The sequence below is a fragment of the Amborella trichopoda genome, chromosome 9 (genome assembly GCF_054954075.1).
Source record: "Amborella trichopoda isolate Santa Cruz 75 chromosome 9, AtrichopodaSantaCruz75HAP2 v2.0, whole genome shotgun sequence".
Taxonomy (NCBI): domain Eukaryota; kingdom Viridiplantae; phylum Streptophyta; class Magnoliopsida; order Amborellales; family Amborellaceae; genus Amborella; species Amborella trichopoda.
Genome location: NC_142344.1, coordinates 50,036,673 through 50,108,761, shown reverse-complemented (window position 1 = coordinate 50,108,761; position 72,089 = coordinate 50,036,673). Strand labels below are relative to the sequence as shown.

Below are 72,089 nucleotides of genomic sequence, written 5' to 3'. Positions count from 1 at the left end.
ATATGATCTTTTTTGGTTCGGTTGATTAAGTTGTTTTTATGAGTGTGTTTTTTATTTTTATTTTATTAGAGTTAATTTTTAGAAGTAAGATTAGTATGATTTTTTTTTATTCAATTGATAAAGTCTTCTTTTTTTTTTTAAGAAGTACGTGTTTTTTTAGGAGAAGAATGAGTTTATTTAATTTCAATAGAGTCTGGTTTAGTACGTTTATCTATTAAGAAGATGAGTACGTCCTTAAGTGATAAATATGACTATCTATTAAAAGATGAGTACGCACATCGAAACTCTTTGTAAAAGGGTTTGGTGGCAAGCAAATCTGTATTGTTCTAGCAATAAAGGGGACGCACGTGAATTGTAAAGGGCGATTAAAAAAAAGTGATATTTGCAAGCACGTGAATGGTTAAGGACGATTAAAAAAAGTGATATTTGCAAATCATGAGAAGGAGAGAGAGGCCTTTTCTGGGTATTTTATTTACTCTAATAATCGTGGTGAGTCCGCAGTAGAGGACTTCACATTTTTATTTTTATTTTATTAGCGATTTTTTTTTTTTTTCTCTCTCTAAAACATGGTTGTTTGTTTTTCTCGGGTGTTAATCGCTATGTAATTTTAATTTCCTTCAAAAAGATAAACTTATGGGAAAGTATAAAATGAGACCATTTATCTTTTATACAAGGTGGTCACATTAATCTTAACCATTGAATGTAAAGTTGGGTTGTTGCAATTATTTCATTAATCAAGCTCAAACTTCAAAATAAATTTTTTCAAACTTTGTGACACATCCAGATTATTAAATTTCACATCAAATGATTATAAAAAATTGTGATCACTTTGTATAAAAAGTAAATAGTCTCATTACATACACTCCCTAAACTTATATGTGAAACTACCTATAAGTTTATCTCTGATAACTTAATAATAGACATTGTCAAACTTCATTATCAGGATTAATTTAATAAAAGGAAAAAATTTATATAAAGTGAGGCCCTTAATAATCAAATTAAGACGCATTTAAAAATTTCACTAAAAGAGATTCTTTCGATGTTTAAAGACCGTTAAATCCATCTTCTCGACCTAGGGTCGTATAGATGTGAAAAAAAATGAATTTTGAGTCTAGGAAATAGTGCATCTTGTAATACATTATCTGGGCTGTCAATTTTCAATATATTCAAATGTTTATAAATTTGCCAATCTACACTAGTTTGAAGATTTGAGTTTTGTAGATAGAGATCCAAAATATATTTTCAGACCATCAAAAAGATTTTTGCTACTGAAAAATTATCTTTTGACTCGATTTAGAGGTACACCACTTGATTGTTTAGGGCCTTAATCTTATCCAAACCACACGCTTTATATAAGCAATGAATTATTAGTCATAATGAGTAGATCCCTAACATCTCATACGAAACATTAGTCAGTTTATTAAAGAGTAATTGTGTTATCAACAAAGTAATTAATAAAAATTCTTAGTCAGATTATTAAAGAGTAATTATGTTATCAACAAAGTAATTAATAAAAATTCAGTTAAAAATATATTTTCAATACCAAAAATCCTGCAAATCAATATTATCCACCTCGACAATCATGATCTAAATAAAAATAAAATAAGCCTTAAAACCAGTGCATCCTGTTGCCCTTATTTTATTACTATCCATTTTGAATCCTCACATATCTACCAGATCAATTACATTTTTATAAATTTAAATTTCTAAAGTTTGTCTGGTATTCGGAGCTTTACCAATTCCTCATCCTTTTGTTAATAGGACGGTGATTTAGGCTTTCAAGGAGAGTGTAGGAGTAGATTGTTCCAACTTAACACAATTGATCTTCCTATTATGGTGAGAAAACATTTGATTCTAAGCATTTATTCTCATATTTTTTGAATTTAAAAAATATTTTTTTGAGATCAGCTATGCAAGTACTATTCCGCCATCTACTCTATCAAAGCATAAGTTCAAGATTCATGAAAAGATGTGACAACGTTTTACGCTAGCTGCCCTACTTAACAAAACTCTCATCTTTTTATCCAGGCTTCGGACCAGCATGAGTGCGTTAATGCTTATGATTCATCTTTAGCCCAAAAGAATACCCAACTGGTTCATCTTTAGCCCAAAAGAACACCCAACTGGCCTACACTCAACCAAAACACCAATTCCCACAAGTACTCAATTATAACACAATATACATAGAATCTCATATGTGGACTACTATTCAGTGGACCAATCTAATACACATATAATGACCAAACACAAATAAACACAAATACTGATACCAAACCCATATGTAGGAATGAGCAACTGATGATCAATTGCAGGGTGTGAACCTACATGGTGTTTCAGGTGTGCCTGCATTTGCCCTCTTGAACCTCATGGCTTGCCTAAGCGCCTCCTGGGGAGAAGCCTGTAAGGCCCAATTCATGTTCCCAACCACTGTGAGCGTGGGGTACCCAAATTGCAGACTGTTGTAGGAGTTGAGGAGCGCGGTCGTTGCCTCTCTGAGCAGAGTCCTGTAGAGGTCCCCTCGGCCTTGGAGGGCTTCATATAGAGGCAAGTCGGTCCCGTACTTTTGAGCAGCTGCTGGGCCGAATGCCACAGCCACTTTGGTCCCAGGGCCCACCACCTTCCAGTAACACCGGTATTCCGGCATCAGCCAGTATCTGTGATAATCTCACCAAATTTCATTTTCAAGAATTTCCTCAAGGTTCCCAAACAGATTTTCTATTCTAGATACTTAAAAGAAAAACTCTATAAAATAGAAAATGAAGTATAGAACACTAGGAATTTTGCCTAAATTTTCATCCCATGTTTTGCAAATTACCTCGGTTAACGTACTCAGCCTTTGGCCAAGGCAAGTAACTCAGCCGAGTCTCAACTCGGCTGGCCAAGTTCCCTAATACTGCTTTCATCTATCAGACCTAACAGAGAACAGAAGGATATCTTACTCAGAAGAACAAGCAGAGGCTTGGAAAAAGGGCATAGGATGCATGGTAGGCGGTGAAGGCGGCGAAGGAAGCGAAGGTGGGGATGGGGTGTTAGACTTAGGGCAAAACGCCATTGGTTGGGAAGGTTGTGAAAGCAGTGAGTCGACAACATACATTTCCATACCGAACATGTCGAAGACTAGATTCAGGCCACGAGCAGGACCCCCGGCGATCCCGCAATTGGAACCCTGGGGATTAGCCACGACCTGTGCGAAGCACCGGCTCAAGTCCGGGGAGCCCTCGAATCGCATGCCATAGTTGCCAAACCAGTTGGTGCTCTCCTCCTTCCATACAGTGACCTGACCGTCATTTCCAGCGCAGGCTACAGCCACCTTTGCTCCTGCAACCAAATTCCCAATTTTTCTTTGTAATATTTTGCATCAACCAGCAAAGAAATAACTACTGAAATTTTATTTTACAAATTCCCAATTCCATCGAGATGATACATTAATTCTCTCCAGCAAAATACATACTTTGGGGATTTTTTTTTTTTTTTAATTTGAATTTTTGGGATCTAAATGATTATTTTCAAATAAAAAAACTGAATTTTGAGTTATTCAATTCTTAAATCTTTCCTTCTGAAATTTAGACATTCTTTGTTCAGTTTTATGATAATAATTTTTCAAGCAAATGAAATATGCATTTGATTTTTTAAATTTTATTTTTATTTTTTATTTTTTTAAAGTTGGAGGGTGTATCCCAAAAGTCTGATGTTCTAAAAATAATTTTACTTTCAAATTTGCAAACAAATTAACATTATGCTCCTGCAGAAGCAGCATTTCTTTTGGCTAGAACAGACTCTCCTTGTTTCACATGATTTTATTATTTTTTATGTGCAAGTGCCTTTCCTTTTTAACACTCTGAAAAATGAAAAGGACCCAGTAGAAATGTAGGCCTCTTAATAAATCTATTATTTTAGGAGTTAATTTTTACATACATGTAATCTCTAACCCTGAGATCATGAATATGAATAAATAAATAAATTTTTAAAATTAAAAAAAATAATTTTAATAAGAAAACGTCTGAACCGTAAGTTTTTATTGTTTTTAGGAAAAATTAAGTAAATATCTATTTTAGTTTCCGTTATTACCAAAATACTTAATATTTTAGTTATTAGTTATATGTCTTTTTTTTTGGACGTAATAACAATTTAAAAAAAAAAAGATGAAATTATACATTTTCCGAAATCAGGCCAACTAAATCGAAACTATCAATTTTTATTTTTTCAAAAATTGAAATCAAACCAATTTCGATTATTAAAAAATGTTATAAAATCCAAAAAAACAGAAAAAATACTCCTTAAAAAATGCAAGAAATCCAACTAAACGACAAAGAGAGAGCTACCCATGAAAGCTGTAAGGAAATTCAAAGAAACAAGAGGAGAGAGAAAACCACCCCATGTATAGGCAATCAAATTCAAATAAAAATAAGATAGAGAAAACTACCCCCTGAGAACTGCAAGAAAATGCGTAGAAACAAAGAAAACTAATAGAACTAGAAGAATAAGAAAACCATCCCATGAAATTGAGTGAAGAGAGAGAAAACCATCTCAAGAAATTGAATGAAGAGAGAGAAAATATCCCAAGAAACGAATAGAACCAAAATACAGAACTGTTTCGAAGAAACAAGAACTTATATCAATCTACCCCTAGACTCAATTAGAGGCAGAAAACAAAGAAACCACGAATTTGAGAAACCACAACAAACTATCCGAAGAAAACCTCCAAAGAAACATGGACAAAGAGAGAAACAATTCAAGAACCATTAAAAGACAAAGATGAGAGTTTATTAAAGAGAGACCTCAACAAGGCAAGGCGCAAGAGAACAGCAGGGACATTGGATCGGTTTCGAGTGAGCTCGCTAACAGTGTCGCGGATGATGAACTCAGCTGGAGGGCATGAATTCTTGTAGTAGTCATAGTTCAACAGAGATTCCTCTCTCATACTTTCTCTCTTGAAATTTGTGATTCTATGAGAGGCGGTTTTGTTGTTGAAGGTTTTCATAAGGGTTTGTATTTTTTGGTTTCGCAAAAACAGGAAAATAAAGAAATTCAATTTTTAAAAAATCAAAATTTGAAAAATCGAAAATAATAGGTAGTTTCTACTTTTTTTAAAAAAAAAATGATAAGAAGTTCGAACATATAATTAATAAATTAAAATATTCGATACTTTGATAATAATAAAAACTAAAACAGATATTTAAATAATTCTCGCTTGTTTTTTATAGGGTACACCTACATGTATCTATATTAAGCATCCATCTTTAAGATAGACCCCTTACATTTTTTGAATTGATCGACCCCACATGAAACAAGTTTTCAAATAGAAAATGTAACTGATATGGGACATACATGAACATACATTTCTGACAAGGATAAATGGGTTGACGATTTCGTGGGACTTTCAAATTTGAGGTATGCAAACAAGCAAAGGGGAGAGAGCGCTTAGGAGAATGGCTTGGGGCCTTGGACGTAGTATTGCTGAGTCTGGTGGTTAGGTCCCCCACTTCATTTCCATGGAAAGGTAGGGCTCAATTCTTAAAAAAGGGGCTGGGTCGTGGGAGTAGAATCCCCTCGTTCGTCGGTTACCACATAGTGATATCTATTCCTACTGTAGATGTTCTCAATTAATAATTTCAAAATATAACTCTTCAATCTATTAAAAAAACGGATAGGGATAAAGGCCCGGTCTTTCCCACTAAATAACCCAAAAAACAAGAGAGTGCTTAAAAGTAAATAAAATAAAGAGAGATATGGACAGTGTTTCTATACTCGGTCCGGGTGACTCAGAACCGCCGGAGTTACGAAGCGTCGGCCTTCGAGCAAGGCCCAGTACTATGCATTTAACAGCATTCAACGTACATCGCGTGAGAACATTAACAAGTATTTTACTTTATAAAATACCTTATTTTTGTTATTTCCTTTTTTGAAGCTGCCATGGCCGAGTTACTTGGACTCGGTCTAAGTAACTGGCTTCGGCCAACCGAATACCTAGTCCGAGTCGCTTTTTTTGAGCATTTGATATGGCTAAGTGCAGTGAGCAGTGATATTCCAAAGTATATAGCAAAGAGAGGAGAGAAATGGCTGAGGAAGGTGAGAAAAAACAGTGTGCGTTTACCAGAGAGCGGATAGTCGAAGGAGCTCCTCTGTCCGTCTTTGCACGCATCACAGAAGACAGTGCCTGAAACCATAGTGTCTGCTGCCGCCTCTTCCACCATTGCACCAACCACCACCACGACCCCCACCACTAACCACAGTCTATACATTCTCATTGAGTTTAGAGAGAGAAATTGCAGGTCACCTGGTGTTGCTTCAACAACTGAATAATTTTAGAGAGAGAAAATGCAAGGAATGCCCTCCTCTTAGTACAACAACTGATGCGTCTATATAGACAGTGCAGGGACTCCACTGTTGTTACTGAAAGAGTTTAGAGAGAGAAAATGGCTCTCAAGTCTGAACTTCAAATGGGGAAAAGGTGAAATTGGGGCGCTGGCAGGCAGGGTTGTTGGTTGCTGGACGCTGCGGTATTTATGAGTTAAGAGTGAAAGAAAAGAGGCACCCTTCCATTCCAACGGGAAATTTTGCAGGTACAGGGAGTGGATTCATTGATGGCAACCTAGAGAGAGAAAGAGTGGGGAAAAGATGACCCCAGTGCCCCTAACCGCCTCTGTCCTGAAATTTCTTTTGTACTTTTAAGCTTGATAAGTGAATTAAGTGCAGCCACCTAATTTTACGTCGGAGTAAATAATCTCATTATATGGTTTCACTATAAAATTATAGGGTTTTGCACCTTGAAATTGATTTAAGGTAGCATTAAATAGGGCAGGCAATGGGCGGGGACCGGCCCTAAAAAGAATAGGGCATGAGCTACAAATTGTCGCCTGAGGGCCTGGCTAGGGCTAGGGCTAGGGCTAGGGCTAGTGCTAGTGCTAGCCTAGTTCAACCTGACCCTCTCTTGTTCTTACTTTTTATTCTTCCTCATTTGGGCTTTGGCCAGCCCCATGGGACAAGGGCAGGCCTCCAAGCCCATTGCCACCCTTAGTAGTATGTGCCCAAAATTTTGGTTAGAATTGGCTCTTCATTTTGTGAAAATTGCCACTAAAATAGCCTTTTTTTGTAAAGATTAAGATTGTATTCCCACTCAAAACCATCAAATATTTTAAACCATTTTTTCCCCAAAACACCACACAAGTCCTTTGTTTGTGAAAAGATTATGAATGATTAAATTTGGATCGATCGTGCATGTTGTTCCCTTGTGAAAAGATTATGAATGATTAAATTTTGATCGATCGTGGATGTTGTTCGCATATGACATAATTTTACTGATAAGAACCAAAACAGCGTCAACACAAAGATACAAACTTTGGAGAGACATTCTAAAATCTAAAAATTTTAAAATTAACCTAAGTCATAATATATAGAATGTCAGTTTAATAATAATAATAGTAGAATGATGAAGTAGTTAAGATTGAAGACCAAAAACTACAAAAAAAAAAAAAACATTATAGATATTATCCTTAATAGAACATAGTGATGTACCACGTATAGCTAATCTTAATTAATTTTAATTTTTTATTTTCAATATCAAACTTCTTTATCTTATGTATGTACTCTTTTATAATAATAATAATAATAATAATAATAATAATAAAACGAAATGGTTCGGATGAGCACATTAACGGCTACTTCACCCACCCTTTTATTTAGTAATAATTATTAGAAAGGGAGTGAGTCCTTTTTGGGAAGATTTACCATATTTTGGGATGGTATTTGGCGGTGGGTATTCAATGAGGATGAGCTGTGCTTTCAAATTTGACCCCAGTACCTGAACCTTATTGGTTTATTATGATTTTGTTAACAAAGAACAATGACTCGAGGTTTCCTGGCATTCGTCCGTGTCATGGACTTGGGAAGCAAAGTGCTGAATGAATGAAAGAGGACCTCTCTCTCTCTCTCTCTCTCTATCTCTCTCTAGATGAATGAATGAATGAAAGACGACCCCCCTCTCTCTCTCTCTCTCTCTCTTCAATAGTAGATCGAGGTCTCTTTTTCACCAACTTCCCGTGTGTATCCCACCTTTATTGATTCTTCCTGTGCAGTAGGAATATCATGGATGTTGTCCCTTTAGATGCTTGTTTGGATCCTACTTTAACTCACTGTAATATTTTTCTATATGGGCACCTTTTGTGTCTTTTTATTATCATTTGATGTTGATTTTTTAGGAAAATTACGAGGAGCACCCTCTCAGCTCACTTGTTAGGCAATAACAACACCGCTCTTTAAATGCATTGCCGTTAAATTCTCTTTAAATAAAGGGATGTATTCTTAGGGGAGCATAATATAAGTTTACTCTCTAGTAAAAAAGACCTACTTGGGAAACTTTTTTAATTTAAAATTGTCGAAACCACTTAAAAATCACTAGATGATGTTTTTCAAAAGTTAAAATTTGAAATTTGAGTTTTCGAATACCTATATCTCATTCTCTAAAAACTGGACGGTCTCCATTCAATCTTGAGACAAAATTTTTTTTTTTCAAGTGTGTAGAGGGGCACAATTGGAAAAGTATTTAATCTATGGGTTGAAGAGGTTATTTTCCAAAATTTGGGTTCCTTAAATTAATCCTAAGTGTGGTTTTACTTGGAGTACATAAATAAAATACTGCCAAAGGAGTATAGTATTTTTTATAGAGTAATGATCATATGAGACCCTCTCACACCCATATGTGTAGGACCCCAAAGGATCACCATTAAATTTGACACAAATCTTTAAAAAAGTTAAGTATCACACCCATATAAAAACTTTTCTAATGATCTGTACTAAATTTAATGGTGATCCTTTATAGTCCTACACACATGGGTGAGAGAAAGTCTCATAGGATCATTACTCTTTGTTAAAAGATTGTGCATGGTGTTTAAAAGGAAAGAAACCATGTTGCAATAATACCAAGGAAAGGATTCTATGCTTCTCCTATAGCATAGAAGTTTTATCCTCCCCCTATCTTCAGCCATCCAATTTTGATCAAGAGCGTCACTTACCGTTTGATTTTAGATCCGCCGTCTCAAAGTATTTTATTTTTAGTTTTTTTTTATAAAAATTATATGAATATAAAATTTGGTACGTGTCATCTTCTCATTGGGGATCACGTATAAAAAATATTAAAAATATTTTTTTGATAAAATATAATGACCAAAATACCCCTTAAAATTTTTAGGGGTATTTTGGGTATTTTATTTTATTAAAAATATTTTTTTTATATTTTTTGCTAGTGAAATTTTAATAATAAAATGGATGTCCAAAATTTAGTGTCAAAATAATTTATATAAAAAAAATTAAAAATAAAATAATACAGAGACATGATATTATTATTGGAACAATCTTAACCCTCCACACGATTGGATAAGGGGGAGGATAGAACTTCTTTGCTGGAAGGAAAGCATAAACATCTTGCCCATAATACGAAAGGGTCCCTTCATAAACGAAGTGCTAAAGACAAAAGTCGTCAAATACTCTCCCATCTACACCCATATAGGATTAACCTCTTCAACCCATAGATTAACCTCAATGAAAAATAACTTAGTTGCACCCTCTACACATTTGAAAAATCAATGTCTCTAGATTGAATAGAGACCATCCATGTTTTAGAAGGTGAGATCTAAGTGTTAGAAATTTCCAATTGTTTACTTTTGAAATAATTATCTAATGATAATGATAGTTAGGTGGTTCCAAAAATTTTAAATTGCAAAAATTTTACTGAAGGAGTAAACTTATCTTATACTCCCGCAGGAGTACGTCCCCTTTTTTGTTTAACCACAATGTATTTAAGGAGTGTGTGGGATTTATCACATGTCTGGTATTGTCGTTGCGAGACGGGATGGCAAATTAGAAAGAAAAAAAATGTGGGGAGGGGTTAATTTTCGGGAAAAATAACATCAAATAGTAATAAAAAGACAGCGTGTTCGTACATAAAAAGCTTAATATTCGAGAGGTTATAATGATTGGCCACCCTTGTTTTTTAGTAAGAACCACATGGAAGTCGTTGGAGGCCCATGACAACCGCCAAAATTACCAATCAATTTTAGTTGCCCAAATAGAAACATGCCTAACTCCCTTCCTGTTTGTGTGCGACAGTTGAAAGTTTTCGAATTTCGGAAATTCGAGTTTTGAATTTAAAATTTTGTATTTTTAGGTCGTTAGCTAACATTGTGCTCTTTTTATTTTGGGTTGGCTAAATTTCTACAAATCAAGAGGTTACAACTTCTTGTGTCTTCTACAACTACTCCCACAAATGCGTAATGAATGACAATTCTAATTTCTCCAAAATTTGACATGGCCTTTTTAGTCCCACACCTTTGCAAGCTTAAGAGATCCCCTGCCCCTACACTTTCCCCCTCTTGTTATCTTCTTCAAAATTTATGTGTGTCATGATTGTTATTAACAATCCATAAAGATTTACTACTGCTCAATCTCCTTATTTTTCATATCACTCTGACAGTCCAGGGATTGTTCTTGTTTATCATTCCCTCATTGGGGAGATTTATTCTATTTGGTCCCACACTATACGCATGTCCTTAAGTGCCAAAAACAAGTTGGCCTTTGTTTATGGAACTCTACCTAAACCAGAGCCTTCTTCTCCTTCCCTTACCTTATGGGAGATATGTAATGACTTGATTTTGTCATGGTTTCTTAATACCTTCTCCAAGTTCTTCGCAAAGAGTGTTGTTTTTATCTCTACGGCCCACAAAGTGCGGGCTGATTTGTGAGGCTTTTTCATCAAGCAACGCCCCATAACTTCATCAAATCAATAAAGTTTTAGCGACATTCCAACAAGAGTAGCTCTAAGTTGGTTCTTACTTCACACAACTAAAAACAGGATGACTTACTCGCTCTCTCTTCATTTACCCCATGTTTTTGTGGGGCTCTTAGAAATCTCAGTAGTTATATTCAACGAGAACAGCTCCTTTAATTTTTTATAGGGCTTAATTAATCTAGTAGACAATAACATTCTACACTTGGATCCAATGGTTTAAAAAACGGATCGGTGATCCGGATCGGGCTTTCAAAAAACCGATCCGGATAGGCGAATCGGCGATCCGGATCGGGAATCGGGTGAATCGGTCAGAATAAAGCTTCAAAAAAATCCGAAAAAATTATTAAAATTCATTATAAATATTGTTTTTTAGGAATTCAATAAGAAATGAGGGTACTCCATTAAGAATTTTCATGTTTTTGAATGAATATGCGAATATTGATATGTTCTTTCCCTGCATGAACCGTCATTCAACATTTAATTTACATCACACAAAAGGATAAACATAGAATTATCATGGAGTAAGTATATCAACATACATGGACTACAATAAAGCATAAAATTAGTAACATACGATCTAAAAATAAAATGATAGACGACGTTGTTGTTCTTCTTGGTCACGCTGGTGCCATTGATTGAATTCGTTTGACAATTCATTGATTCGATCTAAAACGAATCATCGATATTAGCGGGCGTCTGACTATTCCCAAATCCCTGAGTGTTAGTGTTTTGTTGTGTTCCCAATCCAAAATCCCCGAAGCTTGTCCATCCTTCATGCTCACCTGCACTGTCGTGCTCATCCCTACACTGTTGCTGTTGGGACTCGATATGTGAATAATATGGCTGGGATAGGGTGGCCTCAGAATCATCATCTCTCTCATTTTCTCTTAGACCCCCTTCCCACTCTCCCTCATTAGGTGCAATATCACCGACATATTGTGGATACATTGGCTAGCTGCTTCCTCTTTCATGCTGCTCATCACTTTCTTCAATATCTTCATCACCGATAGCCTCAAGGAACGCTCTCTTGTGCAACACTGGCTCCTCCTCTTCTACTACCCATTGGTCTACTGTGTTTGTGACAAATATTGTGTCTAAGTCTATCTGCCCATAGTCTTCACGCTTCCTTTTTATTTGTCGCTCTCTGAGGTTTAAATTATAATGACCGTAGACTAGTTTATGAAGCTTCTCAGAAGCAAGTCGATTCGTCCTAGTAGTGTGCAACCATTGGAACGTACTCCAGTTGCGCTCACAGCCAGTAGCAGAACATGTCTGGGAGAGCACCTTGATTGCTATCCTCTTTAGGTGAGGTGCATCAGTACCATATATCTCCCACCATTCAGCTGGATTAAAATGTAAAAAGCATTGTAAGGGCAAGAACAATTCATAAGATTAAATATATGAATAAACAAAATATTAGCGAGGGGATAACCTGGATCCATCATAGTTCGAGAATTTCTGGCAAGTCTAGTTCCAAAGGATCCTATAGCATCCCTATACATAGCAAGCTAAAACAAATATATTACTTTTTAGTGCATTATTCCTCACAAATATAACAACTCAATGAAGTTCTTACCCAAACATTAAATAATACCTCTTGTATTGCTGCTATTTGGTTTCGATGGCTTCTCTCCAACCTTGCAATAATGTATCTGACCCCTTCCATAATCTTGTAGGGTTGTTCAGGTGTCAAATAGAAAAATTTTGGGTTGAAGTAGTAACCTAAAAAATATATAGGTAGAAAAATGTCATTTACAATTTCATAAAAAAATGATTTAAACTGAAACATTGTAATGATATAAATATATATTTACCAGCATAATGAATTGGACGTCCAAATTTGGTGTTCCACCTCTTTTCTATAATCTCGATCACTTTGCTAGCAAAATTACACTTCTCCCCAATAGCTGATTTCGCCCTTTCATAAAGGATACCCATGGTAGCTTTCTTATCAGCATCCACCATTCTTAACACCGTGACCAAAGGGGCAGTGGCCTCTACAATACTGGAACATCGAGACCAGACAGCCTATTTGAGATTATGTTATCCACTTTTATACCGGTACTGCACTTCGAGAGGCGGTCATTTAACCACCCTCACAAGTAAACAATCTCTTTAATGCACATTCAGATTGTCGAATGGAGTCCACAGCTAAGTAATCGGTTGCAAAGCGGGTTATAGCAAGCCTGATTATCTCTTTTTTCTTAGAGTGTTCTCTAAACAGAAATAATATTTTAGAATGGTTGTATATAAATCTCGACACCAACATTGCTTCATCTAGAGTCTCCTTCACAATTTTGATCTCACCGATTTCCTCTAACATAAGATCGATGTTGTGTGCAGCACACGGGGTCCATACTAGATGCTTCCTCTTATCCATCAACTTGCTGCCCGCAGAAACACATGCACGCGCATTGTCCGTAATAAACTAGACTACATGCTTATCTCCCACCTCCTCCACTATCTGATCATATAGTCGTACGTAGAAGTTTGCATCCTTCTTCGTCCCTGATAGGTCTTTGCTAAACAAAAAAGCTGTACTTTTTGGGGAATAGGCCAAGAAGTTTAAAAACTCCTTTTTGCTAACTTTATTCAACCAACCATCACTCATGAGAGTAATTCCTGTCCTTGGCCAACTCTGTTTATATTCTTCAATCCACTTTTTAACTTCCTCTACCTCTTCATCTAATATTGGCCCACTGAGCTCATATGCCGTCGGGGGTTTTACCCCGGGCCCGACTCTCTGGATTGTACTAATCATAGGTGGAAAATATGGGCTATTGGCTGCATCAAAGGGAATCCCTTTATCGTAGAACCATTTACCAACATATCTCCCTAACATGTTTCTTGTACCTTTAACCACGCCTTTTAGGGTCATCTCTTGTGACTTAGGCTTTGAGAGAAATGGGTCTTTACGACCATGACCTGCAATACTGGCACTCCTAGGTAACTTAGAAACAATTTCTTCAACAACTGATTCTCCTTGATACATATTGCCACCAACCCCTCCATACATATTTGAGCTGGGCCCGCCATACATGCTCGAGCTGGACCCGCCATGCATATCTGAACTAGGCCCACCATGCATATCGGAGCTAGGCCCACCATGCATGTCTGAGCTAGACCCACCAGGCATTCTAAACCCACGTTCCCCTGATATTGTTCATGTAAACTCAATCTTGTGGCCATGTCCAGCTCATTATTATATTTCTCTTCTAGGTCATAATTATATTGCTCTTCTGTATCATTCATGCTTGATGGTGTATATAAACTAGCTATCTCCTCATTCATCCTATGTTTGACAATTTTTTTACCTTTGCTAGCATTAAGAATTGCCACCATCTGTTTTTTTACATTACTAGGGACACTAGTGCATGCAGAAACTTCTCCCTTAACCCCTGCCAAGTGTTGCTTGAACCTATGTACCCCACTACTTATCACTCTTTGACAGTAATTACAAATAATTTTGTCTTTCTTGTTGGGATCAAGTCTGACCCCATATTGTCATGCAGGGTCTTCTGTAGATCTTGACATGATTCAACTGTTTTAATATGTAAAAAGTTTAAATTAACCTGACAGTTCAAAAAGAAAAATAATCACCATATGTAGTGATAATATGTTGCGGTAGTTCATGTAGTCATATTCGTTGTTATTTGACAATAATATTTTCGTACATATCAATTACAAACATTTAGAATAATATAAAATGCAAGCTCCAAACATGGCTACAACTCAATTATCAAGAACATACATTTTTTGCATTAAAAAATTAATAATAAAAACAATTCTTCAAAGAGCCGGCTAACATCAGCCATTCCAACTAAAAAATCCATGAACAACAGATAAAAAAAAATACAGTCTTGTATTAAAAATATAATAACATGCATTTTTTTGCATAAATAATCCATCAACATACAATTTATCACGATTTTCACATTTTTTCGAAAAATCATCATTTTTCGAAAAATTCGATCATAAATAAAAAGAAATAAAAAAAAAAAAAAGTACAACAAATTTTCAAAAAATTCGATCATGGATTAAAAAAAAATTAACAAATTTTCAAAAAGTTCGATCATGGATTAAAAAAAAAAAATCACAAATTTTCTAAAAATTCGATCATGGATTACAAAAAAAAATTCGATCATGGATGAAAAAAAAAAATTAAAAATTTTCAAAAAATTCAATCATGGATTACAAAAAATTCGATCATGGATTACAAAAAATTTGATCATGGATTACAAAAAATTCGATCATGGATTACATAAAATTCGATCATGGATTACAAAAAAAAAAAAAAACATAAAAAAACAAAAAATTCGATCGTGGATTACAAGAACAGAAAAAAACAATTCGATCATGGATTACAAAAAATTCAATCATGGGTTACAAAAAAAAAACAAAAAACAAAAAATTCGATCATGGATTACAAGTAAAAAAAACAAACATTTCGATCATGGATTACAAAAAAGTCGATCATGGATTACAGAAAATTCTATCATGGATTACAAAAAATTCGATCATGGATTACATAAAATTCGATCATGGATTACAAAAAAAAAAAACAAAAAAAAACAAAAAATTCGATCGTGGATTACAAAAAAGGAAAAAAACAATTACATCATGGATAACAAAAAATTCAATCATGGATTACAAAAAACTCTATCATGGGTTACATAAAAAACAAAAAACAAAAAATTCGATCATGGATTACAAAAAAAAACAAACATTTCGATCATGGATTACAAAACATTCGATCATGGATTACAAAAAATTCTATCATGGGTTACAAAAATAAAAAATAAAAAATAAAATTCGATCATGGATTACAAAAAATTCTATCATGGGTTACAAAAAAAAAAAAAAAAATTTCTGTTCTTCACAGAGTCGTTTTACATAAGCGATTTTAACTCAAAAATTCACCTCTAAGTGAATGAATTACATCCAATTGAGTATATTTTCTGATAAACAACAATATAAGGAATCAAAACCCTAAATTTTTAACACATTATTTCTAATATATCATGAAAACAAAATCAAAAGGCGGAAAAAAAAAAAAAAAAAACAGCGGAATTTGGTTCCGCAGACATCTCAGTGTTCATATCAAATTTCTTGCTGTAATTGACCAGATTACGTAAAATTGAAAATTTTAAATCATACTAGACACAATAAAGATTAAAAACCCTAATTATTGAACTCATTATGTTCAAAATATGCCGTGAAATAAATCAAATGGCGGAAAAAAAAAAAAACCCAAAGTTCTTACCTGATTTTGTGAACCGAAGCCTTCAATCTCCAAAAAACTCTGTTTTTCTCAACGATTATCACAAATTAGTAACAAAAGGTTTTGATTCACATATTTAAGATCAAAATGCCTACAAATTTTGAAAGATTCATGCCCTATTTAGCATGAAACTTTCAGAAAAGGCGGAAACCCTAAACACCGAATTTTTCGTGATCCAAAAACAACAAATTTATCCACCATTTAATCCTTGAAAAAGCTGAATAAAGCTGTTTACAGCCTGCAAATCAGATCACATGCCAAAAAAAAAAAGAAAAATGACCAAAAAATGACAAATTTCAAAGAATCCCGTGAAGAACACTGTGCAACCCGTGTTCTTCACGGACTCGCCGATTCCGCACAGTGAATCGGCGAGTCACTGTGCGGAATCGTCCGGTTCTCTCTAGAACCGGACGATTTCCGATTTTTTAACCGATCCGGTCCCTTTTCGCGAATTCCGAGTCGAACCGGGCGAGTCCGGTTCGACTCGGCGTTTTTTAAAACGCTGCTTGGATCCATTGCCCACTATTGCCAAAGCCTACTCTCTTGTCCTTTAAAAAGAAAGACCTCGTGACATCAACATACATATTGTTGCACCAAAAGCCACAGCTTTTGTTATGGTTCGATCTCTTGCATTTGAGAAGCCCATTGCAAATAGTACTACTGCACAAAAAACTCCAAGACTGGTACATGCCTCTTGCTACATTGTGATTACTGTCACAAAGATGGTCACACGAAGGGCCGATGTTTCAACCTCGTGGGCTTACCCAAAACGCCAAAACAAGCCATGTGCCTACAATGTCCATTTCGTTGCAGCTCCTTCGACCAGCCAACTACATTTCCAGCGGTTCCTCAATTTATACTCGAACAACACCATCAACTTCTAAATGCTCCAGGCAGGTAGTTTAAGCCATTTGCCCAATCTTACAAGTAATCTTTGCTACTTTACCATTTCTTCATTCAATGGTAGATGGATCTTACACAATGGTACTACCAACAATAGTATTTGTTCCCCATGTTTTCTTTCATCTATAGGCCCTTCATTACCCACTAACCTTGTGAAACTGCCTGATGGCAACTTTGCACCAATTGTTCATATTGATATTGGTACTCTTTCAGATCATATATAGTTGCACAATATTTTATGTGTACACATTCTCGTATGATTTACTTTATGTTTAAGAGCTTATCTCTAATCTACAATGCTCAGGAACCTTATTTTTTTTGACCAAGTATTTTCCAAGACCGGTTATCAAGGAAGACAATTGGAGAGGGTAGAGAGCAAAACAGCATGTTTTTGTCTCCCTAGTTCACAGTTTGACCATCATAGATCTATGGCTTTTGTCTCCCTAGTTCACAGTTTGACCATCATAGATCTATGGCATTGGCACCTAGGTCACCCTTCTCACACTTTCCTACATTCTCTTATTCAAAAACATTTAGATATTTTTACTATGCTAACTACTACTATCATGTAGGCCCTAAGGCAAAAAAAAATATTTCTAATAGTTGATCTTCTACTTCTGCTCCTTTCCAACTTGTTCATTGTAAAATATGGGGCGGTTATGCCACCCCATCACAAAAGCTCGTTATTTTTAACCATGGTTGATGATTTTAGTCGTAATACTTAGATTTTTCTAATGCGACATAAATCTTAAATAAATCAACATTTAAAATATTTCTTGCTTGGGTCAGAATCAATTCAATTGCTCGATTCAGTCCATTCAAACGGATAATGGAACTGATTTTTTCTTCAAAGATATGCAAAGTTCTTTTCAAACAAATTGTGTTTCATGAACATTCTTGTACCCTACCACCTTAACAAAATGGTGTTATTGAAAGTAAACAGTATCACCTTCTCAAGATTGTACGAATTGCTTCCCATTTTCCTAACCTTCATCATCCCAAACCCCATGACACATTGTCCTCCCATTTCCCTTACCTGATAACCCTACAAATATAACACTACCCTACATGACTAATTTATCTCACAATGTTGAACAACCAACTCGACCTCCAACGTCTGTCACACTTCCATCATCATCTCTATCACCTCCCCAACGGTTCGACCCATCTCATACTGCTTCGCTGTTATGCATTCTCAACCTACTATTAATGCCTACTCCTAAACCTGTCAAAGGTGTTCGCTATCCATTATATGTTGTCATAGGGATACTTTCAGTACCTTGCTAAACCTTTGTTGCTACCATTTCCACCACAACTGAACCTACTTCTTTTAAAAATGCATCCATTGATCCTAATTGGAGGGAAGCAATAGGCATAGAAATTACTGCATTGGAAGCCCATAGTATATGGTCTTCGATTGAACTACCCCACGGAAAAAGACCAATTAGTTAGAAATGGGTCTACAAGATAGAGTACAAAGCAAATGGCTCTATTGAACATTATAAAGCTCGTTTAGTTGGCAAAGGATATACAAGCAAGACTGGCTTGATTATTATGAAATATTTGCTCCCGTAAGAAAGCTTACCACCATTCAATGCCTCTTTGTACTTGATGCTATCAAAAATTAGTCATTGCACCAATTGGATGTCCAAACTACACTCTTCCGTGCTGATTTACATGAAGAGGAATACATAAAAATACCACATGGTTTTTTATGTAAGGGAGAGCACCTAGGTTGCCGTTTGAATAAGTCTCTTTATGGATTTAAAGAAGCTTCTAGGCAATGGTTTGCCAAATTTTCATTAGTATTTCTAGCAGGGGTATATGTTCAATCAAAGGCGGATTCTTCTCTATTCACTAACATTACTTGCAGTTCATGCATATATGTCCTAGCATATGTAGATGATATCGTAATCATTGGCAACAGCATTAATGCTATTAATTCCCTCAAGGGCTTTTTCAATGATCGATTTCATATCAATGATTTAGGTCCTTTGACATATTTTATAGGCATCGAGGTCCTCCATTCGAAGAAGGGCAATCTCCTCAAATAAATAAAATGCACTCTTGAGATTCTTCAATACATGAGCCTTTTGGCTACAAGATCTGTAGTTTTTCCAATGGAACAAATTTTAAAGTTGACGACCCCTCTTGGATGATTCTATGCCTTATCAAAGATTGACTAGTAGACTTATATATCTCACTATTACAAGGCTAGAAATTGTCTACTCTGCACACATCCTTAGCCAATTCATGAACCAACCTCGAAAACCATACCAAGATGTTGGAACACGAGTCCTTTGTTATTTAAAAGAAACACCTAGCTAAGGAATTCTACTTTCCGCTACTAGTAGTCTTCAACTATCTGCCTATTATGACTCTGATTAGGCTAGTTTCCCAATAATTAGATACTCGACTATCAGATACTGCAGTATGTTAGGTGATAGCCCGTGGAAGAGTAAGAAATAGCAAACAGTTTCACGATCGTCTGAAGAAGCTGAGTATCGTGTCATGATAGTTGCATCTTATGAATTTACTTGGCTAAACTATATTTTATCTTATCTTGGAATTCTTCATAATGGCCCTATGTTGCTTTATTGCGACAACAAGTCTGCCTCGCGTGTTGTCGCTAATCTAATCTACTATGAGCAAACAAAACATTGAACTAGATTCTCATCTAGTTCGAGAGAAAATTCAACAAGGCTTAGTAATTCATGACCCAACTTATTCTCAAGGGGAAACACATTCACAAAAGCTCTTGGAAAAGAGCAATTTCAGTTTCTCGTAGAAAAGTTGGTGTTCTCAATGTTTACACTCCAACTTGAGGGGGAGTGTTGGGAGTTACCAAAGTTTTGAAATTCAAGTTTTGAATTTTAAATTTTGTATTATTAGGTTGTTAGCTTGCATTGTACACCCTCTATTTTGTGTTGGCTAAATACCTACAATCAAGGGATTATAGCTTATTGTATCTTCTACAAATACTTTAACTACTGGGCAATGACTAATAATTCAAATTTCTCTAAACTTTGGCAATGTTACTGCACAGATCGGAGGAACCAAAATGCTAATTAGGATTGTAGATACACTAAAGTGCGAGAATGGAACAAAGCCAAGGGACTAAGAAATATATTTCTTATATATCGATATAATTCATAATACTAAATTCTTTCACACAATTGCTAATGCATGTGAGAGAGTTCGTAGCTTCAATCACTTCAATGAAATTTCACTAATGACATCAGAGTGAGAACAAATCTACATGAGGTCTCTTCCAAATGGACATGGCAAACTAGGAACTTGGAGCAACTATTTTTTGAGGAAGATATATAATGCAGTTTTTAACCATACTTGGGATCGAGCACCTGGGTCATATGGCTTTCCTCTAATTTTCTACCAAAAGTTATGATGTACAGTAAAAACAACATATTTGACCCCAGCAAGCGTAGGCTCTAAAGCAAGAAGCAACGGCTAGCGCATCCGTTTTTTTACAAGAAGCAAGGGCTAGACTAGCGCGGCAATAACGCGGATCCATTTTCTTGCTTGCATGCGTTGGTTTGTTTTTTTACCTTGCAGTTTTCTTTGCACTTCGCATTTCGCTTCTTACGCTTCTTCAACGTGGGTTTTGACAAAACTATCTTATGGGAGAGGAGTTCTATTACATTGGTAATTAACAAGGCTATCAATTCCACTTATAAGTCATTAATTCCTTAAAAATTTGTAATAGCTAAGCGATATCCGCCCAATAAGTTTATCAATTAGCCTTTACATGATCATTGCAGAACTTCTGGCTCTAAGAATTCAAGATATTTTCCCTTTAATTATTTCGAGATCTCAATCAGTTTTTATTTAGAGCTGATTCATCAAAGATAGTATTTTGATAGCCCAATAATTTGTCTATTCAAGGAAACAAGAGAATAAGAAAGGACTAATGTGCTTTGAATCTTGAAAAAACCTATGACAAGGTTGAGTGGGTTGTCCTCCTTCAAGTCATTTAGTTTGTGGGGTTTGGAAATAGATGGATTAGGTGGATTAAAGATTTTCTCTTGAGTGCATATTTCTCTATCCTAATTTATGGTAAACCTGAAGGTTTCTTTTAAGGCTAACAGTTTTAAGGCTAGCAGAGGTGTAAACAAGGAAATCCTTTATTTTCCTTTCCATTTACCATGGCTGTTAAAGCCTTCAATATTATGCTGAAAAGGTGAAGATAAGGTGTTGTTTTTCTTGCTCCAAAGGGTCAAAAAGACTTTGAATATATCACGTTTGTAATATACCGATAACACGCACTTTTTGTAATGTAGAAATAGATAGATAAAAAATATAACGAGATTTTGAGGATTTTGAGGTGTTGTGAAATTGCTTTAGCACGGAATGTGAATTTTAGTGAGACCACTCTTTTCGATATGGGGTGTAGGGAGGATGATATCCGTAGTATAGCTAGTACTTTTAGGGTGGAAACTTGATCATTTTCCCTTTTAAGTGTCAATGTTTGCCAATTACTAAAGGCAGAAACTCGATATATGTGCTCGACCATATTGTTCAAATAATTAACTCAAAGGGCCATGTAGACGGTATTTAACTCTAGGAGGTTCTATTGAGGGCTAATGAAATTTTTCTTGTAGAGAGGTAGGATAGAGAAAAGAATTATCATTTGGTTAGTTGGGATAAGGTTTGTACTTCACTAGGGGAAGGTTTGATAGGTATTGAAAAACTTAAAATCATGAATATAGCCTCACTTTGTAACCAGTTTTGGAGAAATATCAGGCATTGATAGAGTATGGAAACAAGTATTGTAAGCCAAATATGGCATGACAAAAATTCTTAGCTTATCGGAAGTGCAAGAAATAAGTGAGGAGATTCGTTTGTTTGGAGAGGGACTCTTCATTTCAAGCCATTTTTTAAAAATAATGTAACAATGTTAGTCTGGAGAGGAGATAATATGTGTTTTGACATCATAAATGGCTAAGTGAGGCTCTTCTCAAAGTTCATTTTTCAGATTTCTTTTCAAGACTTGAAGATCAGCCATGTAGTGTTAGGGAATTGCAAGACTTAGGAAATGGATTAAGTACTTCATGGGTATGTGGTGCAGATACAATAGACTTCCAAAGCTGTTGTTGTCTCAGTTTACCGTATTGTTGTAGGATTTAAATGATTTTTATGTTGGCAAATACTATGGGAAGCTTAATCAGATGGTGTGTTCTTGGTGAAAACTTTATACTTCGTACTATTTCATGAGAGAAATCAAAGGAGTATGGTGAAGGTTGTTTTAGGTTTGGAATGGCCCATACCTCATAAGGTGAAGGCATTGTTGTGGCTGGTTATCTTTGGCAAGAATCTCGCCATGAATGCCCTTAATAGAAGGAGAGATAAGTATTGTTTAATGTGTGTATTCTATGTAACCAAGATGAGGAAAATGGTGATCATCTTTTTTTAGGATGTCTATTTACAAATGAGATAAGGATGTGGCTTGTTGTATAATGAGTGTACAATAGGCTTTTCTAAGATATGCTTTGGAGACCACTGATCAACTCAGTATTCTATTACTACCGGAAGTTGGGGTTCTTATTTGGAAGGCCATGAAAACAGCCATCCTTTGGGAAATTTGGAAGGAAAGGAAAAAGAGGGTGTTTGATAGGGTGGTAATGGAGATAAAATTAAGAATTAGATTATGAATACAATGACTAGTTGGATGATCAACGAATGTGGTGACTTCTTGAGATCTAATTTTATTTGTAATCTTGAAGAAGTGGTGAGGAGAGGCAGTCCAACGAAGAATAGGGTGTTTGGATTCTCCCTCAGGAAGGTATGGTCTAGATAAATTTTGATGGAAATTCATTGAGTAATCTGGGCATTTCGCATATAAGGGCTGGTGTAAGAATGATTAAAGAATATTGTAGAAGCTGTGATAGTAATGGTTCTAAATTCAGTTCATTTCAGTAGTTCTTAGGTATTTTTTATACATGCTTTATAGGGGAGGTAAAAAAGGAGGCCGATTTGCTAGCTACTCAAAGTTCCCCTGGGTTGTGTTTTAACTGTTCATAATCTTCATATGGCCCTATAGGTGGATTGGATGTCTCTTTGATGTGATAAGTGCTTTATCTAGTAAGAAGATCATATTTACTTTAAAAAAATCAACTCGTTATAAAAGCTTCAATTTCCAAAAGAGATTGTCTAATGTATACAAAGGTTTAAGAAAATATCGATTCGGATCGGGAATCGTCAGAGACGAACCAATTCTCACCAACTATTGGGAACTAGCTCGTACCCCCATGACAATAGTTGGTTTTGGCCGATTCTCTAAGGGAACTGAACCCGGCCACAACCGGGCCCATTTTTTTACTTTTTCAATTTTAAATTTTTGAATTTTTTTTGATGACCGGTATTGTAGACCAAATAGTCAAACCAGTTAAAAAATCTGGATCACTGAGCCATTTTTTCAGTGGTCCATTTTTTTCATCATACATGAAATTATGTGGGTGTAATGGTTTGATAAGGTCGTTTTAGGACTCCAAGTGGGATCAACAGCAAACCTCCAACCATCCCACTTCAATTCTAATCACTAGAATTGACTTTGACGTTGTAAAAGTGGCAAACGAACTGTAATATGTAGGCTATTCCTTTTCAAAATAGTTGAAAAATGCTACCATAGCTCTCTCTCTCTCTCTCTCTCTCTTATTTATGGAAGCGCAATGGTTATTACCACACCATTAATTCTTTCTACTAGTATTGATAATTTCTGCATACAATAATCTTTATTTCTCGTATTTAAAATACAAATCCATTTAACTATTAGATTAAAGAGAATGAAGAGCGTCTCCCTTTCTTTATCATGTATGGGAGTACCATAGTTATAACAACACCAACAATTCCGTCAAGTACTAGTATTGAAAAATATTGGCAGACCATTATCTCTATTTCTCGTATTAAAGTTACAATCCCCTCAATATAACTATTAGGAACTTTATAATATCACCATGGTTAAAGAGAGGGAAGGACTCTCTCTTTCTTTCTCATTTTTTGGAGTACTATACTTATAGCCACAAAATAACAATTCCTTCAAAGTACTAGTGTTGAAAAGTTATTTCATACCTTTATCTCTAATTACATATTTAAGTTACAATCTCTTCATTTAACTACTAGGGATTTTGGAATATTACCATGATTAAAAAGAGGGAAGAACAAAAGTGTGGAAGTGGGCTGGGGGAATGGTAAGGTACGAGGACTTAATTGTTGGGAAAGCTTTCTATGTGACCCCACCCACATATATAGTATATGTGACCCCTGATCTCAGCCATCAGATCTGAGTAGATGGCTGAGATGACTTGAATCACAATATCACAAGCTAACTATTTGCCATGTCCATGGGGAGTTCAACAGGAAGTGCAGCAGCTGTGCTAGTGAAGATAAAATTTGGAGGCGCGCCTTAATTGGATTGTTTAAGGTTGCATATAGAGAAGAGGTTTCAAGGTGATCCTCCATAGCATCTGGTGAGTATCAAGAAGCTGGCATGGGAAGCTCTTGATATCAGGCCGGAATGTTTTGTGTGCGATTCCTTTTCACCACCAGTATCAAGCTTCTTTGTCCTGTCCGATTGGGCCAAGAGGGGATGGGATCTTCCTTATCTGCCTGATGTTAAGATTATTGGACCTAACAAGGTGGTTTTCAAACTTAGATCAAAGGAGGAAGTTAAGAGGGCTTTACATATTCGTTTTTGCAAAATCCGGGGTAGTCTTCTCTCCTTAGATATGTGGAAACCTTCCGTCCATGGATCCTACCTCAATAAAGAATCTATTTGAATTGATATCTGGGGCATTCCACTTCATGCGTGGAACTTAGCCATTATCAAAAAAAATTGTGGAAGTTTTTGGGGTCTATTGTGACCTAAAGTGGGACTCCTTTTAGAGTTCTGATTGCAAAGCTGTTCGTGTCAAAAATTTTAAAATAAGTTGTATTCCTTTGTCGGAAAAGGTGCTGCTGAACATTGAAGATGATTGTTTCGAGGATTTGATTTCTTCAACACCCATTTCTGAGAAACTTTGCAAGGTTTTTGAAACTTCGAAGAGACTCTTTGTATGCCAAAATTTTCACAACAAGGTCCCCAAGTCGTCGAAGAGTAACTTTGCCCCTCATAAGTTTCAAGTCAATTTCCCAGTCAAGGGGAGGTTTTCGACTAGAAAGGATTTACCGATGAACCACAAGCGTGATAGAATCTCTCGTTGGGAGGCCCAAAATTTTGAATTTCAAAATTTTGTACCTCCTAAAATCTCTAACGGTGGATCCCGATGGGTAGGTTTCCAGTTTCTTCGGCTGGTTTGTCATCTTTTTTATGTAAACGGCTACTTGATTTTAAGGAAGGTGGCAGAGCTGACATTGAAAAGATTTGTACGAGAGATATAGATTTGGATGATATCTCCTGGAGATCTGTTTTTGGTGGGCCTTGCATGAGGGACTTGTGGGTCCATATTGTTCCTCCTCTAAGGAAGGCATACCTGAGGGACCATGTTGTCCATTGTCTTTGTAAAGTGGTGGAAATGCTTCATTAGCGACGGGTGGAATTTCTAAGAATCTCTTGAGTATAAAGACATTAGACGCGTCGTTCAAAGGGATGTATGGGGACGGTAGATCTTTACAAGTGGCAGCGATTTCGACCCCCTCTATCTTCCCTCGGTTTTCACAAGTATGAGGTTGCGATCTTGAGAGAGATAGGCTCTGGAAGGTGCAACCCCAACGTCAACCTTTGGTGATTCTGCTTCTGGTCCTATGGAGAGATAAGGGTAGATATGGCGTCTTGTGTTGTTGCTTGTGTTGCTCAAAACCAAGATGCACCCTCTTCCTTTCAGCCTGACTGCAGCGAAGGGTCAATCCTGGAAGAACTGCTCTCGGTTTGACCCTTTGATGATCGATCCTCTAGCCATTGTAGTGGTTGATCCAGTGGAGCCCCAGCTCTTGTTGGAGAACAACCCGATGGAGATTCTGCCTCCTCAGGATGTTGTTAATGACTAAGAGCCTTTTGAAGAGGGCCCTATTTAGAATGAGGGCATGCAGTGAATGACAGTGCAGTAGCTATTGTGGTTTCTCCAATGGCTCAACCTATTTGTTCTAACCCTCCTATTTCCCAGTATGCGGCTTCGGTAGTTGAGAATGGTGATGACTCTCCCCTGGTGGCGAAGATGATCCTGGATATGGGAATGGAGGATGTACCCCTTGCGGTGGTTATGGATGAGATAAAGAAGCGGAGGGACGCTAAAAATAAGATGGACAATCTGGCGATGATTCTATTTTCAAAGGAAACTGATGATAATGGTATGATGGTTACACCAATTGCGATCGGCAAAAGGTCGGAATCTTAAAAGAATAAAAAGTCTTTCACAGGGAAGAGCGTTCTTCAGCCAGGCTCGAGTCCTGCAAGTTTTGAGCAAGAAAGCTGACATTCTTTTAAAGCTTGATATGGAAAAGGCTTCTGATAGGGTGGAATGGGAAATTTTGTTAGAGATTTTAAAATAGATAGGATTTGGTGATCGGTGGAGGAGTCGGATCTTTAGTTGCCTATCTTCAGCCTACTTCTCTATCATTTTCAAAGGCAGTCTGATAGGCTTTTTTAATGCAACCCGAGGCCTTCATCAAGGATACCACCTATCTCCTTTCTTGTTCATGATCTATGTTGAGTGTTTTAGCCTTATGTTAAGCAAGGTGGTGAGGGCAGGGGCTTTTGAGAGCTTCCAAATTGCAAACTCAGATATCTTTGTTTCTCGCCTTTAGTATGCTGACAATACCTTCATTTTTGTTAACGCTGAGCCCTCACAAATCATAAATGTTACGAGATTCTTGGAGATTTGTGAAGTTACTTTAGGCCTGAAGGTTAATTTCCACAAGTCTTCTATGGTAGGAGTCAGTTGCAGTGTTAGTGTTGTGACTGAGCTGGCTGTGATTATGGGATGCAAAGTGGACTCTTTCTCTATTACTTATCCGAGGCTTCCGGTTTCAGTCTCTAAATTCCCTATTGCTGTTTGGGATAAGGTGATCAAGAGAATTCAATATAAGTTAGATCTTTGGAAACACAAATACCTTTCTCTGGGAGGAAGGGTGACTTTGCTAAGATCGTGCCTTGCAAATTTGCCGGTGTATCAAGTGTCCTTAATACAAATGCCAGCTGCAATTGCAAAGAAAATAAAAAGATGATGAGAGATTTCCTTTGAGGTTCCAACAGTGAGAATAGGAAATTCCAATTATTAAGATAGGATAGAGTTTGTACATCCAAGCGTGAAGGTGGTCTGGGTATACGGAAAGTGACGAGGTTCAATCAGGCCTTAGTTTGTAAATGGTGGTGGCGTAGCACTCATCTGAAGGATCACCTGTGGGCCCAAGTGTTGAGGACAAAATATGGGATGGATAGGCAAAATTTGTGGATAGGGGGTGGTAGAGGGAAGGAGGTATCTTTTATGTGGAGGGCTATTTTCAACTAAAGAAATATGGTCTCGGGCTATTTTAGATGGAATGTGGGTTGTAGTGATCAAATCTTGTTTTGGCACCATAAGCGGATTGGAGAGTGCCTGCCGAATGTTACTTTCCCTGACCTCTTTAAGGTAGTTTCAAATCCTTATCATAAAATATGTGACGTAGTGGAGAGTAGAGGTCAACAGTTGGTTTGAGATATACACCTTATATACAGAAGGCTTAACAATGTTGTACTTTGATGGAACTTTTGGATAAAATTTATATTTCTCAGCAGGCGGAAGATATTTTCATATGGGAGATTGAAAGGGACGGTATTTTCTCGGTTAAATCATGCTATAATATTTTCTTCCATGATCGTTGGAGATGGTCGTCTCCCAAAATCATGCTATACCACACAAAGTTCAAATTTTCATTTGGCTAGCCTCGCAAGATAAATTATTAACAATTGACAACCTGCTAAAAAGGGAGAAAGTGTTACCTAATTTATGTTTGTTCTGTATACAAGATAGTGAATCAGTCGGCCATCTCTTAATCCATTGTCCGTATACTTTACAGATTTGGCACTAGCTTATTAGAGAGGTTGGTTTTTTTCTTTTGCTGCCTCAGAAAATGATTGGGTTAGTTTCATAATTTAGTATCATGTGCCTTCCCAAAGTGAGTGCTACGATTTGGAAGATTGCTAAAGGTCTGATCCTTTGGGAAGTATGAAATGAGCTAAATAGGTGGACTTTTGAGGGTGTGGAGTTGCCGGTAAACAAGCTTATTCACCTTATCAAGTTATCAATCTGGTTTTCTTTATCAGTGGCTAAGGATAGGTGGGGTATCTCTAAGGTTGATGTCATGGTCAATCTTCATAATCTTTTTTCTGTGTTTTAGACCAAGCAGACCCAAATGTTTATGGTATGCCCCACCTTTTTTAAGTTTTAAGTTAAATTTTGATGGCAGCTTTATGGGAAACTCGAGACCTACAGGTATTGGAGGAGTTATTAGAGAATTCTATGAAAATGTTGTGTTTTCTTATGCAGGTCCTATTGGTGTTGCTACGGCTAATTATGCGGAACTCACTGCGTTGTTAAGGGGTGTCCAAACTTTCATTGAGAAGAATTTAGGTCGTAATTTTTTAATCAAAGGGGACTTCCTAAATGTTATTCGGTGGTGCAAAAAGGAGCAGAGCGTTCCATGGGAATTGCATTCACTTTGGTCGCAAATTTTGGATGTGGTGGATTGTCTTTCTATCTCTTTCATCTATTGGTATTGTTTGTCTTCCAAATTCAGATTAGGCTTTATGCCTATAATGACTTGTAAGCGTAAATCAACCTATCGTATCGACGAGTACCTCTGTTTTAGACTTGTCTCTTCCCATTGCCCTTCGAAAAGGTAAACGTCTTTGATCTTTCAAAGTTGTAAGTCAACGTGTCTGTGAACATCTACCGCGAAGCTAATGACATTGCTGATGCATTAGCAAAAAAGGGTGTTTCTCTCTCTTCTTTTGTTTTTTCTAATGATGTAATCTCCCTTTAAGATTTAATGAAGTTGTTGAACCTTGGCCAAAAAAAAAATATGATCACAAGCTCTCTATGATCAGAGGGCTCATAGTTTTTTTTTATTATTATTTTACAAATAATTTTGAAGTAAAATTTAGGGAATACACAGATATGACAGGGGGACACATGATTTAAATAAAAAAATTATCAAAAAAATCCAGTGATAAAAATTACCAAAATACCCCTAAAAACTGTAGGGGAATTTTGGTCATTTATTTTTGCAGAAAATGTTTGCTTTTTATTTTTTCCAAGTTTGCCCTAATTTTATGATGGGACGTCCAAAATTTCGTCTAAAAATGTTTTGTAGAGAAAAAACAAAAAATAAAAAGTGTTTAGCATGACATTGTAGTATGAACAATTGTAACCATTCGATTTAAATTGAGCGGCTACGAAGTGGGGTCACATATAAATTATATGTTGGGGTTAAACATTTCCCTCAAAGGGTCTACCAACAAGTTTGAGAATTAATTGCATCCAAGGAATAAATTCAGAGCTTCTGTATTGAAGTTATTGCATCAATAAATGTGAGAAATTTTAATCATTTCCAATGGATTCTCAAAATCACTTTTAGGTTCCTTTGGTACAATTTTTGTCCCTAGATCTTTATTAAAGAATTAATTAAAACAAGCATGTTATTGCGGTTGTGTTTTCCTTTCCCTTTATGTTTGAGGGTTACTGACAAGATGCATTTTCCACCCTGGTTTATAGTTCATATGAGCAAACCCAGTAGAATCTCTATGCCGACAGCCATTTGAATGATAATAAAATTCAAAATATGGATAAAAGATTATAAAATCGCCCCAAATATGATGGTCCTGCAGAACCAAAATTGTGCACTTGGTCTAACAACCAAAACACCAAAACTTTTTCAGAGCATCTTTATTGCATCCTAGGAATAATTTCAAATAGAAAATTAGGCACACAAAATTTCCCACATCTACATGCATTCTGAGTTTGCAGCAATTTTTTAGTCATAAATCTTCTATTTTGGGGCTGTTTTAAAGGGAAAGTTTTTTATGCTCCACCTACAGCATAGAAGTTTTATCCTCACCCACTTTTTAACCGTTGATTTAAAATACAGGGTTGGGATTAATCCACTCGAGTTGTCACAAAAAAAAGGGCACGGATTCAACCGGTAACCCTATCTAAATAACCCCGTACAAGAGAGAGATCTCCATTTCCCAAGTTAGAAAGAGAGAACTTACTTGACAAAAAAGGGGAAGCATAGAGAGAGAGAGCACTGAGAAAGGGAAAACCAAGAGATAGAAAGCGCGGGACATCGAATCCCTAATTTCTCTGCAAAGCCAGGGTTTTTTTTGGACAGCAGCTCTTCTTGCGCCTCTCATTTTGAGCCATTTTTTTGAAGCTGTGGCAGGCGATCATGAACGTTGCTCCTAAGTTGGATCTAGAGATTCACTGATCTGGTAGCATCACGAATTCATTAAGTGAGGATATCTAAGGTTATTTTAGAAATCTTTGATTAACATGTATGCTGCTTTGTGATCAGTAGAGGCTTGCCATTTGGGCACTTCTAATCGATAAACTTCTTCTAATTCTTATTGTTTTCGGATACAAAAACTTTGATCTCCCTTCTTCTCTTTTCTACAAATTTTGACTGTGTTTAGATGCAAATATCTTGCTCTCCCTTTCCTGTTTCTACATAAATTTAGTACCAAATCATTAATTCATAGGCACAATACACTCAAACAAATTAATATTTAAGATTGTTTTTCTTTAGACCTATATATACACTTTGTAATATAACCACATTTCCATCTCTAATATGTATTATTTTATGCAATAAATTTTATTAAAAAAACTTTATATGAGTTCTAGTATACACATTATTTGTATCTAAAGGTCAAAAGTAGTCTGATTTTGACAAAATACTAGCATTTAAAGTCGATTGTTCTTGTCAGACTACAATTAACTCGTGGCATTTTGTTTGGCTCATTGCAATCTAGTATTTCTTAGGAAATCCTTTTACGAATCTTTCTAATTATATAATTTATGTGTCTAAAGGCCAGATACTATATGATCTTTCTTTAATTTTGAAGAGAACTAATATTTAGCAAACAATAGAATTACATACTAAAATCAACTTTTCTATTTCTAGAGCAATTAATAAGCAACATTATTATCAATCACTACATATATTTCTGAATATACATAAATTTTGCAAACTGGTGTGCAGATCCATCTAAGAAACTTGAGCTTCACCTACAATAATAATAATAACTTTACTTTTGAGCGCAACAAATTCATTTTGTGATTGCTTAGAACAACAAAAGAGAAATTAAGAATGAATTTTTCTAAAAGAATTTCGGTGTCCTTATCACTTTATTTGACACTTAAGTGTCTTGTTCGGATCTTGTGTATAGAACATCAACATGGCAGTTTTGTATATCGGACCCGCTTGTTTGGATAGCACTGCTGATTGGCAATGGGAACTTGTTTTGATAGCACTGCTTATTGGCAATGGGAACAAAATCGTGAAGAACTGTTTTGCCCCAATTGCCAGTAAGAAAATTCGATGCGACGACTTATTTTTGTCTTCCAAACTAGTACCAAGACTGTCATGGTCTTGTAAGAGTCTATTATTCTGAATATAATAATGAAATCACAAAAAAGAGCAAAGAAAGAATTTAAATGGTGTGCCTCCTAGAGAGTTTTTGCTTTTTCCATCAATTTGTAATTGTTTTGTGTTAAAATATCCATTAATAAAATAATAGTGGAAATAATAAAATAATAGTGGAAATTAGCCGACTCCTTAAGTGGTATTTGGACCTTTTTACTGTAAATGTCAACGTTAAATCTTCATATATCAAACTTCCATTTTGTTTTCTTTTGGCAATTATTTTCTCAAAAATCTTATACAAAAGTTGCAAGAATAGTTCTAATTATATAAATATTGTTGTAATTGCAACAACACACCTTTATAGGGAGGTTAAATGCCCCACTTGAAAACGAAGAGGAATCAAGGCGTTATGTAGTCGTGGCCCATGATTTTTTAAGAGCATACCAGATGCAAAAGAGAAGAGTGAAAGTGAAGAGGAAGATGAGGAGGATGGTGAGGAAGATAGTGAAAGCGAAGCGGAAGGTGAGGAGGATGGTGAAAGCGAAGAAGAAGGTGAGGAGGGTGGTGAAGAAGATAATGAAAGGAGAACAAAGTACAGAAAAGACAAGACTACGTTTTAGGAACTCAAATGGGAACTTTGACCAAAGGTAAAAGGGAAGGGTATACTTAGATTGGGTCCTCTTACATATTTGTAATTTAAAGTTTTGTAGTTAAATATTTACAAACTCAGTTTTGCAGACATATTTTGATATAGTGTCTTGCCCTGAAACACTATGTATGTGTAACATCTATTTAAGACAGTAATTTTTCTCAAATGAATTCTATTTATTATATTTTGTCTTTTTCGTAGTGAATTGGGAGTTGAGACAATGTCTTTTCATGGTGAGTTCTATTTAAGACAGGACCCTAAATACACACTAATTCTTTGTGGGAATCATGGATTGCAATTCAAGTACTTCAAACTGTGTTCCTAGGGAATTTTCTTTCAATTCAGGCTTGGTGTTTCGTTTTGATTCAGGGATTTTAGTCTAGGTAGTGAAAATATTAAAATGAGCAATCAACGGCAGTTTTAATTACTTCTCATGGTACTAGAAGCAAATTTGGGTAATTTTCTGAGAGCATATATGCTTCTGTCTTGATATCTACTGCTTACCTGATACTATGATGTATGAATTTGGAGTACTATTATTTTAGTATTAAAAGCTAAGGAGTATTATTGAAAGCGCAAACCATCCATAGAGTTCATAGGGAGGAGAGAGAGAACAAATATGGACACATACCCAAAGAGTGAGAAAGATAGTAAGATAACTATGTCATGGGATAGCACGAGAGATCTACATATCATTTGCAACATATGGAAGCTATACACAAATTTCATTTCAAAGCAATACAAAAATTTTGTTTGCAACATCAATTTGCAAAATGAAAAGCTATACAGAAATTTCATTTTGAAGCTATTCAACATGCACTTTGAAACTATGCAAAATTCTACTTGTAACATGAATTTACAACATATGGAAGCTATACAAAAATTCCATTTCGAAGCTCCGTTCCAAGACAAAGTCTTCTCCACTAGCATTGGGGTTGCAAAAATGTCTAAGATGAAGAGCTTGATTGTTGAGCATTGGGCTTGCAAAAAATTTCTAAGATGATGAATTTGACTGTTGAGCATTGGGCTTGTAAAAAATTTCTAAGATGATGAGCTTGAGGATTGCCCATTGGGCTTGTAAAAAAAACTTGTTCTTAAAGATATGGCCTCTGCTTTGATTTCTCGCATTGTTATCCAAACTGATATAGTCATTGAAAATTTAGGATATACATATGGCCTCAGCTTTGACTTCTTGCATTGTTTTTCTAGAGCTCATCTTGGTCCATCTTATAAGATAAATCAGGTGTATGAGTGACTCAATGGGTATGTAGGGCTCAATAAGCTTCATATTAGCAACATTGTCACCACTTGAGCACCCTTCTCATTGATGTCTATAACTTTTAATCAGTAATACCTAAACATAAATAATTAACACATATTCATTTCTATATCAGATGGACACAAACTTTAAGTATAAGCAGGAATTTCAAAATAAATCTATACGTAACATAACAATAAATAAAAAGTACTAATTAGAAATTGAGTTATAAATTGATAGCAAAAAAACTAAAAAAATTAAAATTCACTACTACATATCACAATAAGATAGGTAGAGATAGAGAGGGAGCGCTCGAAAGTTTCTTAAGATACAATTCACATAAAATAAAACAAAAATCACTAAAAAAAAAGATTTTTTTGAGGAACGCCATAAAAGATTTTTTATTGGATTACTCTTCCTCTAATCCAAAAACAAAAAATGTCCATCATTCTTCAAAGAAGAACTAGCTCTCTCACTAGACCCCATAAGCAAAAACACGTATCAAGGATTCATAATGCCACAATAACATATTCTGCTTGTGTTGAAAATACTTTTGGTTGAAACTTCCATTAAATTTGGCTGCTAAATGCTAATATGGACTATGGAGTAAATTTGTTTCCTACAATGGGAGTGTAGACCTATATATAAGCCAATATATGACATGCTTTGAATATTGTGTGTATCCTTTTTTGAGTTTGTCTTTGGTTGGCTGATACGTGATAGCTATTTCAATGTCTATCACTAAACTAATTCCAAGGAAAGCTACTTCCTAGATGGGTCCAGTCAAAATTAAAGAAAGATCAAATAGTATCTGGTTTTTAGACATTATTAGGAATATTTGTAAAAAGATTTCCCAAGAAATACTAGATTGCAATGAGCCGAACAAAATGCCACGTGTTAATTGTAGTCTGACAAGAACAATCGACTTTAAATGCTAGTATTTGATCAAAATCATTCTACTTTTGACCTTTAGACACAAATTATGTGTGTACTAGAACTTACTTAAAAATTTCTTAATTAAATTTGTTGCATAAAATAAAACATATTAGAAATGGAAATGTTGTTATATTACAAAGTGTATATATAGGTTCTAAAGAAAAAAAAATCTTAAATATTAATTTGATCAGACTACTTTTGACCTTCAGACACAAATTATTTGTGTACTGGAATCCATATAAAAAATTATTAATAAAATTTGTTGCATAAAATAAAATATATTAGAGATGGAAATATTGTTATATTACAAAGTGTACATATAGGTTCTAAAAAAAAAAAAATCTTAAATATTAATTTGTTTGAGTGTATTTCTGCTCATAATGATTCGGTTCTAAATTTATGCAAAAACAAGAAAGGGAGAGAAAGATATTTGCATCTAAACACAGTCAAAATCAGCATAAATGAGAAGAAAGGGAGATCAAGTCTTTGTATCCTAAAACAATAAGAATTGCATAAAATAAAACATATTAGAGATGGAAATGTTGTTATTACAGAGTGTATATATAGGCTCTAAAGAAAAAAAAATCTTAAATATTAATTTGTTTGAGTGTATTGTACATATGAATTGTTTGTGCTTGTTTGTGCTCATAATGATTTGGTACTAAATTTATGCCGAAACAAGAAAGGGAGAGCAAGATATTTGCATCTAAACACAATCAAAATCAGCATAAATGAGAAGAAAGGGAGATCAAGTCTTTGTATCCGAAAACAATAAGAATTAGAAGAATTTTACCGATTAGAAGTGTCCCAAACGGCAAGCCTCTACTGATCACAAAGCAACAGACATGTTAATCGAAGATTTTTAAAAGAACATTACAAATCCTCATTTAATGAATTCGAATTGCTCTCTTTCTCTATGCGTTTACTCGACCATAATCAACCCAGCAAAAACCCTAGATCCAAATCAGGAGCAATGTCCATAATCGCCCGCCATAGCTTCAAAAAAAATGGCTCAAAATGGGAGGTACAAGAAGAGCTGCTGTCCAAAGAAACCATGATCGCCCGCCTTAGCTTTAACAAAAATGGCTCAAAATGGGAGGCACAAGAAGAGCTGTTGTCCAAAGTAACCCTGACTTTGCAGAGAAATTAGGGATTCGAGGTCCCGCACATATTAGAGATGGAAATGTTGTTATAATACAGAGTGTAATATAGGTTCTACAGAAAAAAAAATCTTAAATATTAATTTGTTCGAGTGCATTGTACATATGAATTGTTTGTGCTCATAATGATTTGGTACTAAATTTATGCAGAAACAGGAAAGGGAGAGCAAGATATTTGCATCTAAACACAGTCAAAGTCAGTAGAAATGAGAAGAAAGGGAGATCAAGTCTTTGTATCTGAAAACAATAAGAATTGCATAAAATAAAACATATTAGAGATGGAAATGTTGTTATATTACAGAGTGTAGATATAAGTTCTAAAGAAAAAAAATCTTAAATATTAATTTGTTTGAGTGTATTGTACATATGAATTGTTTGTGCTTGTTTGTGCTCATACTGATTTGGTACTAAATTTATGCAAAAACAGGAAAGGGAGAGCAAGATATTTGCATCTAAACACAATCAAAATCAGCATAAATGAAAAGAAAGGGAGATCAAGTCTTTGTATCCGAAAACAATAAGAATTAGAAGAAGTTTACCGATTAGAAGTGTCCCAAACGACAGGCCTCTACTGATCACAAAGCAACGGACATGTTAATTGAAGATTTCTAAAAGAACATTAGAAATCATCATTTAATGAATTCGAATTGCTATCTTTCTCTATGTGCTTACTCCAAATCAGGAGCAACGTCCATGATGGTCCGCCATAGCTTCAAAAAAATGGCTCAAAATGGGAGGCACAAGAAGAGCTGCTATCCAAAAACATGATTGCCCGCCATAGCTTCAAAAAAATGGCTCAAAATGGGAGGCGCAAGAAGAGCTGTTGTCCAAAAAAACCTTGGTTTTGCATAGAAATTAGGGATTCAAGGTCCCGTACTTTCTCTCTCTCGGCTTCCTCAGCGCTCTCTCTCTCTCTCTGCTTCCCCTTTATGTCCAACGAGCTTTCTCTCTCTAACTTCTGAAATGGGGTTCTCTCTCTTGTACGAGTTATTTAGATAGGGTTACCGGTTGAACCCGTGCCCTTTTTTTGCGACGACTCAAGTGGATTAATCCCAGCCCTGCATTTTAACTCAATGGTTAAAAATAGGGGGGAGGATAAGACTTCTATCCGTAAGGGGAGCATAGAAAGCTTTTCATGTTTTTATAATGCATCAATCATAAGACGTGCCTCTAAACCCTGCCAGAAGATGTGTCCGGGCTCCAGAAATCTTATTGTGCCCTTCAATATATATGTCCAAATTTTTTAAAGCCTATTTTTTTTTTGGCATTTTGGGTAATTCAGTAGGGAAGACAGGCCCTATCCGATTTTTAAATAAATTAAAAGTTACTATTTTGAAATGTATTAATAAAGTGGTGTTAATGCTGGGAATAAAAAGTATACCGTGGTGACTAGGGTATGGAGTACTACGACTACGACCCTAACCCCTTTACTGAAAGTGGAGTATGTGTTCATTGTTGGGGCATGCTTCTATTAAGAACTTCTAGGTTGCATATAATTCTCCTTTAATCTGCTTTATATCTTTACCTATAACTAATACCTAGTTTCCATTTACCTTTAATTTGAACCTGAGGATGAGGTAGAGAGGCATCTTTTCCTCGGAAAATGTTACTTCTAGAGAGAGAAATCCAGATTCAATTTACAGATAGGAATATGGGGAAGTGTTCTACTTACTAGGCCTTTAATTCATACTAGCCAATTGCACGTGCTCTACACGTGGTTTGCAAATGTGCTAAGAATAAAGTAGCTACAATTTGATAGGAAGATATTTTATTATGGAAAATGTGTAATATACAATAATAAGAGGAGTGAATATATTATAGGGCATTAGTGAAGCGTTGAGTATAAAGAGAGCGAGATATATAAGAAAGAGATAAGAGAAAGAGAGAGGTGGATAGGAATAACAGTACACATGTAAATGGATGAGCTAGAGAAAGTGAAGAACGTCGATATGCTTATGAGGGATCTTGTTTTAGAGCTGCCTTTATCAGTGCGGAACAATATTCTGTAAATAGAAAACTAAAAATGATATTATTAATGACGAAGCTTTGATGAAAGGAAATGAATAAGGTTATAATATTGATTATTTGTAATATTTTAAATTGTAAAAGATGGTGAGCAACATACCTGAGAAGATATGCTTCCTCTATGTTTAACCGGCTGGATATAGAGACAATAGAGACTTGAATTTACAGAAAAGGGTTGAGAAGAGAGTCGGTGGTGGGTTTTGTGATGAGAGATTCACAGTTGCTACGAAGGAGAGAGAGACAGTGGTAGCTTGAGGGGAGAGAGCGGTGATAAGAAGGAGAGAGAGCGATGGTGGTTTGAGAGTCGATGGTTTTATCTTTTGTATGGTCCATTCCAACTTACCTCCGAGCGTACTCTTTATTTTGGCATCCAAACCAAACCCCGAGGCTGAGATAAATCACTTGATCACTGGTCACGAACCTACTCATATTTTATATATGAGAAATGATCCTATAGGACCTTCCCCCACCCATGTGTGTAGGACCCCAAAGGATCACCATTAAATTTGGCACAGATCTATAGAAAAGTCAAGTCCTGCACCCATGTGATAACTTTTTTAGAGATCCATGCCAACTTTAATGATGATCCTTTGAGGTCCTACAAACATGGGTGGGAGAGGGTCCTATAGGATCATTACTCTTTATATATAAAATACCATAGGTTCATTCTTAATGATGTGTCTCTTCCACTCAGCTATTCACGTGTTAAAAGGATCTTCGGACACATGGTTGTCCTTGAAACCATTCACTAAATTGTCCATCATAAACTTGGATTAATTTCAAACTAAGGAATGTGCAGAAATTAAGAAGACAGAGAATGGTATAGATGTCATTATCATGTCATCACTTGTGGGGCCAATTTGGTTAGGGCATGGACCGCTTTATGGGCCCTTGCGAGGCCTATTGGCCATTTGGGCCTAACATGTGCTTAGATGTTATGTCCTCATTGATCATTTCTCAATTTGTTTATTTTTTTTATTCATTTTTGTCTTTTAGAAAAAAAATTTAAAATATTCAAAATTTATTTTTCAATTCTTATCAAATAAAAGTGGTTTGGACGCAATTAAAAACCCATTAAATGAGATTAAGCGCCTAAGGCACTCTACTTATCGACCCAATAGAAGTGAGACCTATAGTCATATAAGCAAGGCTCATTCTTGGTCGATTAAAGCTAGTCAATAGGTGACAGTATTACAGAGATAGAACTATAGACTACAGGTGCTCCCTTGAGGACAAGATTATATGCTTTCAGGCATGTGCCCAATAATAAGGAGGTATGGGGGCCTCTTTTTAGCACATATGCATGGCTTACCTAAGTTTTCCTCGAAAGTAGCTTCCCATAATGCGGTTATCATATGCAAAGCCTGGCCACATTAATGTCAAAGATTTGGGCTCATCCTCATAAGCCACCAACTCACACAGGAATCCATCTACATCCCAGGCATCTACAAGCATATCTCCGACCTCGATAAAGGATATAACCTCAAAGCCTCTCTGAAATACGATGCCCACAGTCATAGGTTTTTGTGCCTCTAAACTCCTTTCAGGCCCTAGACCGCTATAGCCCAAAGAGTCATAATGGATAAGTTTAACTTGCCTGTATTGGATGAACCTAAGTCACATCCATGATCCCAATTGAGGACCTTGCTCCCACAAGATCCAAAAAATCCACTGTATAAAGGGTGGCCCTGGGAAAAAAAAGTTGAAAAATAAAAGACCCAAAAGAATGTTTTTCTGAAGAGGGGGAATCTGTACATTGGTAACCGTCTCTCTACTGTTAGAGGTGCTCAAAATCATTTTAAAAAAAAAAAAAATTGTTAAATCCATCCTAACCCTAAAGATCTATACTTGTACTGACCTGCAAGAAATAGTGAATCACCACATGTTTTTAGCATACAGCATATAAAAGTGGTATCCACCATCGGTTCCCATGTTAGATGTGCAAGATTATTTATAATTAACTGATTTTCACCCGCATAAATTTGTTTTTCACCACATGTGTTTAGTACACAGTATATAAGAGCGGTATCCACCATCGGTTCCCATGATAGATGTGCAAGATTATTTATAATTAACCGATATTCGCCCTCGTAAATTTGTTTTCCATTGTTCATCATCACGATTTGAATTCCTTAGAGCATACCATAATCCATACAAAAGAGGACAGAATCCGAGAAGATGATCAGATCCCAACTACATGATCAAACCTAACTACAGCAAATCAATTTGGGGCTCTAAGTCTCCATCATAAGTCGGGATATAATAATATATTGATAAATTAAAAGTCGATAAGGGATTGATTTTGATCCAAAAAGCCCGATGCAAAAAGTCGGGAAAAAAACATGGGTTGCAATAGATTAGGTAATTTAAAGAGTCACGGCTATTTTAGATATGGCTAACAATAATGGAGTGAAAATTTTGGATATGTATAGTGCAAAGACCATAAGGATGTAACGAATTTATTTAACAATAACTTTACATTATGTCTTTGGTAACATTAGAATCATTTTTTATTAATTTTGTCTAAATTCTCATCATATACTAGCATGGTATGCTTCCCTAGATGTTACGACACAAAAACATGTAATGATCTTATTAGGAACATACAATAGAACAACAACAACAATACATAACACAATAATTTACATTAACAAATAACAAGAACAACAATCCTAACTATAGAGTTGCTACTAGGGGAAAAAAAAAAAATGAAGAACTCAGTGTAGGATTCTAGATAACGAAAACCCAAAAATCTAATGTATGCAAGCAAATCCAAATATTAAAACTTTACTGTTGTTGATTCTTATCTGATTAAAACTATATAGTAACTGAATCACACTCTCTCTTCAATAATGTTCTTGGTTTGGAAAAAATGAAGATTTGGCAATGAGCTATCTTTACTTTACCACTACATTTTTTTTTTGCGAAACATAGTCTTTTGGGAGTGAGATACATTAGTAACTGTCTTTTGGACGCTTTTTTGTTTGTTGGATTTGTTAGTTAAATTTTTGATGAAATTATTTATTAAATCAATATTTTTTATTTAATCTCTAAATAATTATTAATAATTGTTATTATCAATGCTCTAAATACATTAAGAGTGATGATCAACGGGTCTCAGTGAATGATGAAGAGGTCAACAAAATGTGGAGAGTTTATTTTCAAAAACTATTAAATGACAAACACAATGGGAACATAGCAATAGAAAGAATCGGTGGTATAAATGAGAGCAGAAGTCATACATACATTCGTAGGATTAGGATACCAGAAGTGAAAGGAGCTTTGAAAATTATGAAAATAATAAATGTTTTAGGACCAAATGGTATCCCGATAGAGTTTTAGAAGTGCATAGGGAAGATTGGTATCGACTAGTTGACCAAGTTATTCCACAAGGTGTTGAGAACAAATAAAATGCCAGACAAATGGATGAAAAGTATTGTCGTACCTATTTACAAAGACAAAAGAGATATATAGAATTCTACGAACTATCGAGGGATCAAACTTATGAACCACACTATGAAGTTCTAAGGGAGAGTGATTGAGCAATGACTAAGGCATGAGACGAGTATGTCAATAAAACCAATTTAATTTTATGTCGGGGACGCCAACAACCGAGGCTATTTTTCTACTTAGGCAACTGATTAAAAAGTTTAGGATGAAGGTTAAAGACCATGTAGGTAGAAGGTAAAAGACCTCTACATGGTCTTTTATTGATCTAGAGAAAACTTATGATACAGTACATTGAGTTTTGATTTAGTGGGTGTTGGAAAAGAAAAGAGTGTCTATATAACTACATGGACTTGGTGAGAGATATGTATGATGGAGTGTTAACTAGTGTATGAACAACTAGTGGATATGCGAGTGAGTTTTCAATAACAACAAGTCTACATCAGGGGTCAGCACTAAGCTCATACCTCTTTGTCTTAGTTATGGACGATTTAACTAGACGCATACAATATGAAGTACCATGGTGCATATTTTTTGTAGTAGACATAGTTTTGATCGATGAAGCCCAAAACAACATAGAAATTTGGAAGGATGCTATAGAATCTAAAGGTTTTAAAATTCATCGTACTAAGATAAATATCGAATGCAAATTTGGTGATAATAGGAATAGAGACAGGGAAATAGTAAGGATTGACAGCCAAGAAATACTAAACAGAATGCATTTTTGATATCTTGGGTAAATAATTCAGAAAAAAAAGAGATTGAAGAAGATGATGCATATAGAATTACAGTTAGGTAGGCGAAGTGGGGATATGCAACCAGAACATTTATGTTCACTGCATACCAATAAAATTGAAAGAAAAGTTTTATAAGACAGTTGTGAGATCAGCTTTGTTCTATGGGGCATGTTATACAATCAAAAAATAAAATACCCATAGAATGAGTTCAGTGAAAATGAGGATATTGAGATAAATGAGTGACAAGACAAGAAGTGATAGAATTTGATATGAATACATTTGGAATGAATACATATGGAAAAATTTAGGTGTGACACCAATAGGTGATAAGATGAGAGATAATAGATTTAGGTATGAAAGAAAAGTATGTAGTCTATGTGGTTAATATGGAAGGTATATATTGGAATTATTAGATATAAGAAGGATAGGTACAATATCTTGTATTTATGGTAAGTTTGGATATCACATAGGTGTTTGTAATTTATTTTCTATTTTCTCGTCTGTAATTTATTTTCTATTTTCTCATTTGTAATTTGTCTATATAAGACAAGTTTGTATATTCATACAATTAATGGGCACACGGAGTCTCTTCAGATAAACCTGAGACTTCTTCACAAGGTATCAGAGCCAAATTCATCTTTGTTATGTCCATTCTTATAAGATCGAATATGTTACTCAGTCCTATTCTTTTCTGTATGATTGAATCTGATATTATGTTACTTACTCATGTTTGTTCTAGTTTGTAAACTGTCGAATCTGTCTCCGATATGCACCGAGTTTTGTTGACTCTCCCAAGTGTCATTCTTTTTTCTAGCATGTCTCAACTATTTTTCTATCTCTGGAAAAGATCTGAAGTGTTTGTCTGTTGCTCGAGCCCAATCTATTCAAGTCATCTGTTTCTAAGGGTTGTTGATTTTCCATTGCTTAAGCCTGCCATCTTCTATTGTTCCTCTGTGCTTGTTAATCAAATAATCTAAGCATTACAACCACTGCTTCTACTGGTCACGCTATATACCTAAAGATCTGGTTGCTTGTTTCTACAACTTTGTATTCAAACTCCAGCTGCTCTCTCTGAAAGCATCTTGAGTTTGAAGGGGAGTGTGAAAGGAAAATATATATTGTCTACTAGGCTAATATGGAAGGTATATATTGTAATCAGTATATATGGGAAGGATAGGCACAATATCATGTACTTATGGTAAGTCTGGGTATTGTATGTGTCTGTAATTTAGTTTTTGTTTTCTCATCTGTAATTTCTCTATATAAGACAAGTATGTATATTCATACAATTAATAGACACAGGGAGTCTCATCAAAGAAACCTGAGACTTCTTTACATGGTGCAGACCTAATATAGCATATGTTATAAGGTGCGAGTTAGTTCAAGTGGAAGGCTCAAAAAAATAAAAGGATATGCCCAAAAAGATATGGTTTGAGACATTGTATTTCTGTATATTTAGGCTTTAAGCCCCCATGGAAGACGCATTACAGAGCTTATTAAATATGTGAACAAGGGCCCCAATTTATAGAGTTACAAAGCTGTGTACTATTAAAAAAAGCAACATTTGCAATGAACCACCTTCCTAATATGGGTACACATAAAAAGAAGAAAAATATTGTACCCAAAAATAAATACAAGTTTCTATAATTTCCACACTCCCCCTCAAATTCAAGATTAGTTAAGAGATAGCAACTTGAATTTGGACAAGTGAAGGTAGGCATTAGTAACAAAGCAAAAACCGAAGAAGCTTGAGCAGCTGCAAATTAGCGATCCTCAAAAACCGACATCTCGAACAGAGCACTCTCGCATAATAGCAAATTAAGAGGCCTCCGAAATAAACAAGATCAAGTAACAAAAACAAAACTCGATCATCACACAGGATGGAGTAACGGAAAACTGAATCATCATATAGGATTGAGTAACAGAAAACTCAATCATTCAATAGGATTGAATAACATAAAACTCAATCATTAAACACGATCAAGTAATAGAAAACCTAATCATCAACCAGGATCGAGAAATTCGATCATCAAACAAGAGGCACTTGAAAGAGCCAACAGAAATCAACGGCAGATCAACAAGCACAGTAGGACCTTTGATTCAGAGTTGAAAATAATAAGATTCAAAACAAATCAGAGTTTCGAAACACAACTTGGCAGAGTGACAGATCAGATAATCAAAATACGACTCTGCAAATAGACAAATCAGAGAGTCAAAATACGACCTAGTAGCTATTTTTCAAATATTACAGATCGCCCGTTTTCAAATGCCATTTCAGAGGTGGATTTAGAGGCAGGTTTTAGATCCGGCTCACCAAGGATCCGGTATCAGCAATGGTTTACCTGAAATGGGCAATGACAGATGGCTTACAGATCATAAAGAACAGATTTTTTCCATTATGAAGAAAATGGTATAACAATGATTGATACCAACAACAAAAGCTTAGGTGATATAAGTTAATAGTACGGTTCTTCAAGGTCAGATCAAATAAACAGAATGGTCCACAAGGGCACAATGGACCACGAGGCCCAACCCGCTTTGTTTTGTTTTAAATTTGTACCCCTTTGTGAGATAACTTTTGGATTTTTTGTTTTGCTTTTGCAAACAAAGGCAAATCACGGACAGGCTTCTACGAAAAGTACGGGGGTTTTTTTTTTTTGTGTTTTTTACGAACTAAAAGAAATCAGGGGAGAACGGAGAGAGAACGAGAGAAACAGAGATTGAGACCATGATACCGATAAAATAGAGAGAGAGAGAGAGATCAAGAAACATAGAGAGACTGAGTGAAAATAGAGAATGGGAGAGAATATCAAGGTTATTGCAAAGTTTTAGGGCTTTTCTGAAGACGGGGAGAGAGAGAGAGAAGCAGATCACACAGAGGGAATAACCACGAACTGTTGCAGTAGCACCTTCGAAACCAGAGATACTAAGAGCAGAGAAGCTAGCTCTTATACTATGTGAGAAATTGTATTTCTATATATTTGAGCCTTAAGCCCCTATGGAGGATGTATTACAGAGCTTATCATAGATGTGAACAAGAGCCCTAATTTATAGAGTTACGAAGTTGTATACTACTAAAGCAAGTAACACATGAAATAAACCACCTTCCTAATATGGGTACACATAAAAAAAATGAAAATATTGTACCAAAAAATAAGTGCAGGTTTCTATAATTTCCATATGAAGTAGTAAAAACAAGATATGGGGACTTATAGTGTCATTAAGGGAATGGCCCTTAATAGAACTGAATGGCAAACCATGATTCATGTAGCCGACTGAGAAAAGGCTTTTATGATGATGACAATAATGATCAGTGCTTTAAATACAAGACTCGATCCCCTGCTATGCTAAGCCGGATTCTGATCCAGCTCGAGCAAGTCGACCCACCCCATAGTAGAATGGTCCTAAAAAAAAAAGCTAAAACCATCAAAAACAAATCCTAAAAATAGTATTTATGTAGTTTCACACATAAATTGATGAGCATGATACTTATCATGGATATGATACTAATTACAATATTATATAAAGTTATCAAAAAATAGCATTATTTCAAATAAATAGAGTGTATTTTTAAAAAAAATAAACAATGAGAATCAAAATTTGGAATCTAAACAAATTTTACAAGTAAAAATTACAAAAGTGCAAATCATTTCCTAGATAAAATGGATTTGCCTAAACAAAAGGGATTGTATACTATGAGACCATTTATTTCTGGTGCAAAGAGGTCACAATAATTTTTAGCCAATGGATGTGAGATCCAATAAATGAAAGTGTGTCACAACATTCAAAAAAAATTATTTTGAACTTTGCACCCAAACAATGGCACACCCTCAAAAACCTGATTTCAAATTTAACAGTTAATGATGATTATGACCTCTTTATTTCAAAAGTAAATGGTCTCATTATATACATTTCCAACAAAATGAATACAAGCTCTAATTAATGAAAATGATGCATCGAGTTCTGAAAAAGAAAGTGCGGTGGGGGGAGGGGAAACCAATTTTTAATCTTCCAATTTGAGAGAATTAATGGATTAGATATAAAATGAGACAAATTCCAAATAAATCATAGGCAAAAGAGGAGGAAACTTGAGCAAATGGAGAATCAAGCTTATGGAAAAGAGGTCCAATTTTCGTGGTTCTGATTTATGAGAATACGGGATTTGATCCAAAACTTTTTATTACGGACATTGAGCTTCTCATTCTCCTTTGTTAGAGATGTTGTAGATCAATGATAGGAAGACAAAATGGGAACAATAATGGAGTAATCATATGAAAAACTAGGGAAATATCTGAAAAATAGTGGATCGGATCTCAAATGCAAGAAAAAATAATACAAATTCCATATAGAGATTTCAAATATTTTTTATTTTGATGTAGAAAAAAATTGTTGTAACCAAGGTTTTAAAAATTGGTGATCCAGATTAGATCCAGCTAATCCGGATTGAGAATCGGTCAAGCTGATCATGGTCCCACTAAATATTAGGAACTGGCCGGTTTCCGCATGAACCAGCCAGTTCGGTCATAGAACCGGTCCTGCTTTATTTTTTTTTTATTTAATTCTTTATTCCCCAGCTCACTAGGCTAAATAATCGATCTAAACTGTCAATCCAGACTGGTTTTTTAGAAAGGGATCCGGATCACGGAACCACGTTTTTAAACCTTGGTTGCAATTGTTATGATCAATGATAGATGAACAATTTGTAACAAATTTGTCAAAATTTGCTAAAATAACGAGAGAAATCAAAAAATTTTGATTTCGACATAAAAAGTTACAAAAGAAACCTCAAAGAAGGTTTTGTAGCATCACCCCGTTCTCAAGAGAAACAATGATGCCGAAATCTACTCAAACCTCCATATATAAAAGATAAATAATCTTTTAGTAGACAATCCCTTTTTCAGGATTGTAGACTATTTATCTTTTGTACATGGAGGTCACAATCATCCCAATTAGAAGTATCCATTGTACCTAGGAGGATCTAACATCTAACGCTTTAGGAGGATCTAACATCCAACACTTTTGTTGTTAGATGTTAGATCCTCCTAAGTAGAATTGATCCTTCGAATTTGGATGATTGTAATATTCATGTACAAAAGATAAATGGTCTCTTTGTAGACAATCTCGTACAAAGGAATTGTCTACAAAGAGACTATTTATCTTTTGTACATGAAAGTCACAATCATACTCACTCATTAGATATCAAATTAGATGGCTTGGGGTGAGTCACAAAGTCCAAGAATTATTTTTTTGAAACTTTCTGTCTATTCAATGACACTCATACAACCACCCATTTTAAAATTTAAGAGATAAGAATGATTGTGACCTCCATGTACAAAAGATTAGCGATCTCTTTGTAGACAATAAACTATCATTAAAATGATCTAACATCCCATTTTGAAATTTAAAGAACAAGAATGATTGTGACCTCCATGTATAAAAGATAAATGATCTCTTTATAAAACCCCTTATGAAAAACAATGAACGGACACTAAAAGGATCTAACATCCCAATTTTAACATCATAGTGTTTCTTTTTTTTTCATTACAATTCGTACACCTCAAAACTATCTTAAAAAATAGCAACATTGCCTTGTTCAGGATTCGAACAAGCAGGGGCATTCTAGTAATTTAATCTACCCTAGAGAAGCATAGGTATTCCCATCACCATTGACCTTTCAGGTTACTGATTCAATGGTAGGAACAATTGAGGCATTCTTTAAGATACTTTTTGCGGAAGTATCCGAATAAAATGAAAATTAAAAAGACAATTATTTCGTTATATATTTTGGCCTAACTTGATAAATTTGTAAGGGGTTTCAATGAATGTGATTTTTTCTTTATTTTTATTATGGGTGTGGTTTGTATAAAATTGTAATTTTAAACAATCAAATTAAGATGTGCTCCAAATTTTATCATAAAATTAATTTTGATGTCAAAAATTCTTAAGATGGTATAAAAATCTATTGTAATCTCTAATTATAAAACTTTAAACTCCAAAAATAGTTCACATCAAGTAGATCCATAAACACAATAAAATTTTGAAAATAGACTGTCCAGATAATATGTTGCAAAATACACTATTTTTGAGACTCGAAATCTTTTTTTCTTTTCATATTCTCACATCTCAATGTTTAGATGATCAATTAGAAAATTTTCCAACATTAGAACAATCTTTTATGATGGATTTTTGAAGTGCACCTTAATTCTACACTTTAAAGTTACAACCTAATATAAATTTTTTCCTCATCATATGGAAAAGCATACGACGAGTAGCGATAATTGTGAAACAGTAATTCATACCGTCCTAATCCGTTAAATACATAAAACGACTGCTAGGGATATCATTCAGTCAGCTAGACTTCTTACGAATTTCTAAGCCTTTGACCATAAAAATAATACTTCAGGCTGATGCCTCCTATACCACATGGCTTGGAAGGTATGAATTACGGTGCATATGAAGTAAGCTATAGACAGTTGATGTAAATTATTCCCCTTCAGCATTACGATCCATGGTCTAGTGGTTAGGACGTTGGACAGTAACCTGAGTTCGATGAAACCTTTACTCTTTTTAAAGAATGGGCTCAAGGCTAGGTAGTCAGGGTGGCAAGGTCTGGTGGTTATGTCATCGGACAGTAACCTGAGTTCAAATCTTGGTGGAACCGTTATATTTTTTAAGAATCAGCTCAAGGCTAGGCAGAGACGGTGGCAAGGCGCATCAACGTATCTTAAGTTCCACATCCACCATTGGGCAGAGGTCCCCTTCCCTGTTAAACTACCAAAAGATAAAAATCATAGCAAATGAAATTTTTGTCTAATTTTGCCTGAACTCAACAAAAAATCAGCACCAAGTTGCAACAGATCCATCAGATGGCATCAATTCACATTGGATTGATCTCAAATCTTGTTGCCTGCATCTATCGGGCCAATACAAGCACACATATTTATTAAGCACATTTCAGGATCGAAACTCTAATCGATACTCAGCACAGGTGTGGTATTGGGTACTAATTACCCACAATCCATTGTCTACACTTATCCCTGTTCCCTGCATGGTGGAGATGAGTAACTATTTCTACTTAAACACAATGGTAGCTTTTTAACAACAGGAAACAGAGGTTAGAGGGAGGGGGGGGGGGGGGGGGGAAAGCAACAGCGGAAAACAGCTCATCACCCTCGCAATGGGCAAACACAATGGACGCCAAATCTGAGTACCAAACCTTTGACCATTTTAGAAGCTAGAGCAGCAGCAGATCACATTCTTAAGTGTCCACCGGAAAGTAAAGATGCCCACCATGCAAGCACAGGATTTCGATTGACTGCATCCAATTTCGAGGAAAAGACATACCAAGGCAATTCTCTTTCACATAATCGGATTGATAAAAACAAAGAAAATAAACAATAGGGTCAAGAGCCGTACAAACAAGTCAATTAATACGCCACAACACTAACTACCAAAACTGTGTCGGTCCTGAATGTCTCAGTAACCCTAAGAGGGATCCAAAATCGCAAAAATAAATACCAAAGAAAAAAGAGGAAGCAAAAATAAAGCCCAGAAAGGACAAAAGGCAATGACACCATAGTAATATCTCCAATTTTCATTTCTTCTCCAACTACTCATGTGTTAAAGACTGCATCATCATCCGGTAAATCTTCAACCCTCTGCAGCGATTTCACTTTTCTCACCACTGCACACAGAGCCAGTAAGCACATTAACAACTAAGACAGTAATATCATTACAAGAAATAGAGCATTCAAAGACAGTAATATCATTACAAGAAATAGAGCATTCAAAGACATGAACACAAAGGCATAAGCTCTTCACTTGAACATAAAATTTGAAATCCTTACTCCACTACCAGGGATAATCATCAGTTGAATTTTTACAGTTCCAAGAAACAATTCATCCATGTTTGATCTACTGCGGATCTATGGCAAGTAGCCCTCGCTACTGCATCTGGATGAAGCCAAGCCCCCATAAGCATATCGACCCTAATTACAAAATTCTTCGGCCCATAAAACCATACCCTTCACTAAAATTTGATTTGGGGTTAGGAACCTTGACGAGGGTTTTGGTTGGGCGCATATACACAGACCCCTGATGTTGTGAAAGGATCACATAGCTTTTTTTGTTTTTTCCCCATCATTATAGTTCTAGGTTAATCCTTCATGTCAGACATGTCAACAAGGCTGTCAGAGTACGAATGAGCCCAACATGTAGGGACAAAGTGTCAGGCCCATGATAGGCAGTATCAACTGCCTACGCATGTCAACACGTGACATGGAGGCAAAACTGAAGTGCCAGTGTAACATTGATTACAAATAAAAATAAATCGTAATAATAATACATTACAGATCATCCCACATTATTACTATTATTATTAGGAATTCAAACACACATAACAGATCTAGGTATTTCCAATCCTCATACTACCGCACTTGCACATCTAAGTGTGCGTCCTGGCTATGTAGATTAGTAGTTGAGGCCCTCGGCCATCATTGTCAAGGACAATATAGGCGGACTGGTTTCTGGGGGTAATATCCCCCTCCAATGACCCATATTTGAGTAATTTCAGTCAGGAATATCTTTGTGATTAGCACAGTGAAACAACACCCGAGTTATAGATAACATACTGCAGCACAAGCCAAATGGCCAGACTAAACCAATGTCCAGATAGTTCAAGTCGAGTTGAAACTCACACGTAAGAATGACTTCATTTAACTAGAACCAGCTAGGGTCAAGTCAAACCAAGTTCACTTTAACACCGGAATAAAGTCAGCAAATCAACCAAACCCAAATAAAATGAAATAAAAGGATATATGTATTCTTTCTAGAAATCAAACCATCCATATGGGAAGTCTAGCACAAAAAAAGGAACCCCAAAACCAAACTGTGCAGCCCAACACCCAATGTTGCAAGGATCCTTATATTTGAATGTTGGACATGTGTCGACACCCATACTGACATGGACTCTTCTTGTTCCTTGACCACGGACTACATCATTGACATAGACTAAGGTCCCTCTGGGCGCACTAAGAGTAATATGAAAGAAATAGCCCTGTTTACCTAACCTGTAGGACAATCCTGAAAGGTCATCCTAGGCAGACATATTCATATCACAGAAGACCCATCTCTTGGGAACAGAGGTGTTTTAGGGATGTTTTGCAATAAGCACTGTTACGAAAAATAGCCTCCCCTGTAAGAAGTAGTAGAACAAGCTGCAATGCCTATCACCTTTAATGAGTGTATGAGAAAATGGTGTCATTGCTGAAATTTCCTATGCTGAATGGACCTAGACCTTTTTTCCTGTTTTCTGTAACACAATGGAGCTTTGTATGGATTAGCCAACTAAGGCATAATTATCCCTTTGGCTATCATCATGAAGTGGAATATCAATAAACAATGACAGATTTTATTTTCTCTTTATTAAATGGCAATGTCATCAAGTCCTGTTCAGGGATCAGAGACCTAATAACTATGTCTTACATTAACACAAGTACCCATGCAACATAGCACACAATTTGCAAATGAAGATGTAAAATATCAGAACAAGAGATGTCAATAATGGAACACTAAATCATAATGACCTTTGCTATCTTCAAAACTACTCAGAGAAATTGCAGTAGTCACTAAATAATTTTATTTTTTTTTATTTGATGACTATGATGGAACAGATTTAGGTCTAAAAGCACACAAAGGCTCACATTTCATATAATGGTAATAATGTATTGCAAGGACAAGAAGGAGATTACTAGGCTTTACTCATCAATAAATCAATAAGATTATGAGGATTGATCATCACAAAGAAACTATAGGAAGGACCTATTAGACAAAGCTACCCATCTTGTAAAAAGGTAAGGAAGGGTCGCTATAGGCTTCCAAAGGTCTAGCAAAAAATTAGAAAACGAGAAACTAATAAAGCACGAATGCGCACCAAAATTTTACTTCAAAACAGACCACACAAGAAAACAGGGGAACTGCCCAATTCGCATCAAAGACATTTATAATGCCACCAAAGGAAGAGAAATTGATGCTTTTCGATTGGAAGTGGGCACCCACACAACCTCAGGTCATTTCTTGTCAAGAACCATCACAGCACCACCATGGAAGAACAATCCTGCACCGCCACCACCATAACCCCTCTCACCCAAAAATAACCAACAAATAATTCGTTTTATCATTATTTGATAAATAAATGATTTAAAACCATCGTTACATGGGTACTTCAGTGTTACCTGGGTGGTCGTGTGTCAACACATGTTACCCAACATGGGGCCGACACTTTATCCATGTATCGAGCTCATCAATACTTTGACAGCTGTGTCAACATGCCTGACACGTAGTGTCGACTTACCAGACATGGCATGCCCTAGTATCAACAAATAGTAGTGAAGTATTCTGTTCTTTAAATTTATTTTTATTTAATATAAATTTCACTTTATTTATTCCTTAAGGATGGGTGTCTAAAAACTCTACTTAAACATTAGGATAGATGTCTCGAAACTCTGCTTAACATCATTCCTAACGTTCGAAAACCCATTTTAAAACTTCATTAATAAATCAAGTAATTTTATTGCCTTTATTTAATCTAGAAACTCCAGTAAACCCAAACTCTAGTACATAGGGAACCCTAGTTAAAGGTGTTTGATGACCTTGATTCCAATAACTGTGGCAAATCGTGATTGAGAGCACCAAATACATCGATTCCAATACCTAGGGAACCCTCATTTAGGGCAGTCCAGGACTTCAATTCCAATACTAGGAGAAACCTGGCCAAGCTCACTGAATACTTCGATTCCAATAATAAGGCATTCTTGGTCAAGGATACTGTAGAACCTCAAACCTTTGCCTTGTGGAACTGGTTCCTTGATATTACTAGTGTGGTTCCAAGTGTTGGGAGAGCGATTCCGAAAAGGTAGGAATCTTGAATCATGAAATTTGCATTGTATGGATGGCACTTCCTACCATTGGAAGCTTCGAACATCTAACAGTTCCCTGCTTCCAATTCCTAAAATACTCCCTGAATACTCCCACTTTGAACAACAATGTTAAGGAGAACCCGCAGTAACACTCAAGAGGTTGCAAAATAACAAACTCCTTGTCACACCGATAAGCACTCAAAATCCAGTACATAAGAAACTTGCACATTCAATGATCACAAAGCAAGGGCCAGGAATCCCCTTTTTCATTCTTATTCCTTTCTTCGCTCCCCTCTATTAACACCCTTTTACTTCTGCCCAACTCCTGCCATATGTTCAGTATAAGTTTTTGTGTTGTACAGATATCTTCTTGTCTGAACCTCATGCAACTTGATCCACTAGGTTTTGTGAATGATATCTTGACTACATAAGAAAAAGGAAACAGCCATGACTCTTAAGAGTGCAAAGCATCACTCAGGATACAATGAGGGAAAATCTTTGAACCAACTATAAAGAATTGGATACCAAAGCATTTATGTTATCAGGACTTCCTAGACACCTAGCTTTACATATCTCTTATCTAGGTTATTTTACTAATGATTTTCTTTTTGGTAGTTCCAGTTAGAGTAGTCATGGTCAACCAACACCTAGCTTTACATGACCAACACCAGTTTGTAGAGAACAGTTATACAATATAAAAGATTAAGAATCTCTTATCTAGTACGTAAATAATGCTTTAATTCCAGTCTACACTCCTAAGAAGAAGATTCTGGTCCTATCACCTTATATCTACTTCATTTAATGCAGAACCTAGACAAAATATCCCTCCCTGCTTATATATTATTATTTTCATACGAAACAAATTTTAAGTTCTAATGAATTCGAGTATAACGAGAATAATTGACAAATACAATGCATGGCTATTCCCAACAGGACTCATGGAGTTTCTCAAAGCAAGAATCTCCATATTCAGAAGGTGCAAGCCTTCCTTGTTATTATCTTGACTCTTGAGTGGCTTCGAATCCCATTATAACTTTGTGAATGCCTTCACATTGTATAGGAATTGGTCATTTCACAGTTTACCATATAAATAAATTACTGCAGATACATCTGGTGACAGAATACTAATCATGGTAATGGTTCTCCACACCTTAAATATTTCCTTAAAGTTACGAGAACACACTGACAATTATTGCTATGTAAATGCAAGCATGGTGAAGAACACCTATAGAAAATTGAGGTAAATGAGAACAAGCCCCTCGAACTTCTCTCAAGAAGAAAACTTTCAACTATGAAAATCTCCAGTGCCCATTGTTTTAATGGGCTACATCTTTCTCACATGGAATTCTCAATATCAGATATATGCAGAAATATCAAGAGATATATGCAGCTCAAGTTCCATCTTAGCATCTCTAATTCAATCAAATCAAAACCTTAAAGCTCTAACCTATTTCATAAAATCTAAATCCTAAACCTTCTAAACAACTTTGGTATAAATGTTCCCATGTTATCCAAATAATAAATCTTCTACAAGATCAGGAGTCCAATAACTTAGGTATAAATCTTCTCATACAATGTAAATTTCAAGTGTGTGGAGTCTGCAGACACTAATTTGACTGATTCATCATAGACTTCAAAATACCATAAAAGTCTAAGATACTTCAAAACCCCCATTGCTAGCTTAAATAACTCAAAGTCACTTCAGGTGAAGTCCGAATACCACAAATATCTATAAACAAAACCTGCTGATATTTAACAAAACAAGCAAACAATACATAAGTTATAAAATCCTCCAATATATATGTCCACTCAGAACTAACACTCAAAGATCAACATATACAGAATAAATACCCAAAATAATTCGACTTCAATCCAGCATCCCGGGAGAGCCTAGATGGAAAAGTAATATAAAAAAATCATATGAAGATATCCCCATCCATTTGAGCAGTAAAGCAGTTATTACAAGAATTTTCATTAGACAAACATTAGCTATTGTGTGATTCTTCACCTGTACCTAAGATTTCAAATGTAAATTCAACAGAATAAGCAATTCAGTTGTTACCAAAGAGCAAGTAGTTGAACATCATAAAACAAGAAAAATGAAATAGACTTTCAGGAAACAAGAGAGAGATACAGAACGAGAGAATTAAAGATACAGAAAGAGAGAGAGAGAGAGAGAGAGAGAGAGAGAGAGAGAGAGAGGGAGGCAAGCTTACCCTGAAGCCACCTCAATGGGTTCTGGCTTCCTCCAACTCCGCTCGGTCCTTTCCCTGGCCATGCCCCCAACCCCATTCCCCATCCCAAAAGGCCTTCTAATAAATCCCCCCTCCCCACCTCTCTCCACTGAAACCCCATCCGATAACTCCTTATGGACCGTGTCTTTAATCTTCATTGAATCCAATTGCTCAGCAATCTTCTTCCAGTCCTGACCCTTCTCTGCCAGCACCTCCTCTCTTGGCCTCGCTTCACCAAAAGGATTGCTCACTTTCGCCCTCGGCTGCAGCACCACAGGCCCGTCCCCCTCACCCAAAGGATTGCTCACTTTCGCCCTCAACTGCAGCACCACAGGCCCGTCCCCGTCACCCACGGGCAAAGTCCTTGGCTGCAAAACAAGCCTCGGCCTCTGTCCCCCCTCCTCTCTCTCTCTTTGACAAGAAGAATCAAAACGGGAGCCCACCCTCGATCCCTCTCTCTCTCTGTAATTCTCGAACCCCCCACCTGATCTTCTCGGCTCCACTGAAGGAGCAAAGCTCTTTTTTGCCGATGCCCAGTTATCCACCTCATCAGCCAATGACTCTCTCTCCCTAAAATTCTCAAATCCACCTACCAATCTCCTCGGCTCCATTGAAGGCACAAAACTCTTCTTCGAGGCCCCCCAATTGTCAGATTCATCCGCTCTCGATTGCGAATCTGAGAAGAAGTTCGAAGAGCGCCGCTCCTGAGATGCAGGCGGCGCCATCTGCCTCTTTGTGGCACCCCAGTCATCTATCTCATCTGCCCGGGATGGAGGCGGCGGCATGCGACCGCCACGTGCATCATCATCAAACGCTTCACGTCGCGGCCCTCTGTCAGCGCGGTCACGACCATAGGATTGAAACCCTCCACCGAGAGACCCTCTGCCGCGCTCAAGCTCTTCAGCAGTCCGCTCCCGGGGGCCTGTCGGCAAGCGGAGCAACTCATCGGGGGTCAAGCCCCTCGACGAATCAATGATTGCAGACCTTGGCTTCGCGCTATAGGCGACTTGTTTGCCGGTGGTGAACTCAGCGAGAGAGAGGGGTTGACTTTTCTTCTTCTTCGAGGTTTTCGCCGATGCCGCCAAGGCTAGAGAGGGAAAATCAGACTGGGGTTTCTCGGTCGTCTTCTGTGCCGCTGGTGGTGCTTCTGCTTCCATTGATTCGCTCTCTTCGGATTCCAGAGCCCAGGCTCCTGGTTTCGCCCAAGCTGATGTCGTCATTCTCTCCTTTTCTCTCTCTAAGATTTTCTCTCTCTAGATTGCTGTGGATCTCTGCAAATAATAAGGAAACTGGGAGGAAGCCATGTATTTAAGGAGGGAGGGAAGGGAGGCGTGAGAGATAATGACCTGAAAAACCCGGAATGTTTCTTAAATGACGTAGGAAACCTATCCTCTTTGGTGCTTATGGTCTTTGTCTAATGGTGCGGTTTGTATAAGGCCGAGGCCCTAAATAGTTAAAGAAAGGCTCACCTTGAAATAGTCTTGGAAGATGTTTCAATAGCGAAATTTGTTGTGATAGCTTAAAATTTTATTTATTGGATTTAGTGCCATCCAAAATCACCTATATGAGAAATTTCATGTTTTGTGGGATTAATTGAAATTGATCAATATTATATGGGATTGAGAGATATTCGAATATTATGTGGGATTGAGATTTATATTGATAAGTTTTCTAAAAGATATAGAAATCCAAAAAAAATTAACACTCTTAGATATATCTCTTTAGTTTGATATATATGTAGCATTTATAGGAAGTTTAATATTTTGTATTGATTTCTAACCTTATATATATGGGATGAAAGTGTATAGAATTGGAGTCATCGTGTGGGAATGATAGTTCCTCTAGTGGTTCCTCAAGAGAGATAAAATTTCGTGTATAAGATACAATTTCTTCCTAGGCATAAGATGCAATTTAGTCATAAGATTGCAATTTTGTGTATAAAATAGCTTCTTATAAAGAGAAACCTTTTAGTTTTCTCTTTACTCTCGCGTCTCTATCTGGTGTTGTCGATAACAGTTGCCAAAAATAACGAGGAAGAAGGAAGAGTGGTTTAAAATGGTTTGATCTATCTGGTGTTGTCTGTAACGGTTGCCATAAATAAAGAAAAAGCAGAGATAATGGTTTAAAAGGGTTTGGTCTATAGGTATTGTCGGTAATTGTTGCCAAAAGTAAAGAGAAAGTAAGGAGAGTGGTTTAAAAGGGTTTGCTCGCTGTATTTTTGTCGAGATTTATCCAAAGATTTTGTTCTAAAATATTTGATGTAACTTTCATTGCTATAGTGGATTTATGTTTGTCTTGCCCGATGTGGCCCTTTTGAGATGAACCAAATAAATATGTGTATTCTTGTTGTATGTGTTTCATGCTTTATTTCTCATATTTTATTTGTCAAATATTAATCCATTGAATTTAAACCTTCCGCACACAACATTATTTTCATCTCTAATTGTAAAATTTAAAGCTTCAAAATGAGTGTAGATCGAGTAAATCTATGAACAATTGGAAAACTTGAAAATTCATTATGTCCAAAAGTTATGTTTGTACATCTTGATCGAGTAAATCTATGAACAATTGAAAAACTTAAAAATGCATTATGTCTAAAACTTATGTTTGTACATCTTGATGTCGAGATCCTCAATCTTGAGGATTTTTCGGTATTGAAACAATTATTTTAATAAATTTTTGATGTGCGTCTTAATTTGATTGTCTATGGCCTCGCCTTTATACACACTTTTTACTTGTTTAATATTTTGAGGACTTGAAATGGTAATGAATAAGACACACGAATATATGCGTTTATTGGGAATCCTAATCGGAATTGAAGACTTTATAAGTAGCGTGAAATTGTATTATGTGGTCTTTTTTTTTTTTTCTTATGGATTGATTTTTTTTGGTTGGGTGGATATATCTTTATAGTCCAGTTTTTTATAAAAAATTTATGAAAAATATATTTAATTTTTCAATTATTTAATATTTTTTATTTTTAACTATTCCAACTTAAAAATAAGTGTATTTTTTAAGCATTTTAAAATTAAATTAATAGAGATAAATAAAGTATTAAATAATTAATATCTTTACTACATTTTATCAAATTTCTATATAGAGTTTATGTGATCCTATTTGGTTAGTGGTTTAAATATATCTCTAATCTACTACTTGTCTAAAAGCCTATCTCTAATCTACAACACGTCTAAAATCCTTGTTTCTAATGGCTATGGGACACAAATAATGATGATGATGTGTTGTTGTCCTAATCATGATTCTTCGTTTAATTTTATTTAAAATTTGTTGGGTTGGGCTGTATTTGGCCCAAGCCCAACAAATATAATCCAATAAACAAATAAAAAATATAAAATAAATAGTTAAGCTGGGTTGAACTTGGCAGGCCATGAGGGTACAAGCTCGGGCGGATTGGCACCAAACCTCATGGCCACATTTGTTACCAGACTTGGTTTGTAAAGCCGGGCACGGAAAGGTACCCGGCCCATTACAGAAGCTACAAAGTTTGCCGTCGGCAATTTTGGTTGTTTAACCTTCAAAAATAAAGTTGGCAATTTTGGCTATTTAACGTAAAAAAATAAAGATTATGGGGTGTTTGAGTTCGTTTTAGCTTTTGAAAGAAACAGCCCCATCTTTTCTCCATATGATCCCTAAGGATAACTTAGCAGCTAAGGGATGTGGAAGTAAACTATAGGTCCCCGTGACATCGCATAAAAAGCATCAATTTAATATTAAGGTTAGGGTGCTTGATTTGAGGGTAATTTAGTCATTTTAGAAAGAAGATTCCAATGAAGCGTGTGCCAGTTGTTCTCCCAACTAGGACGCGCAGCGGGGAGCGCTGCCTGGCCCTACCCAGTAGAGCATGGCCCACAAACGACAGCCCGGCTAGAGCCCGTGCCTGCCCAATTTGGCTCGGCCCTGCCCTTTTTTGTTAAATCTGTTTTTTTTTTTTTTTCTTCATCCCAATCAAGCTTGAGCCAACCGTATTGGGGTACTGGCCGGGCTAGGTCCCATTGTCACCCTTAATCCTACGCAGTGTTTGACAAACTGGTTGGGTCAAACCAAACCCAGATGCGTTATACCGGGTACCCGGCGTATGTCAGGGTCCGGTTAATCCCGGTTTTGGTGGCCAAGTTCCCTAGTTTGAAAAAAAATTAACAAAAAATTATTAAAAAAATTTAAAATAAAAAATTTATTTGTAATGTGTTTTTATATGTTCTTTATCATTTTGATAAAAATTAAAAATTATTTTGGTCAAAAATACTTATTTTTATATTTTATTTTTTATTAAATTATTTCTAAAATACTCCACAATCTATTTTTTACAAATTTAGTTAACAATCATTTAAGTGTGTTTTGTTTAATTTTATTTTAAATATTTTTCCATATTTTTTGGGATTCTTTTTAGATTTTTTAGTTTTCAAAAGACTGTTTAACCTAGCTGGTACCCGCCTGAGTTGGCCCGTTGCCCAAACTGATTCAGGGTTATACGGACCCGGTCCATGGCTGGGTTCCGCGGCCGAGTAAAGGAATCCTACGCTGCTCCCCAAAAGCCACCTAGTCTCAGAGATCTGAACGACACCGATCTAATTGTTAGTTAGTAATCACCTATAATTTATTACTCCAAATTATCTTATTGGTGACCGACAGTTTAACTAATAAATATAGTATCTTCTTTTCATTTCTGGCCACGTGCTTGTACGATATATCTCATCTTTCTTTCAATATTATATAATATCCCGGAGATAAAATGTTATTAGGATTATCTTAAAATATATTTTTATATCTAATTATAAAATTTTAAATTTCAAAAATAGTTAAAGGGTGTCATTTGTATAGAACCTAGGTTCTAAACAATCAAATTAGAACCTATCTTCAAATAATGTTGAAAATTGCGGTTTCAATATTGGAAATCTCTGTGATAGCTTCAAAATATATTTTCATCTTTATTTATAAAGTTTAAAGTTTCAAAAATAATGCATATCGACATATCTATAAAAACTTGAAAATCTTGAAAATTGACAGTTCAAAAACACATTACAAAATACACTATTTTCAAAACTTGAAATCCATTTTTTTCTCATATCCATGCATTTTGACGTCGAGATGATTGATTTGAGGATATTTGAGCATCAAAACAACATCTTCTAATGAAAGTTTTGAGGTAAGCTCAAATTTGATTATTTAGAGCCTCGGCTCTATATAAACTTTTCCCATAGTTAAAATCAAATAGATTTATAAACATATGAAAATCTTGAAAATGAACAGTGTAGATAATATGTTGTAAAATGCACTATTTTTTAGACTTAAAATCTTTTTACTTTTTATAGTCATACATCTCGATGTCCAGATGATCAATCAAAGGGTTTTTCAACATTAAAACTACCTTTTCCGATGGATTTTTGAGGGGGCATATGTAGTTCTAGATTATAAGGTAGCATCCTTATCTAAACCTTTTCTTTAATTTATTTACTAAAATGTAGTACTTCTCTTTTGTCTTTTTCATTTTTTCTTTTTTTTTGTTGTTGTGGTTGCTGTTGTTGTTGTTGTTCTTTATAAATTGATGTCTCTATTGGAATTCATTACAATAGATGTTTTTCTTAAAAATAGAAATCCTCAAATATATTTTTTTTTTGTTTTTATTTTTGGTATTTTAGTGGGATTACATGCTTCTCCCCATTTTATAAAGGGAAAAATGCATATAAGGTCGCAACCTTCAAATGTAGAATTACATATACACCTCAAAAATCTATTGGAAAATGTTATTTTAATGTTGAAAAACCCTCTAATTGATCATCTCGATATCGAGATATAAAAATTTGAAAAAAAAAGAAAAAAAGATTTTGCATCTCAAAAATAGTGCATCTTGCAACACATTATCTAGACCGTCCATTTTCAAGATTTTCATATGTTTATAGATCTTCTTGATTTTAACCATTTTTGGATTTTAAAATTTTATAATAAGATATAAAAATAGATTTTAAGATAATATTAATAATTTTGTACACCAAAATTACATGTTATGATAAAATTTAGAGGTGCGCCCTAATTGGATTGTTTAAGGTTGCAACCTTATAGAAACCACACCCTTTTATAAATATTTAGGTGGTGAGGTTAGTTTTCGAAGTTATCTGTGGGATTGAATTTTATAAATGGTTAGGTAGTTAGGCTGATTTTTGAAAGGTAAAATTGAAAGACACGAAGTGGGACCGAGGTACGAAGCGTCGAAGTTGTACATTTCCAAAGACTCTTAACGTGGAAATTTATTCTTTCTTTTGTCCTTTGCTGGAAGTTGTCTTTTTCAATTGTGATTAGATTATTTCCTCAAATCTAAAACAGACATTTTCTTGAAATTTTCATGAGAAGCTTATCAAGTCCAAATGTGATTAATATCCTAGATTGCTTCCCATGTGTGAAACTTTACATATTCGTACTTTTATGATCCCTAAAACCTCCTTGCTATAGTGATCAAACCTCAAATAAGAGATCGATTGCCTTATACATTTCCCTGGAAAACATAAAACCCTAAATTGAACATATACAAACATTCAAAGGAAAAAACAAAAAACAAAAAATTGAATAGAAATATTTAATTTTTGGGACGGTCAGATATAAATGTTTCAAAACTCCAATCCAACTTTCTTTTTTTGGAAAATACTCATTCATGATTTGATAGTAGATTCCAAATATTCATATTCCAAAAAAGATGGGTTTCAATGAGAACCCACTCATATTGTACCATGCGTGCCCCCTCTTAAATCTATTTTAAAGATTTGATTTTTAATCCAAAATTTTAGGGATTCATGATCAAGACTAAGTTGAACTTGAATGAGAAGAAATAAATAAAATTTTTAACATTTAAAATATGATTCTTTTAGGGATCTTTATTCACCGTCCATATTTATTTTAGGCAACTGGGTTTTTTACAACATCCATCTTAAAGTCGAATGTTAAGTGCCGACTTACTCATGAACAACTTTTCCTTCAAAAAAATAACGTGCATAAGTAGATGTATACTATACTCCTATAGGAGCATATTATAGGCACTATCGTCTAAATATCTCAAGATGGAGCATTTTATATAAGACCATTAAGTTTGGTATGCGTGAAAATGCTTTCTCGAAAGTGTTTTCATATGAAAAAAATTATTTATGTGATTAGATGTGGGAGTTTTTCTACCCCAATTGGTCCCAACACATTTTTCATACCAATTGTGGCGATTTAATGCGAAGAAACTCCAACACCAAATCACAAAAAGAAGTTTTTCGCATGGAAATATTTTCACCAAAGTATTTCATAAGTACCAAACATACCTTTATAAACCATATGACGTGTCATCATGGGGGCCACAAGTAAAAGTATTTTCATATGTACCAAGTGTGCCCTTAGAGACCATCAGGCTTGTGTAATCATGGCAGACGATGAATTGTGCGCATACAAGATTCCTTAAAACAAAACAGAAAACAAGATTATGTAGGAATGGAACTTGAGTGGTGGAGGTTTTGAAGGAATTTGAGGAATGAAGATATGTAGGAATGGAACTTGAGACATAATGCAATATTTGAGTGGTGGAGGTTTTGAAGGAATTTGAGGAATGGAGATATGCTTTTGGCAATTGGTGGAGATACAAGGCTTTACTGATCCTCCGACAATCACACTCATTCTCTATTGCCACTTTTACTTTTATTTTTTATTGGGAAAGGTTTATATTCTTTCCCTACAACATAGAAGTTCTATCTTCCCCTACCATCCAGCCATCTAATTTTGATCAAGAGAGTCACTCACCGTTTGATCTTAGATCTGACATATCAAAGTATTTTATTTTTAGTTTTTTTAATACAAATTGTATGAATATGAAATTTGGTATGTGCTATCTTCTCATTGGGGCACACCTATAAAAAATATGAAAAATAATTTTTCGATAAAAAATAATGGCCAAAATACTCTTTGAAACTTTCAAAGGTATTTTGGTTATTTTATTTTATTAAAACTATTTTTTTTATATTTTTCATTAGTGAGAGTTTAATAGAGGAATGAACGTCCAAAATTTTGTGTAAAAATAGTTTATAGAAAAAAAATTAAAATTAAAACAATGTAAAGACGTGACGTGATTGGGGTAATCTTAACCCTCCATTCTGAATGGGCAGTTGGATAAGAGGAAGAATAGCGCTTCTATGTTGTAGAAGAAGCGGAAAAAGCATAAAAAGCTTGCCCTTTTTTATTTTACTATTGTGCTTTCTCCTCAATTTTATTCCTTTTCTCTCAATATTCCTTACTTTTATTTCTGCGATGGCAATTGGATGCGTTGTCTGGCTTCAAAAGAAAGAGAGAAACAAAGAAGACAGAGTCCTCCTAAAAGGGTACCAAGCACTCAAGCCATATAATCATCAAGCAAAGCAAAGCCTTTAATATTTTTTGCAATAAAAAACTATTTTAATATTTTTTGCAATAAAAAAATATCTCACTTAACAAACCTAGGTTTTGAATCAATAACTTTAGTATGCGAAATTGTGGTTATGTTAAAACTGGCTATTAAAACAGATTATGTAAATTTAATGTTTGGATCATCTTTTTGTATAACCTGGTTTACTACTGGAGGTCGTTTGGTATGCATGAAAGTTTGACCAGAAAATACTTACAGAAAAATATTTGCATTTGGAAACATGTTATAGAAAAAATTACTTAATCTTGCTTTTTCCTGTGTTCAATAAATACAGCAGGAAGAGAACACATCAAACTTGAAATTTTGTAGTCTCTCTCTCTAAAAATTTTGAAACAGTTTCTGTCTTTAAAATCTAAAATCTAAAATTCTATCCTTAAAATATTTGAGACACTTTCTCTCTCTAAAATTTTAAATTTTGAAATAGCTTCTCTCTCTAAAAATTTTGTTGCAATTTCTGTTTCTAAAAATTTTCAGATAGTTTCTCTTTTTAAAATTTGATATATAGTTTCTCACTCTAAACTTGTAATATACTCTGTTTCTCTAAAACTAAAAATTTGAGATAGTACCTCTTTTTAAAAAATTTGAAATAGTTTCTCGGTCTAAAGATTCGGTTTACCGGAAAAAGGGTAACTTAGGGGAAAAAAATAGGGGGGTGCCGGAATAACGTGTTCCTATTTTGTAATTGAACCCCCCAATATGGTCCGTACCTAATTTCTCATATTATTATGATGTTCATTATATATTATTTTTATTAGGGTGCAGTTTATAGAGAGCCAAGGCTCTAAACAATCAAAGTAAAGTCGAGAAATGTGGTTTTAATATTAGAAATTTTTGTGATAGCCTTAAAATATATTTTTATTTTTAATTATAAAATTTAAATCTTAAAAAAATGTAAATCTAGCAGATCTATGAAAACTTGAAAATCTTTAAAATTGACGATCAAAAATGCTTTACAAGATGCAACTATTTGCAAAACTTGAAATCCATTTTTTTCTCATGTTCATGCATATTGATGTCGAGATGATCAGTTTGAGGATATTTGGCATCAAAACAACTTTTTCTAGTGAAATTTTTGAGGTGGGCTCTAATTTGATTGTTTAGAGCCTCGGGTCTATATATATTTTTTTCCTGTTCATTATTATAATAATATTGTATTACTAATATCATTATATTATATTAATACTAATATTTTCTATTCTTACATTATACGTTATTTCAATATTAATAATATTATTGTATTATCGTCACTTGTATTATATTATATTCTTACACAAAGTCATATTTTTTGTTTGACAATGTGCACCTGTATTTCGGCCGTCTTTCTTGCTTGCAGAAAACGTGATTATGGGTTTTGCGCAAAATACCTTAGATATACGAAACATGATTTTGGATACCCTAGGTTCCAAACGACCGATTACAGCTTCATGACCCTGTAACATCTCTCTCTCCTTTCAACATTTGTTTTTTGCCTTCTTCTCGAAGAAATATGGGCAAGAACCAGATGGACCAAACGTAATTGCATATGTTGCCCATAAAATGACATCCACTAAAAATAGGGTGATGATGAGAAATCCATATATAAGACAAAATCTCTTTCATTTTTTTCATTGATAAATAATAATAATAATAATAATATTAAAAGTAATGATCCTATGATACCCTCCCACACCCACATGTGTAATAATAATAATAATAGAAATGACGAAATCCCATGCAAAGTTCAATTGTGAAGTCAAGAGCCGGGTGTTTAAAATTAAGAAAAAATTTATATAGAGCCAAGGATCTAAACAAGCAAATTGGAGTTTACCTCAAAAATTTTATTAAAAGAGATTGTTTTGATGCCAAAATATCTTCAAATTGATTATCTTGAATTTTAAGTTTTGGAAATAATTGATTATCTCCATTATTGACATGAGAAAATAATGGATTTCAAGTTTTGAAAATAGTGCATCTTGTAACGCATTTTTGGATTGTCAATTTTCAAGATTTTCATGTTTTCGTAGATCTGCTCAATCTACACTATTTTTTAAGCTTTAAATTTTGTAATTAAAGATGAAAATATATTTTAAAGCTATCACTAAGATTTTTAATATTTAAACTTCTCAACACTACTTGAAAGTGGGTTTTACTTTGATTGTTTAGATCCTCAGCACTATAAAAACTGCACCCCTAAAATTATGGATCAGCGCTAAAAATAATAAAATAGAAACAAAAATAGGTGAATACATGCGACACGGGGCTTCAGACCGGATTGCACACCCACCAAAAATGATTCAAATCGGTACTCCGTTCTATACCGTTCTTATTTAAAAGGAAAAACCTTATATAAGATGGCAAATCTAGAGGGAAAGAGTGCTATGCAGTTAGTTATTGATCATCCCGACCTCTAAATGTATGAATAAAAAAGAAAGAAAACTTTCAAGACTTAAAAATACAACATCTTATCTGTCTATTTTCAAAATTTTCAAATATTAATAAATTTGCTCCATCTACACCGTTTTCCAAATTTTAAATTTCATAGCTAAAGTTGAACATGGATCTTCAAGCCGCCGTAAAGTTTTCGACACCGAAACTACAATTTTCAACAATATAAGGTAGGCATTCAAATTCTATGCATCCATTCATTAGAAGAAAATGCAAAGCCAACTAGTAATTACGTTTAGGGACCATAATGCTTAGTGTTAATCAGTTCCACTTAGTGTTCAAAATAACAGATCGTGCCGACTAGTCGGTCATGGCCCGATCCGATTAGTCCAATCGATTCCGACTAGATCGGCTGATTAGTATCCCGATTTTTTGGTAAAAAATCTCAAAAAAACTCAAAAAATCCCAAAAAAATTGTAAAAAATGTTTAAAATTTACATGTATTGTTTTTTTTTTATATTGTCACATAAAAAATAAATAGATAAATATTATAAACATAATTGGGTTTCGGAGAAAATGATTAGGCACTTGAAACAATACTTTTTCAATAATCAATGTAAATAAATATATACTATATATAATATGTAATCAATATATACTATATAATATAAATTACATTAATAAAATAAATATAAACATATAATCTATAATATAATATGATAGATGCAAATAGGTACTCCATCTAAAAACAAGTGTAACTAACAGTCCAAATGTTTTCCTAATATAATTATTATTTTTAGTTTTCAAAAAAAAAATTTATATTCATGATCTCCGTAAAAAGTTAGGATCAACTTATATTTAAAAAATATATTTATTGCCAAGCCCGCATTTCTACAATATGCAAACTGGCTGCTTAAAAATAGTGTCCATAGAAGAATAGGAAAAAGAAAAAAAGGAAAAATATATAAAAAATGTTATAAGGACAACTTTGCCGACTTTGCACCGTGACAATGCACTTATCGGCCAATATTTAGAACAAATCACCGATTAGTGTCGATTAGTACCAATTAGTTCGATTAGTCAACCGATTAGTGGACTGAAAAAAATTCTTGCATATATGACCATTGAAATCGGACCAGATCGGGATCAGCCAGTGATTGATCCCAAGTTAATTGGCCGATCTTTTAAACATTAGTTCTACTTTGACTGAACTTATGTGGCATTTGAAAAATATCGTCAGCAAGCTTATTTTATCGAAATGCATTGATAAGAAGGCATGAAAATAACTTAGGCCCTTAGCGGTGAGTTCCATGGTGAAGTCTCTTACTACATTCTCACCAAAGAGTAGAGGCCCAAATCCCCACTAACCTACCACTTTTTCTAGAAAAAGAGCCCAGGCTTAATTGGTTAACGCTTGACGATTTGTAATGATACGTCCTAGGCTGAATTCCTACCAAAGGCAGGGCCTCTCCCCACTGATTAGCCCAAAAAAATAAAAAAAGGGCCTCTCCCCTATGATTAGCCCAAAAAAATAAAAAAGGGCAGGGGTCCTTTCAGGTTCAGTCAAAATCGATTCAAACACCGATTGAACCGTTTAGACTAAATTTTAAAATATAAAATAGTAATAATAATAATAATAATAATTCAAAACTATAAAATGTATTAGGAAAATTATAAAAAATATACTTTAATTTTTTATTTATTAAAAAAAAATATGTTCCTAAACTCGTCCATTCGTTTTTTTTACCAAAATAGCCTTCACAGTAGTTTTTACCAAAATAACCTTCACGGTAGTCATATGATCGTTAAGGTATCACAGTACTTAAAATATAGTGATGACCACGGGGTGTATCATATTATTTTAACTACCGTGATGGTATTAGGAAGGACGATGGCCGTACAATTTTCGGGTCAATAATAGGAACTTCTCTCATGTATTGGGGAGGGAGATGGCTGTACAATTTGGGAGCTTTGGATGAAGATGGGTTCTTGACGAAATTGTTGTGCGATGTTGCTCTAAACACGATGGGTTGACTTTTGGCAAATAAAATACGAGAAATAAAACATGAACCACATGCACAAGAACACAAATAATATTTACGTGGTTCACCCTAGAAGGGCTACATCCACAGGCACAGAAAATTGAAATCTACTATACCAATGAAAGATACACCAAATATTTTGGAACAAATCTCAACAAAAACACAGTTGAGTAAACATTTTTAAACTATTATCCCTTCTTTCTCTTTACTTCTGACAACCATTACCAACAATACTAGATAAAGACGCGAGAACAACGAGAAACTGATTTTCTCTTTAACTAAAAAGAGAAACAACCTAAAATCTCTATGGGAACCCGTTTCTCTACGATAAACAAATCTCTCAATCTTCAGGATTCTAAACTATGCATCTTCATAATGTTTCTCTCCATAATAAGTTCTCTTCTCTCTAGGAGGAAACATTACATCTTATGCACAAGAAACCTTGCCCCCCTCTCTCTCTAAAAAAACTACCATTCCCATATAGTGACCCAAATAAGGTACGCAAATTCCCTACACTTTCATCCCAAATTATAAAATTAGAAGTCCACACTAAATATGAAACTTCCAACATATATTATATATATCTCGAAATACCAAGAGATATATCAAAGCGTCCTAATCCTTTTTGAATTTTTATTTCCCTTAGAAAACTTACCAATATCTATCTCAATTCCACATAATATAGATCAATCTCAATATCATATAATATGGATTAATATCAATCCCACATAATATGGGATTTCCTTATATAGGTAATTTGGATAGCACCAAATCCATTAGAAATTGGGGAGGAAGATGGTTGTGTTTCATTCGAAGAGGCTTCTTGCTAGTGTGGATCTTGGTTGTACTCTTCTTACTCACCTCATCTCTTTTTATTTGTCTATTTTATTTTTAAAGTTTTTAGACACCAAATCCTTTTCACTTTGTTGTGTTGTTCTAGCTGGTTAAATGTTTTATTCTTGCTGCTAATTTGTGAACAATATCTTGCACATGTGTATATATTGGATGTTGCAAGTGTTGGGGAAATTTTCACCAAGATAAGGAAGGCGATTTGTGCATGGTTCATTTTCCATGCTGCTCGAAATGATCCTTAAGAGGGTTATAAGACCTTGGTTGCGAGCAAAGCAGTTTACATCCATCCAAGCAATGAGCTGTTCCAAAGGCAACCTGATTGGGTCATCTAAATGAGTTGTTCCAGAGGCAACCTGATTGGGTCATCTACAATGAGCTTGTGACGACTACAAAGGAATACATGAGAGAAATTATTATTATTGAGACCATCACAGTAGCTAAAATAGCGTAATCCACCTTATGATCATCATGATAGTTTAAATACTTATCTCTTTTGGTCATCACGATATTTTAAATACCGTGATGCCTTCACGGTCATATGACTATTGTGAATTGGATAACGCCAAATTTTATTTAACTGGTCAAATCGGCCAAAACCAATCAATTGGTTAATGCCAAAATTTATCAAACAGACTGATTTTTTACCAAACTTAATTATAACTTTAAACCAAACCGACTAAAGTACATCATCGCTAGACTGCCAATCAAGTCCAATTTTGATAACTATGGTTTCAACCTGGTAATTGTTCAAATTCTTTTAAGCACTACGGTATCACTAGTGCTAAACGTATGACTACAGTTGTTGATATCTTAAAGAAGGATTTGAGCACCAAAGAGTGCAAATGTGCAAATGCACATAATGGAAAGTAATAGGAAAGGTTTCTATGCTTCCCCTACAACATAGAAGTTCTATCCTCCACCTACCATCCAACCGTCCAATTTTGATCAAGAAAGCCACTCACCGTTTGATCTTAGATCCGACGTCTCAAAGTATTTTATTTTTAGCTTTTTTTATACATATTGTATGAATATAAAATTTGGTACGTCGCATCTTCTCATTGAAGCACACCTATAAAAAATATTAAAAATAATTTTTTGATAAAATATAATAATCAAAATACCCTTTAAAACTTTTAAAGCTATTTTGGTCATTTTATTTTATTGAAAATATTTTTTTATATTTTTTGCTAGTGCAAGTTTAATAGAGGAATGGACGTCCAAATTTTAGTGTCAAAATAGTTTATAGAAAAAAAATTAAAAATAAAATAGTGTAGAGACATGACATTGTGAATGGGACAATCTTAACCCTCCATTCAAAATGGAGGGTTGGATAAAAGAGAAGATAGAACTTCTTACGAGAAGCATATGCCTTATTGTAATACCATCCAAAAGGCTAAAACAAACCTGAATAACGAATAAGAAAAGGATTAGCAATGAATTTACAGAAATAGAAAAAAATTAGAAAATTTTACATCAGGGAAAATCCCATCCATACCTCTCATTCTACAGGGTAGAACCCATTCCTAGGAGCAATATGGAGAACAATGACAGATTTGACTCCAAAATATACCTCCGTCACTTCCAACTCTGACTTCGTCATACGAAAACGATCAAACAAACACCCTTCAAAACCAAGCTCTCAATCTTTGTCGGGAAACCAACAAAAAAGCTAGTCCATTTTTCTGCCACCGTTCTCTCTCACAACGAACTGGGTCTCAATTGTAGCACTTTAGTTGTCCGCAGAGTAATAACCCTCACTAGTCCAATCTCCACTTCAACCTAACAAATGCACTAAGAGAGATACTCTTGACTGAGTAAAGTGATGATATGCTCATTATCCACGTTCTTCATCGAGTCGCCACTGCCTCGGCAAATATACCATGAAATTGATGCTGTATTAATTGGCCGAGGAAAACGATGAGTTTCTAACAAGCAAGATGTGATTATTTATATTTTTATAGAGGTTTTGGATATGGAATTCACAGTTCAGTTTCTCCATCAGCACTAAATGGGTTTCCATATACCTGCTGAAGGAGTTGCTTCCTGTTCTTTTGTTGTGTGCAATATAACCGTTCCTGAAAGCACCGTAATGAACCCACACAGCTCTGAAGCTATACTGCTCGCACTCTGACCAGACCAATCCTGAAGTCATTACAAAGCATTTTTTGCTTCAGTAATAAAAACAAAATACATTTTTGATGAGGATCCTTGTAAAATGCAGTAAGAAAAAAAGAAAAGAAAAATATCAACAAATATAAGCTAAAGATACGGATACAACCTTGAACATTATCGCACTTGCAAGTATTGTGAGTGATGTGAACATCACATAGTAGATTGGAGATACAATGGCAGTATTGAAGGTATCCAATGCCTGGAGAAAGAATATAACAAGACAGAACACAATAAAGCCGATTCCAGTCCCAAGTCATAAAGTAGAATATGCATCTAGTATTTGCTATAAATGAATTACTACAATACCAAGCATGATTACTAAAGTTTACAACAAATAGAATTTATCCAATTAGCATCATTTGACGACTGTAATTTGAAGCAATAGTCATGATCAAGCAAGAAAATAAAATGGGTAATGGTACAGAACCACGATCATGTAAAAACATCACATCCAAATGCAAAAACCAAATAGAAATTCTTCTGCTAAATTAAATTTTCTATGCATGTGCAACCCCTTAATTATATCCACACTCTGCTGATTTTGTTCCTAATAGTACATGCCAACAGGTTTCTTAAGAAATTAATCACTAAAAGACCCCAACCTTGAGTTGGTGAACTTGTCTGGCTAAAGGACCCTTGTTTTGTAAAATCTAAGACAATCATCATTTACACCACATTGTAATCTCTTATCAAATTCACAGAAATCTCAACTGGAATGCAACTACAAGAATCAAAAAAGCATATGCAACTATGTCTTTTGAAGGCCTAACATCTATCAGCCAGGCAACCATGTATGACATTTTACATTCTGTTAAGCTCAATGGCTTCTCCATGGTCTCTTAACAAAATTCTATGAATGCCAAAATCACAATAAGTGCTTGGAGATTGAAAATATTCATTCAATTGTTTCCACATCACTGTCCCCGTTGATTCCCACCCATAAGCGAAATGTGTGATATTAAAAATTAATTCCAATGGTCTTCAGTGAGCGATAAGAAAGAAATGTGCACCTGCATTTGTGTAAGTAGATATTCAATACATAAACCCAAGGAACTTTCAATAAAAACCCATTCCATTATTAGTGCCCATGTGTTCTTTCAAACACCTAGCACCACATGTCATACTTCATTAACATCCCGAATAATCAGTTACAAGTCCCAACCAGTAGGCTACTTACACACAAGGAGGGGGCTTTTGACTACAAAATTCCAACTGCTAACTAGAATTCCACAATTCACGAGGGCACAATTGCATTATAAAGGCTTTAATTTTGCAGTTAACGATCAAGAATCGTGTCGAAATTCTCTTAAGTTCTA

At 35.2% G+C, this 72,089-nt stretch overlaps 3 protein-coding genes and 2 long non-coding RNA genes across 10 annotated transcripts in view; 1 reads left to right on the top strand and 4 right to left on the bottom strand.

Moving 5' to 3' along the window:
* Positions 1-2,069: 2,069 nt before the first annotated feature.
* On the bottom strand, positions 2,070-6,332 carry LOC18441670 (Pollen Ole e 1 allergen and extensin family protein). The gene is made up of 3 exons (XM_006851896.4): positions 6,095-6,332; positions 2,940-3,318; positions 2,070-2,654 (listed from the first exon to the last, which is right to left on the bottom strand). Exons 1-3 carry the CDS (start codon positions 6,246-6,248, stop codon positions 2,303-2,305), a joined length of 885 nt encoding a protein of 294 aa, XP_006851958.3. The 5' UTR covers positions 6,249-6,332; the 3' UTR covers positions 2,070-2,302.
* Positions 6,333-30,139: 23,807 nt separating this feature from the next.
* Positions 30,140-32,372, top strand: LOC148780598 (uncharacterized). Its single transcript, XR_016040232.1, has 2 exons — positions 30,140-30,408; positions 31,906-32,372. It is a non-coding gene; the product is annotated as an uncharacterized LOC148780598 (long non-coding RNA).
* Positions 32,373-32,885: 513 nt separating this feature from the next.
* LOC110007887 (uncharacterized) lies at positions 32,886-36,509 on the bottom strand. 3 transcript variants are annotated; one of them, XR_016040231.1, is made up of 3 exons: positions 36,217-36,509; positions 36,084-36,112; positions 35,084-35,517 (listed from the first exon to the last, which is right to left on the bottom strand). It is a non-coding gene; the product is annotated as an uncharacterized LOC110007887 (long non-coding RNA). The 3 variants fall into 3 exon arrangements; XR_016040229.1 differs by lacking the exons at positions 36,084-36,112; positions 36,217-36,509 and adding an exon at positions 32,886-33,544 and having other exon boundaries at positions 35,178-36,080; XR_016040230.1 differs by lacking the exons at positions 35,084-35,517; positions 36,217-36,509 and adding an exon at positions 33,318-33,544 and having other exon boundaries at positions 36,084-36,214.
* A 12,585-nt stretch (positions 36,510-49,094) lies between these two features.
* Positions 49,095-56,306, bottom strand: LOC18441671 (glycine-rich protein). Its single transcript, XM_006851897.4, has 2 exons — positions 54,886-56,306; positions 49,095-49,437 (listed from the first exon to the last, which is right to left on the bottom strand). The coding sequence occupies exons 1-2, from the start codon at positions 56,121-56,123 to the stop codon at positions 49,404-49,406; spliced, it is 1,272 nt and encodes a 423-aa protein (XP_006851959.3). The 5' UTR covers positions 56,124-56,306; the 3' UTR covers positions 49,095-49,403.
* Positions 56,307-69,953: 13,647 nt separating this feature from the next.
* The window catches only part of LOC18441672 (putative magnesium transporter NIPA6), a 9,359-nt gene continuing 7,223 nt past the window's right edge, over positions 69,954-72,089 (bottom strand). For 2 of the 4 annotated variants that reach the window (XR_016040227.1, XR_016040226.1), the window contains exons 7-10: positions 70,880-70,972; positions 70,626-70,743; positions 70,097-70,493; positions 69,954-70,005 (exon numbers count right to left, since the gene is read on the bottom strand). Coding sequence is in view for 2 of the 4 variants with exons in the window: in XM_088846055.1 (XP_088702181.1) it covers positions 70,393-70,493; positions 70,626-70,743; positions 70,880-70,972 (312 nt within the window). In the remaining 2 variants the exon portion in view is untranslated. Of the gene's footprint in view, positions 70,494-70,625; positions 70,744-70,879; positions 70,973-72,089 lie in introns of all 4 variants that reach the window. The other 2 variants (XM_088846055.1, XM_088846054.1) reach the window with 1 other exon arrangement.

Excerpts from the sequence above, each read along its gene's own strand:
- LOC18441670 (XM_006851896.4), bottom strand. The coding sequence starts at position 6,248 with ATGAGAATGTATAGACTGTGGTTAGTGGTGGGGGTCGTGGTGGTGGTT. Across the intron at positions 3,319-6,094 it reads CTTCGACTATCCGCTCTCTG|GAGCAAAGGTGGCTGTAGCC; the intron begins GTAAACGCACAC and ends ATTTGGTTGCAG. Across the intron at positions 2,655-2,939 it reads GCCTCTGCTTGTTCTTCTGA|ATACTGGCTGATGCCGGAAT; the intron begins GTAAGATATCCT and ends AGATTATCACAG.
- LOC18441671 (XM_006851897.4), bottom strand. The coding sequence starts at position 56,123 with ATGACGACATCAGCTTGGGCGAAACCAGGAGCCTGGGCTCTGGAATCC. Across the intron at positions 49,438-54,885 it reads CCCATTGAGGTGGCTTCAGG|TGGTGAGAAAAGTGAAATCG; the intron begins GTAAGCTTGCCT and ends CTCTGTGTGCAG.